Here is a 72,089-nt window from a genome sequence, read left to right as displayed (position 1 = left end):
TAAATTATAATGCTAAGATCATAGCCCAGTACTTTCAGAGAGAACTTTCCACTTTGAAGGAAATGTCCTTCATCTGTCTAAATTGGTAACCACCAGTCACAGTGGCTATAGAACACTTGAGATGTGCCTGGTGAGAGTGAAGACAATTAAATTTTATTTTAATTAATTTACATTTACATAGTCATGTGACTAGTTGCTCCATCTTGGAGTGCAAAGCATATTTCTTCTTTTTTTTAATCTGAAAGTACAACTTCAGAATTTCCTTCTATTGATAATAAAAAAATTGCTCTTTCCATATATTTTGTACTGATCAGATGAGATCAATGTTATTTTATACAGAATTTTTAAAAATGTATGTGGTACTCATTATATTATGAAGTATTTTTCTAAAAGGATGACAGTATTATTGGATGAGAAGAACTGAGGTTTGTAATTAGGTCTTCATCACTTATTAATTGAATAACATTACCAAAATATTATTTAATTTCTTGAAGTCACAGTTTTGAAGTTTCCTTGGTGGTAAAATTGAGATAAAAATGTCACCTACTATAACCAGTTGTCGTGAGTTTTGTGAAATTTAAATATTATATACCATTACATTTACCATAAATGGTACAAAGGTATCAGCTTTTATTACTCTCAGTAAGAGAAAGGATAAATATGAAGTCCATATGTACTCTGCCTGAAAATGTCTTTTTTTTTAATGCCTTAAATTTATCAAGTTCCCCTCTCCCATCAATGACCTAATTCTGCAATTAGCAATCTCAGCATTTGCTTCTGAAGAGATATTGTATCAAATGAATTCAAGGGAAAAGGCTTCTTTCATCTCAGAACTTAAAAAATCTCTTCCAGTAAAATCCTTTCTGCAAGGCATAGGTAGAAAGAGAGAGGAGGAATTTAAGAGATAAAGAGAAAATCAATTGAAGTCGAAGCAGTTGGGTTAGGGAATGGGTAAAAAATAATAATAATAAAATAAAATAAAATAAAATAAAATAAAATGAAATAAAATAATTCTACTTTGCATTTATAATCTCATCTTCCAGGAGAGAAGTTAATGCTGCTGAGTGGGAGGTTTCTATCCCAGCCATGAGCATTCGGCCTTTATGACCAGTCATCTCCCATCTCCCAGTAATATCACCATCCGGCATTAGTTTTTTAACATAGGAAATGGGGGCAGGGGACCACACACATTCAGCCATAGAATTGTTCAAATAAGCACTTTTATTCCTAATTTATTCTGAGGAATCTGCGCATCAGGTTATTTCACAACTATCTAAATACTGTGAATGTAATTTCTTACAAATTGGAGGTTATTATATCCCATTGCAATCAAGGAATGCAGCTGTTTTGTGAAAATCTTCAGAATGTATTACTCTTCTATACACACAAATAGTTATAACCAGTGAGTATACGATCTGCAATCTACATATAGATCCCTTGTCCTTCATTGCAGTGAAAATATTGGGTAGCAAGATGGTTTACTATCCATACTGAGTATCAAAGCTCTTTCGTTACAAAGAACTGAAACCTACCCAGAACAATAATAGAAAGGTATTAAAGAATACAACTTTGAAGTCAAACTGCAGAAAGTGCGGTCATGTGGTATGCACGATGTATGGGAAACAACACATTTCTTCATTCTCTCTTCTGGTTTATACAGCTTTTGATTTCTGATGCTTCAGCCTGTTAATACTATTTACTGATCAACAGTATAGTTTTCCTATCTAATTCAGTTTTGCATCCCTATAATTCAGGTAGGCCCTGGTTTTCTTCTGTCCTAACACCAAATGATGTTCATGACCATTTAACTTCAAAGTCCACTGCCAACTTATTTAAAATTCTTTTTTTTTCATAAGATCTTATTTATTTATTTATTCATGAGAGACACACACACAGAGAGAGAGGCAGAGATATAGACAGAGGGAGAAGCAGGCTCCCTGTAGGGAGCCTGATGTGGGACTTGAACCTGGAACTCCAAGATCACACTGTGAGCTGAAGGCAGATGCTCAACTGTGGAGCCACGGAGCCACGTAGGCATCCCTTTATTTAAAATTCTTAACAAAGAAACAGATTATTCCTTTCACCTTTAATTGAATGAGTTTCTTCAAGTCAGGTGCTCATCCTGACCCAATTAGCTTTGGCCAGGAAATAGTTGATGTGATACAAATATAACCACCTAGACTTTTATAAAGGGAGATCTGGATATGCATGAAAAACATGCACACACCTGTGGGCATGGAATCCTGTTCCTCAACAAATGAACACTTCTGGAAGATTAATGAACATGCATATATATCAAGCTTGTATGAATGAATCTGGCATGTGAGGGATTTACATCCATTTACAGTTCTAGAAATATAATTTCTATAATAGACTTTTAAATAAGAGAAAAACAGCAAAAATTCAATGTAAAAATCAGAATAACAGTCTTATGTTTTTGCTTCTTCAAAAGAAACACGTAAAATGAGTGAGCAAAATCACACTATTGCCATACAATTCTAAAATATATATAAATTTTTATTTGAGGCATCTTTTGTGATATAAAATATATTATTTGGAAAATAAATATCCTAATATAAATCTAACTAGAATAAATATAATTCTCAGTATGTCCAAGCATAACAAATAGCTATTTCTTAAAATGATAATTTTGTAAGCCTACAAATTATATATGGAAATAGCCATCACGATGATCAATTTTTTCATTAATCATTACATGCAAAGACACATATTTCTTCAGCTCCACAGATATATCACAGACTTATAATTAAAGACTTAGCTCATTTTCTTTCTATTTTTTTTTAAACCACAAAAACTAGAATGTAATTCAGCTGTTGGCTCTAAAGTGATTGCATGTGGATTATGGAAGCAAGAGTCTTGCAGAGAAGAGTTTATATTTGTAACTGTCTCATGATGTAGGAATTCTGACAGTTGATACATATATGCCCTTCCAGAATATTGTTTCATAAATAACAATGCATATAAACTGAAATATTACTGGCATTATATACACAAAGATTAATACATTGTGAAATAGTTATAGTAAATGCTACTCATGGCTTCACTTCACTCATGAAAATAAACTTGTTTCAGAAAACACCACATGGACTTGTTTAAACACAAATGAAATAACCATTGACCAACAAATAAAAAGTTCATATATTTTAAGAAGATAATAGAGGAAATAGTAATCCATGTTTCATTGTTTATTACACTAATGGAGTTCTAACGAGTTTATTGTCACATAAAGAATATAATACACTGAAGAATTATTTAATTTCTGTGGCCCATTTCATTCATTCTTCTATTTATTCCACAAATATTTGCAAACATACCAAGCTTGAAATATTATGCTAATGTTATGTCAAAGCTCACAGACTATTTATTGAAAAATGTTGGAGATTTATATTTGGCATATACACTAGGTCACCTCTGTCACATTATTTGGAGAATTTACATCACTTGCTATTTCAGATTCTAGTTCCACTAAAAGTCACTGGAGTATTAGCTTCCAATTATTTTTTAACTTATTTATGTATGAACTTGGAAGTTTTAAAAATTCAAAGATAATTGGTTTTAAAAAACAAGATAGGCAAGATAATTTTTCAAATAAACTATACACTCACAATCTTCCACTTAGTCTCTCAACAAAGGAGAAATTCCATCATCCTACTCCTGTTCATTTCAAATGCCACACTTTCTGAAAATATAATTCGTCTGACATCTACTTCATAATTCTGACTATTCAAGTCTATATTGATCTTTCTTTTTTTTAGAATTCTTGGACCTGAAATATATAATATATAATATATATTTCTACTTTCACTATTCTTTTTTTTTAAGATTTTATTTATTTATTCATGAGAATACACAGAGAGGAGACAGAGAGACAGAGGCAGAGGGAGAAGCAGGCCCCACACAGGGAGCCTGATGTGGGACTCGATCCCGGGTCTCCAGGATCACGCCCTGAGCTGAAGGCCACGCTAAACCACTGAGCCACCAGGGCTGCCCTCACTGTTCTTTAATTGTTGATGTAGTGTTATCTCCTCACTAAAGCTAGTTCTCAATAATGTCAGGTTGATATTTTGGCTTAAATTTATATCTTGCAATGATAATTGGTACCTGATTCACTGAGCTGGGGCTGATTTATCTAATATCTCCAAGTAAAGTTGTATAGTGTGAAATAAAAAAGCCAACTATATAGATTAAGTGATTTTTTAAAATTTCTTGTTTTGTTTTGTTTTAATGCTTACTCTCAGCAAACAGTAATTTTTCATGGCAATCCAGTATGCACAGACATTTATACCTAAATATATAATTGAAACAAAAGATTCATGTAATAATACCCAAACTATATGCAGTACAAACTGATATTGTCTATTTAAACAAGTCTCAATGTAAAAGATACATTGATTTCACGTGAAATCTTTTACATTGATTTCATGACCCAATAATGAATTTATCAGACCCGAAATTTAAAAATATTGCATAAAATAATTCTCAATGAGTAAGATCACAATGATAGTGCGTGACACTAGTGCAAATATTTAAGTTTTGGGCAGGGCTTTCTGGTTTTTTTTTTTGTTTGTTTTGTTTTTGTTTTTTTGTTTTTGTTTTTTGTTTTTTGGCTTTCTGGTTTTGAGCTGGTTTTTATTATTACTCCAAAGGATTATTGATGGCATTGTGGACAGGATAGTCCTTTGTTGTATGGAAATCTCTCTGTATTGTGAGATGTTTATTCCTCATGACCCTTACCTACTAAATGTTAGATATATCTCTCAATTATTGACAACCAAAACCGCCCCCACATGTCTAAAGTTGGGAGAAAAGCAGTTCTATGATATTACCCTAGTTGAGAACTCATGAGATCATGACCTGAACCAAAGCCAAGAGTCAGACGCTTAACCAACGAAGTCACCCATATTTCTCCAAATAGTTTTAAAATATTCTGCACTTTATTTGGATAAAGTAAAGATACATGTATTATACCAACAAAGAAGACTTTTCTGTCTCAAAATGTATCATTTTATTCTCAGGAGATTAATGAGACCTGTGTTTAAGGCAAATACCTATAATATTGGAAAACTGAGATTATTCATATCAAATAATTCCCAAGAAGACAATTACTACTACTCCTCTGAAGAATTTTTCCACTGATTTATCATTTTTAATCACATCACTATTCTACTGATTACAGATCATTCAATATAGCTTCAAGTTATTTGCTCTTAATGTGTTGTAAAAACAGGATATTCTCTCCCTCCTTTTGGAGAATGTCAGAGCCAGAAACTGAGAGATATCTCATAAATCTTAACTACAAGATCAGGTTTCAGGGCCTCTAATATAAAGAAGAGATTTAAGTGGATCTTAAGGTTTTAAAAATGTAAATAAATACCTGCCTCTCTTTCATTCTACTGTCACACAGACATTAAAAAAAAAAACAAAAAAAAAAAACAGACAACCCTAGGTACAGCTTGTTTTATACTAAGAAATACACTCTCTCTATATAAATTATTTTCTATTTAACATACAAAAAACTGTAGGGAATGAAAAACTCATAATTGCCTAATGTATAATAGAAACAGATGTAAGAAGAAAAGTAAGAATAATACCTTTGAAAATGTTTCTAAATGTATATTTTTCTGCAGACAAAAATTTACTGAAATATGTTTTTCATTGATTTTTTAAGCTCTTACCTAGAATGAGAGTGCAGGTGTCTTATAAAATTGGAGGTTGTCTTGAAGCACAGCCACGGTAGGTGGAATGGCAGAAAGGACAACAAAGCAGTGGAGCTGATAACAAGCCACACAATTCTGGCCAGGCCAAGGGATCCCACCTAGGGAATGAAAGCTGATCTGGTGCTCCTTGAAAACACACGGACACATTGATACTTCCCCAGAGAACCCTGCTAGAATTTCCAGAGTCATTTGGGAGCCTCCAGGGACACTTTGGTTCTATCTTCCTATGGCATGGGCACATTTATTTTTTCCTTGAACAGATTCCTAGTTTTATTTTATGTACACTAACATCAAGTGCTGAAAGTGATAATGTTTTCAAGGTCTCAGACAAGGTAGAAGACAGAATTATATGCCTTGAGTGTCCATAACATTTTGGGTTGCTGTTAATGGATAATTTAAGGCTTAAAACTAATTTGTCAAGCAGAAGTCCCTTTTTCTTGTATTACAGATATATCATAGAATATCTCACTTTCAGCGGTTGAGCATCTGCCCTCATTTCAGGGCCTGATCCTGGAGACCCGGAATTGAGTCCCATGTCGGGCTCCCTGCATGGAGCCTGCTTCTCCCTCTGCCTGTGTTTCTACCTCTCTCTGTGTGTGCATCTCTCATGAATAAATAAATAAAATCTTTTTTAAAAGATCGGGCAGCCTGGGTGGCCCAGCGGTTTGAGTGCCTGGACACCCGGGATCAAGTCCCACGTGGGGCTCCCTGCATGGAGCCTGCTGCTCCCTCTGCCTGTGTCTCTGCCTCTGTGTGTGTGTGTGTCTCTCCTGAATAAATAAATAAAATCTTCAAAAAAAAAAAAAAAAAAAAGAACATCTCACTTTCAAGGATATCTCGTAATTTAAAAGAAAAGGACCATTTGTCACTTTCCAATGCATAAAAGACTACAATGAGTTTGTGTTTCACATAGGACATCAGGAAAATGCAGCATGCTAATCAGACCTTAGTTGCATAGTACCAGAACAGAACAATTTATAGTCTTTCTTCCCAAAGACTATAAATTCCACTTTTTTCTTTTACATTCTCATTTTGATGACCATCAGTTAACACTCCTTCCCTGCCCATGTTCCACAGATACCTCCAAATCAACAAGAAACTTTCTTTTGTAACTTTACCTTGACGAGGACCTCTATCTGTATACTCTTACACGCAATACTTGAAAGTTCATCCTGATTTTTTTTTTGACATCTCCTACATAATGTGTCAATTTTTTGTGGATTCTGGGACTCCTGGGTGGCTCAGCGGTTTGGCATCTGCCCTTGGCTCAGGGTGTGATCCTGGGGTCCTGGGATTGAGTCCCACATCCTGTGAGAAGCCTGCTTTTCCCTCTCCCTATGTCTCTGCCTCTCTCTGTGTCTCTCATGAATAAATAAATAAAATCTTTTTAAAAAAAAATTGTGGATTCTACTTCTATAATGTTTCTGGAATCCATTTTTGTCAAACTGCTCTATCATCACCCTAGTTCAGACTCCTAACCCCTATCTTTTTACCTATGAACAACTCAAAAAGGCCCCATACCTCAAAGAACCACCTTCAGTATAGCTCCCAAAACTTACAAAGAACCAAAATTATTTAACAGGTTTGCTAAAATGCATATTCCCAGACCCTGACTCCTACCTTACCTCTTGGATTATGATTGAGTATAGGAGTCTTCAGTTTTAATTAGCAAATAGATGGTCCTGCCACAAAAATAGACCAGATGCAAAGAAACTGAAAAGGATATTAACTGCCAAAAAAGCCCTGAACCTGAGTTGGAAAAGTGTGTGACTCGGAGAATCAAAGTAACCTATGGATCCCCAAGCATCAATGTGCAGGATGTGAGCTAGAAAAAAGTATAGACCTGATCAAGAGGATAGTGGAAAATAAAGAAGATGAATAAAAGCTCTGCCAGGAGAATCATATCTTATTTAAGGAACCTCTTGACCTCAATGGTAAGAAGCCTTCAGCGTAATCTCAGAATAGCTATGAACTATTGACTGCTTTTTTGACTTCCATTCTTCCCTTTCAAGTGGGACTATTTTTGTGTGGGTGTTTTCCTGCCCCTGTTCTACTATAGCATATTGCGTGTGTATAGGACAGATAACCTATCCTCTCATTTCTTAGGTTTTGAGGCCAAAAGGAGCCACACAGATTCCTAGCAAAGTGAATGCTGCTTTTCAACTTGAGATTCTGGACTTTGAGCTGTATTTATTCACTGAATGTTATCTTTGGTTGTCTCCCAAGAAAATCAATTCTATTAAATACATATCTATCCACAGATTCTTTGAGTAATTTTGAACTCCAATTTAAGAATCACTGACATAAATAAAAGATTAGTTTAGAGAGCTCCCAAACCTCTTTTCAAATCTTATCTTCCCTACTGGCACATATATGCCCTGTGCTCTGGCCAAGCTAAGCTGTTTATTGGGCCCTTGGGTTTTATCAGTTGCATTTATCAGAATTCATAGTGGCAAAGAAATTTTGTAAAAAGAAAACTAACTTAAACAAAAAGCAAAATTATCCAGTAGATATTTGGGGTCATATATCTAATAGAAAGCTAGAGAATGAAACTTAGAATGCAGGCATCAACAAGGGAACCCTAGATGGTTCACCCATGATATCCCGCATGAATCTAGTCAGCAGAAGTAACTACATCAGTACTAGAGAATCCAGGAATATGAAAACGTTTCTTGAATTCCTGAAGAAAGATGCATAGGAAGTCAACATACATATTTAAAAGAAAGGAGAGAGTTAAAAAGAGAAACTGAGCAATTAGCCCTCAGTCAACTTACAGAAGACATTTAGTGGGTGTGGGGAAATGAGAGAGAAAACAAGACAGGAAGTTTTGATTATACAAGCCAAGTACAAAGTTTGAGTTGTTGGACGTGGATGTGCTGATGAAGTCCAGAGTTTGGTTATATTTCTGGGTGGTCAATCTAGAGCTAAGATAAGTAAAGTCAGGATTATTGAAAGTGGTAAAATGTCATCAAATTAGAAATTATGAAAGTGAGGTCAGCTAAAGTTGGTTGAAAAACATATACATGTACGGTCAACTTAAGTTATCCCAGAGACAAAAGTAAATTGTACGAGGTACAATGTAACACAGTGATGACTTCACTAAGACTGTAGACTCAAAATATATAGCATTCGAATGAAAACAAAAGAGAGGCTAGAGACTAGTTCAAAAGTGGTGCCAGAAAAGAAATAGCACAATATCTTCATTTAAGCTTCAAACGAGTGGAAGAAAACCAATTAATTTTGTTCAACCCTATTATCACACAACCGAAGAGCCTTTTCTAGAGATATGACACAATGGGTCAGGCAATAAGTATCAACCCTATCATCATTATTGCAGCAATTATTGATCAAATACATACTAAGCTTTTATTATAAAAGCATTATTTTTATTATAAAAGTGACTTAAAAAAATAAAAATCAAATTAAAACAAAATAAAATATGAATGCTACCCAATCTTTTCCTTACCACCACCACCACCACGACCAAACACACACATAAGCTGTCAGGAATCTTCGCATTTAATGATTTTGTGCATTGCTTGGATTCTATATTTTATATAGAATATATTCTACTATATTCTTTATAGCATCACCTTGTGCTTGTTTAGTTTTACCAACACAATTACTGTCCCTCTATATATTATGTATATATATATATATATATATATATATATATATATATAGTAAATGCTATATAAAATGTGAACACATTTGTAACTCAGTTATGGAGAGAAAACAATGGTATTTTGAAGATTTCAATTAATGCTTTAAAACAAATATTCCAAGAAAAAACATGTAAAATAACCTCCACCAAATACTGATACAGTTATCTCATAAAATAAGCATGAAAAGAAAATTGTCTTTACAATTTTAAAGTCATGCATTTACATAAAATTTGAACATTAAGACAGGAGAAAGGAAGACTTTATTAAAGGCCACTGCTATTGAGGTGTCAAGATTATCTCAACAGAAGAGAGAATTCTAGCTCAACTTTAAATATAAGGACAAATGGAGAATAATAGGTAATGAACAGACTCAGTACAAGGTATCAGTGGATGGAAATTATGACATGACATTAAGGGTGGGGGAGATTTTTGCTAAACCTACTTAACAGGATTCATGGTGTAAGCAGGCCAAGATGATCAGATATTAAAGGTATATCTTAGCATAATTCTTGGAGCAATTAGGCTAGTAAGGTTTGGCAGCAAGGCCCAAGATGAGGCCTACTCTTAAAAAGGACTCAGAAGAGTCTGACTGAAGTTTGGTCAAGGAGAGAGTGTTTTCAGAAGTACCACATTATACTGCAGCTATAATTTTAACCGGTATCTATCTAGTTTAAAACCAGAGTTTAAACTATAAACTTCTCCAGCCTGTAGGTCTAGTTATAACTTTAATGATGACTACTAAGCTTGCATGTTTCTTTGAGCCTAAATTTGATGTTTAACAGCAGCTATTTTATTACTTGCACCATTTTATTGCTTTTTTACCCCTCATTGTAGGACTAAGTATAAAAACCCTTGGTATTATATTTTGTTGTTAACAGGCTACTAAATTTGTGTTTCCTGTATAATCTTGCTGTGCTTGGTGTTTGCTGGGAAAAATCATAGTAATTTGTTCTTAGCTAGTCATAAAATTTATGTTCTCCATGGATAATTTGAAGCCAGAATGTTAAATAATATGTCTTATCCAGAAACCTAATTAAAAGTAACACTTCAAATTATTTTTTGTTTTTGTTAAACATACTAAATCATTTTCTGGAAATGCGTTCCTATTGACTCTTAGTGATTTATTCGGTACAAACCTTGAACTAAAGCTTAATATCTACATGCAGTAAATTGCCTAGGAAATGGCACAAAACTATTTTGAAGTGACTAATCTCATTTTCTAGGTACCACCAAAATACAAAACAAGAAAAATTACACAAATAATTCTCAGACTAAACTTCCTACGTTTACATCACTTTAACAGGGATATACATCATACTTGAACTGAAAGTGTTATTAACACAGATGAAGCAAACCAGAAGCAATTTGGTAACCCATTCTCATGATATGGTGTGGTATGTGTTTATACTGGTTTTTATGTTAAATGACAGTGCTCAGTCTTGAATCAGACAATGTTAAAATATTGTGTCTTTTGATTTTCTTAGAGGTATAGTCACCCTTTACCTTTAATTAAAATGTTTACAATTTTAAATTTTAAGCCCCTTACATCAAAATTGAAAATTAGTAAATACTGGCCAGCTCCACAAATATATTTATGGTATTGTACTTGTGAATCTATAAAATGCTTCGAATGATCATATTTAACTTACAAATGAATTAGTTCCAGGTTGTGAAAGTGCTTCTTAGAAGAAAAGTAACTGTATAGTTTTAACTTGATGTGTTACACAAGTGCTAATATTACTCATATTCTTATTTTGCCTTATTGAGTGTTAACTCAATACCCTATCAATATGCAAACTAATGTGTGTGTTTTTTTTTTTTTTTTTTATATGTTGAAACTGAGGACTTGGAATTGAGAATTTCACTTTAAACAAATTCACTCTGAATCCCTATAATTGATGTTCTCTATTTTTACTTTATCAGGATTGTGTTTTTGTCACTTCCATCTCCATTCTAATGGGACAAGAACAACAGAAGACAGATCACCTGCATGACATTTCGCTTAACCTTTGGGAAGATGAAGAGAGTGTTGATGTGGTAAGAATGTGCACATGAAGATTTACCAATATGAGTTTTCAGTATAATAATTAAAGCATTTGTTTAGATGGAAAGTTAGATAACTCACAGACTCTGAGGAGTTATTATACCACACAACTATTGTAAAATTTAAAAAGGTAGCTGAATCAGTATTGGCTTTGCTCTTATTTTCTCCTCTCTCTATCTATCTATATATATGGCAACTTTAAAACATAGTTTCTATATTCTAACGTTAAAACCAATATGAACCTGGTACATACAACCAGGAAAAATCATGAAAGACTTTGTGAAAGAGGCAAAAATGATTAGTGGATGTCCTAACTTACGTCTCCATCAATTCACAGCATTGCACATTATTATCTTCCACATGCGAATGAATTCTTTCTAGGGAAGGGGCTATTGATTTCCCTTCCTTCTTATGAAGAAAAAAAAGCCAATTTTACCTCTATTTAGAAGTTAATTTTGGCATTCCTGAATTACCTACAGAAATGCAGTACTTTGAAGTGTCCTTTGAACCAGTTATAGCATCTTAATATATCCCTCATTAATTAATAATTTAAATAAAATATTTAGCACATACATGTTCATTTTATATTTGTAAGAGAGTAATGATTTTGTTTTTTAAAAATATCTTTTATAAAACCAAAATATAGTATTTACAGATGTAGCCAACATAAAGTCACATTACCTTTATGAATTTTCTTGAAAATGCCAAATGGAGATAATAGCACAATCCCGTAAGTCTATTTTCTCTTTCTTACACACACACACACACACACACACACACTGAGAAAGAGGGAAACAACTGCTATCACTTCCCAATTAATTCTTCATCCACTCTCCAAACTCTCCTATGCCCACCCACTATTTCTTGTTTCACTCCTTTATCCCTCTCCTTTTAGGTTATATTCTCTTATCTGCACTTTACTATATTTTTTGAACATTGGTTCTCTGTTTTTCACACTACTATATGTCACTTTTTACCAGTTTTCCACAACAAAATTCCTCCACTTAATCTAGTACACAATTCTGTGTTGAAATCAGAGGTGTGATGCTGTGTCTATTCATGAGTATATACTTTTCTTTCATATAAATGACACACAAAAAAAGCCTATGCATAGAATATGAGAGTAGTTGTAGTTTATGTTATGGTCGAAAAGGATGGGGGCGGAGTGGAGAACAAAGGGGCTTTTCATGGGAATTTAAAATCCAATGAGGTACATACAAGTGTTGCGTTCTCAAAATCTTTTTAATCACATTAAGGTTTTTGGAACAATATTTATTTAAAAATGGAGTTCGTTTCAGTGAATCTCTGTATCCCTTGCAAATTCTATTTTATTCTACTTAGAGTGGATATATAATAGCAAAATAAAGTATCAATTTCTTTTTTTTAATTTTCTGTAAACCCACTATGTTACATGCCTACTGCTTATTTAATTATGCCAAAATTACTCGTTTCTCTAAAATTAGAAATGTGTTATTTTCATTAAAAAAGTTTTGAGTCCCATGTGCTCTATTTTGAATATACTTTGTCAATCCTCTTCCACAGAAAGTACGTGTGGAGTCCAATCAATATTTTTATTCTGAAAATATTTCATCATGAAAACACATTTAACTGATTGTCCAGATATTTCTTCTGCTGCAAACTTTCCTTGTCCTCCCTCCCCCTTCCCCATGGTCTATTAGGCAACGTCTAGACAAGAAGCTCATTTTGTTCAGTTAGCTCTGGATGTTTGGAATACAAAATAATAATCTTCACAGGAGGAAAGAAAGTTTAATATCTGAAGGAAAACTCTCCAGTGAAGCTAAGCTAATCCTATTTGATGGCTACTTTCTAACATTAACTTCCTGTACTTGATGCTGCTCCTCTTTATATAAATGTGTCTACCTGTGAATGTTTTAGTGATCCTCACATAGCCGAAGACTATACTTACTAGCTAGTCATCAAACAAACATAAATCCTTCTTTAGTGTGTGTGCCTGTGTGTGCCCATGTGCATCTGTATGTCAGCAGCCGGGGGTAGAGGAAAGAGAACAGAGCGGACTTGTGAGGCAGGAAACAGACTAGTATAAATATGCATCGCTGTGCGGTTAACATAGTTTACGTGAAGGAGAACAAAATAACAGCAACATTTGCTTCCAAGATCTCTGAAATCACAGGGGTCTAGGGAATACAGAATGGTGCAAAGCATGCTACGATGAGTCAGTCAAAGGTTAGACTTAGGTCTTCCTTACAAAACTTAAAAAGGCCCTTGCTCTAATAATTAAAATTGCATCTGAAAAGCATCAGGCACTTAAGAAAAGTATATTATGTTGCGGATGGTTTTTTCCTTTTACCTTTACTCCTCATTCTAATGTAGCTCTAGATCACTCTCTAAAAACAAAAAACAAAAATAAAAAAAATCAAACAAACAAACAAACAAAAAAGATGGGAAAAGCAACATCTTCTTTTATGTGTGTGTGTGTCTCCTCCTTCACAACATCTATGGAGTCCTTTACACGGAGTGGATGCTCAATCCATATTGTCACATGGTGATGTTCTAAATTCATCCTCATCTTCTTCCACATACCCTCCTTGCAGTTTGAATCTTTCATCATCCAAAAGAAACGAACCTCCCAGATCTAAACTGTATGGCCCCATGGCCACACTTGCCAAATTATTTGGCATATGTCACACCTAGTTGCTAGAGATCTATTTTGGCTTTGCAAAAAAATGTCTATTTCTATAAATGTATCTAAACATTTTTCAAATAATTTGAATCACAAAATATTCCTTATCAATGATAAATCATATTTAAACAACTAGGGTACTCATCCTTCTTTTTTTTTTCAGTAGGTAAATATATCACAGGGGAAACTTGTCTTTCTGATCCTAATCAGTCTTTATAAAAGAACACCTAGGAAAGGAACTAGTAGATCCTTCCTAGGGTATTCCAAGAGAAAAACATGTCCTGTTCAGCCACTTTCCCATTATGTGACAGCTAGAATGAAAAGTTAATATTGTAACCCTTAAATGAGATCATTATATTTTTAAAAAGTAAAATGGTCAGTGATCATAAAATGACCTGGCTATAGTTAGTATTTTAAAAATCTGTGCATATTTTGAAAATATAATTTGGTATAAAATATATATACTCTGTAGAAAAATTTACCTTCTCTTTTTACCTGTGAATAAAAGGCAATGGTCCAGTCCTTTCCTATGAAATTTATAAATGTGGTCAACATACCCATATAGCCTTGAGAGTCTAATTTTCTTATACAACAACGAAGAACTGTCCTTCCCACATCAATAATTCTGTGTAGGAAAGAAGGTTCACTGTATCACCAGTTAGTGGGAATGGTTATCTGGATGCAGAAAATCTCCCCACCCCTTATATAACTTGATTCTGCTTTGAATAAGTTGGAGTAGCAGGATAGAAGCTGCTTCTATATCAAACCACGGTTCAAAATATTCCCACGTGTTTCAAGTGTAATCTTGTTAAATAACAGGTAGGTAACAACTCAACCTAGATACTGGTTTGCCTAGACCCTTGAGTATTCATTCAATGTAAATCTTCTATAATATCCTAAAGCTTGCATAATGTGAATCAAATCCCCAAAAAGCCAAACATTACATGCTAAACAAAATGAGGTAACTGCTTCTTATTCATAAGTCTGGAGGATAGACGCAAAAGTAGCTATTAATGAACATTTTATGTAGAAATAAGAAAGTTAAGCATCTGGTGTTTACATCTCTTAGTAAACATATTACAGGCTTTTATTAATTCACATCATTTACCCAGGTCTATCAAGTCCTTTTTACCGCACTTGTATTTCCATTAAAACAAAACAGGAAACCAAGAAATAATCTTGAGAAAATGCAAAAGCGGTATGATTCCGTGAAATGCAAGTTGTATTAGTGTACTGTAAATATATATGTATATACAATTTGAAGATTGATAATATTTACACAGTGGCTTCAAATTTTCTCTAAGAAACCAGCTCAGGGAGAACTATTTGGTTGGGAAGGGGGGGTTCGGCTTGAGGATTCATTAGAACAGCAAGTACACCACTTTTATGATGTTTTGGGGGTGCTTAAGGTAGAAAGCTAATGGCAATGATGGGAGAGCTAAAACATCCTTCAAATGTAGATAAAGTGATCAAAATCTAAAATTAAAAAAATAAATAAAAATAAATAAAAAGGCCCTAAGCTAGGGCCCAGGCCCCCTGGGGTCGCAGGGCCCAGGCCCGGGCAGGAGGGGAAGCTGCGCCTCATCAGGAACCTCGGTAGGTCCCCCCGCCCCAGCTGCAGGCCGGCCCCACACCGTGTGGAGGGAGCGCAGGACCCCACTGCCTCCAGGTCGGGCGGGCGAGTGGTGTTGAGGGAGCCCCCGGGCCCCAGTCCCCCAAGGCCACAAGGAGAGCAGGCGCAAGGAAGGGAAGGGCCCTTGCCCCTGCCGCCGGCGCCCTGGGGACCCTGCGAAGGGCGAGCGCAGTCGTCGGGGAGGGGGGAGCTGTCGGGAGAGGCCCGCAGCCGTGGGGGGCGGGGAGCCGTCGGAGGGGTCCGCAGCCGTCCGGGGGGCGCAGCTGTGGAGGGGGGAGCAACCGTCCGGGGGTCCGCAGCTGCGGTGGGGGGGGCGCAGCCGTCGGGGGGGGGCACAGCTGTCGGGGGGGCACAGCCGCGGTGGGGGGGCGCAGCCCTGGGGGGGCACAGCTGTCGGGGGGAGCGCAGCCGTCGGGGGAGTCCGCAGCTGCAGTGAGGGGGGCACAGCTGTCGGGGGGGTGTGCAGCTGCCGTGAGGGGGGGCGCAGCCGTCGGGAGGGGGTGCAGCCGCGGGAGGCATTGGGGGTCCCGCAGCCGCGGTGGGGGCTCCCCTGGGCCCGCGGCCAGTATGCTCCGGTGCGCGTGCGGGCCCGGAGGAGAAGCTTCCGGACGGCGCCTGAAGACGCACGGAGCGCGGTGGGAGGGCAGCGCCCGGAGGCTCCGGGCTCCTCGGCAGTTCCCCCCGCCCCGCACCCCCCAGGACGACGCAGGGCGCCCGGAGGTGCCCCGAGTCGCCGTCCGGCTGCACCGACGGGCCGGGCCGGGGAGGCGCCCGCGCTGTCGCTCAGCTCGGACACTGTCGCTTCGGGCCTTGGGCGCCGTCGGCTGCACCCCCCGCAGGAGGGCCAAGCGGGGCCGCGGCCGGGGACCCCGTGGGACACGCAGCAGCCGCAGGCATTCAGAGGGGCGGGCTGCGGGACCCCCTCCGGCACCCCGTGGCCCCCGCCGCCATGCCCCCTCGGCTGCCCTCGGCCCCCGATCCCCCGGCCCCCTTCCCGAGCCTCTCCGCCCCCCCCCCCGCTTCCCCGCTCCCCCAGTCCCCAGCTCCCCCCGGCCCCTCGGCTGCCCCCGCCCCCCCTCCCCCCCGACCACCGCCCCTCGACCCCTCCCGCCCCGGCGGGCACACCCAGCAGCGCCCGCAGGCTCAGCGCAGTGTGGGGCGCCCCTTCGACGCCCGCTCGGGGACCCCTGCGCCCAGTTCCTCCGCGAGGTGGGCGCCCCAGCACACGCCCTCCCCCGCGGGAACGAGCCGACCAGAGCCAAGCGCCACGGTCCGTCCTGCGCCCTGAGCTGGCCTCGGTGTCGCGCCCCGGGAGGCCCCGTGGGTCCCCGCGAGCGTCCCCCCCCCACACCCGGCCTGCCCACAGCTCGGCCTGCCCCACGGCGCGCAGCGGGGGCCCGGGCACAGAGGGCAGTGGCTCCCGAGGTCAGGGCCTGGACGGCGGGGACGGGGGGGGGGGGGGACTCCCGGGGCTCGGGCCTGGACGAGGGGGGTAGCTCCTGGGGCTCAGGCCTGAACGCGGGTGGGGGGTTCCCGGGGCTCGCGCCTGGACGGGGTGGGGGGCTCCTGGTGCTCAGGGCCTGGACGGGGGGGGCAGCTCCCAGGGCTCGGGCCTGGACGGGGTGGGGCTCCCGGGGCTCGGGCCTGGACGGGGTGGGGGCTCCGGGGACTCGGGCCTGGACGGGGTGGGGGGCTCCTGGTGCTCAGGGCCTGGACGGGGGGGCAGCTCCCAGGGCTCGGGCCTGGACGGGGTGGGGGGCTCCTGGTGCTCAGGGCCTGGACGGGGGGGCAGCTCCCAGGGCTCGGGCCTGGACGGGGTGGGGCTCCCGGGGCTCGGGCCTGGACGGGGTGGGGGGGGGGCTCCCGGGGCTCGGGCCTGGACGAGGGGGGTAGCTCCCGGGGCTCGGGCCTGGACGGGGGGGGGGCTCCGGGGACTCGGGGCCTGGATGGGGGGGCAGGGGGCTCCCCGGGGCCGAATCCTGGACTGCGCTGGGAGAGGTGGATCCAGCAGGTGCGATTCGCACTGGGCTATTGCCTGACCTCCCTCCCCTGGTGTCCGCCCCCCGCCCAGTAGCCCTTGGGCGCCTGCCGGGCCCGGGAGAGCTCTCCGGGGACCGTCTCCCTGGTTAGTAAAGGTCTTTGCGGAGACGAACCCGAAGCCGGCTCGGAGCCGGCCTGCCAGGCCGTCCTGCGCGCGGGGCTTTCCCGCCCGTCTCGGGACATCCTCCGGAGGATGTGTCCCTCAGGAGCTGAGGCCTCGGTGCCGTGTTCTCCGTCACCTGGAATCTTCCAGAATTCCCTTGCTCTCGACACTAATTACACCCACGCCTGCATCTCTGCCGGGTTCTCCGTGGCTGACAGCGTCCCACCCAGGGGTCCAGTCTGGAGATCAGTATCTCTGACACGCTCCCACTAGTAAACGGGTGCATAAACGTGCTTCTTTTCACTCCTTGCGTTATATTGAAACAGCTTGTGGGGCGATCAGTCCCCGTGGGATTGTGAGCTGGAGAAGCCAACGGAATCAAGGGAGGTTACAGATAAAAAATGGCCCGCTCTCCTCTTATTCTTCCTCCCAACCAGGGTCTTAAAACTGTTCTGTTGCTCCTTCCCACACTGGGATGGAATCCTTGGCTATACATTTCAGACGTCAGAACTAGTCTCATTTTAGTAATTGACTCCTTTTGGTATTAAAAAGTCCAGTCCATTTTAATTTAAGACTTAAATCTCACAAGGCAAAGCTTCTCGCACTTGCCAATGCGACTATGACCTCATTTGGCTTCCAGACTGGTGGTGTTTTTTTCTTTCTCTCTTCTCTCCTTCTCACCACTTGTTCCAGCGTATTTTGCGAAAAGATGGGGAAATCTCTTTTGTGACCGGTTTTGTTATCATCCGAGCACTCTGTGTGTCGCGTCTCAAATGCTAGGGCTTTCGTTGATTGTATTTATGAGTTCTTCTAAGGCTCCTGTGAATACCTCCTACTTCATGCTTCTATTCCGTTTCCCATCTTCTGGAAGTACACTCCATAGAAGTCAGTTACTGTTAGTCTTTTTCCCCCACAGAACACCCTCTTGCATAGGATGCTGTCAAGCTGGTGTGAGGCCGCCCGCTTGTGCAGCATTTTTATTAGGTCAACTGATAACTGCTACATCCTTGCCATGTGCCATTTGTAGGACTCAGGGTGCTTACATTGTATGGCTTTCTCCGTACCCTGTCCTATGGACCCAGACAACAAAATCACATCAGATGCTTTCTTCATAAATATTCCCCCAAATTATGGAGATGCATGTCAAGCTTACTCAAGAATTCTCTAAATGTGTTCTAGCATAGAAGGCCCAGAGGTGGCCTAATGAGTTTCTGCTATTTAGAGAACATCCAAAGGTGGAGTGAGTAGCATGATACCCTTTCTGGAACTCCCTTCTAGGGATCATTGTGATTGAGGTGACAGGTGGAGGAAGAAAGAGAAATATCATAGCTCTTAGACTACCCTGATTACTCACTACCTCATTAAGTCACCCATTCAAGTTCCTAGCGCCCTCTTAAATGCTGTGGACATGGGTGAGCTGTGTTCACTACTTAATAAGTCTAACTTGGTTGTATCTAGAATGTGTGTAATGTGAAGGGTCATTTATAATTTCCAGTGTCTCTACATCGATCACATTCTAAGGCATCAGAAAATAGTCCATTTAAAGCCAGAAAGCCAGTATGGCAAAATGGTTAATAGTAAGACTCTTGTACCAAACCAACTGGTATCAAAGTCCAGCTCCATCATTACTAGGCATGTGACCTTGGTCAAGTTAATCAACCTGTGTCTTAGTGAGTTTACTCTTTAGAAACAGGGAAGACAATAATAGTAACTTTCCAGAATATGTGCTAACCTCATAGAATTAATAGGATTCAGTGAATTTACTATTTACTATATAGTAATGGAATTTTCCGTATATAAACTGGTAAATTTATGTTTATAGCATAGCTAATTGCTATGTGCTATGTTAATTATTTGCATTATCTGTCCTATTTACCATTACTTTTCCTAACCCACAGTCAACCCTTCATCAGTATTTATTGAATGCATGTCTTCACCAGTGTAAGACACCTGTCTTAATAAAATGATACCACTAATCAAAACCAAATATGATTTACAAGTTAGATGTAAAGAACCAACTGTATTGCTTCTAAAGTATACCAACTGTAGAGTAGAAAATGAGAAATAATATGGTTCTTATACATATCAGTACGTAACCAAATCACATCACTTCAAGAATTTCAATGTTGCACATGAAGAAATTTGAGCTAAATATAGTAAGTTCTTTGCAAGATGGGTAAATCCTAGAGGAAGTATGAAAATATGAACAGGCATGCACATATAGTTGGTTGATGGGTATTACAATACGTATAAATTAATGAAAAAATTCATTTTACTTTAGTCTCCTTCAGGAATAGGCCATCACATTCTAAAATCATATTTTACATTATAGACAGAGTTGTAATTCCGATCCCCACAAGTTATCTACTCCTGAACTTTGTTCTGAGAAGACTAATATTTATCCTGATTAGTAAGAGCTTATACCAAGGGATGTTGAATATTTGTCATATTACTACTCTCTTATTACAGGTACTCAATCAAATTTATGTTACTAAAAATGAGAAATACTAATACATCTATCTGAAAAATAAGAAATGTCTATTTTAAAATTCTATCCTGAAAAATTTCCAAAGATTTGAATTTATCCCATGGAAATCCAGCTACATTAAGTTTATTGGCTTTTTTTTTCATGTCCTAGAAAGCTGGGATTAACAATGATCTTTATAATCAAATACAAATATGTACATTTACCATTTAATTAGAGACTTATGAAGTAATGTTTTAGAAAATAATAAATCTATTTTAATTGCATTTTAAAATCACTTTAGTTATTAGAAAGTATTAAAATAGTTTTTATAGGTAATATTAACAAAACCTGTATGATGTACAGATTAATTTTTAAAGTAAAGCACAAAATAAGAATAATGATGTGTAGACTACATTTAATTGGTTTCCTCTTTAAAACATAATTAGCATTCCATAGATAACATGAGTAATACCATTCAAAGTTACCGTAACAAGCATAACAATACAGAACTGTGAGCAATCAGTTCATGGGAGAGATGCCATTCAAAAAAATTAACAAATGTTCACAGTTTACTTTTAATCACACTTTAATATATTTTCAGGTCTGCTAAGATGGATCACTATTTGTATACCAGATGACATTTATATTAAAGTAACCAAGATTTTATTATTTTTATAGCCAACATTTTAAAGTCCTATAAGCTTTCTTCTTTGATATTCTTTTATAATATCGTGTGATCTGAGAAAAAAAATTGGTCCACATATGGCAAAGTTCTAAATAAGAGAAATAAAATTCTCAACTATAGGCCTACAATAAATTTTAACTAAAAGGAAAGAAATGTTTATTAACTGAGACATATCAGAAATACATATTTCATTTAGTAGTAAGCAGCTAAAGTAGAACTGATTAGAACAAAGACACAAATACCTCTGTGAGGATCATGATAGATATATCACCTAAGGAAGCTGCTCATGGAGTCCAAGCTAGCTGTGTAATTAAACATCGTCACCCTTTCCTGCCATATCTAAATTTACACCGTTCTAAAAGGAAGTACTTTAGATGTGTATAACAAACTTCTATCTAGAGTTATGCTCTGACAGCATGTGAATCTAGGAAATCGATCTTTACTGGTCCATGCTACTGATTCTAATAATGTCATCAGGTCATTCCTGACTTTGGTAGTAGAGTGAAGTATTTATTTAGGTTACTGTGATCATTTTTTTTTTTTTACAAAGTTCTTTCTTATATATGTTCACTGCATTTTTAAGAGAGAGAGATATTTGAAAAAGAGCCAACAAACAATAGCTTTTTTACACTTAGTATAATGTCTTCTTTAATGGAATAAAGAGGCTAAGATAGTTTTTATATCACTGGACAAAATATACACCCCAAAAATATTCTGGTTTCAAATACTACATATTAGTTTGACTCCTCCTCGATATAAAAAGTACCAAAAATTTAGTGTACATTGTGGAAAGAATATGAAATCTATAACAATATATCCTGACAGGGAAGGATAGAGGAACTATAGACAGACAACTAGGGGAAAGGATGACCAAGACTCCGACATGAACATGTGTAATTATTTAAGTTTTATTCTACAAAATCTACCATTCTAAAAAAGAAAATGAAACATTTGTAAAGTTTGAAAACAGAACTGAAAGAACAGCAAAGTTATCCAAAAACTACCATTCTGTAGTTGTCTAGATGGGAAATAGCAAACTCAAGAAGTAAAATTTTGGCCCTTCATGAAGTGATAGAATTTGTGAACTTCCTCTAGAATTTATCTTTAGGAATTTTCAATTGCAGAAATGGGTTTGGGCAAAGAATTGGTGTCAAATATTTTATTGATTGATCAAGATGCCAATGTAAGAATAAGAGGATCAAAAATGAATTTATCATATCTGTTGAAAAAACTTTGATTTATCTACTCATAGCAGGTAACTACACTGAATATAGTGGGGTTTCTTAGAAATAGTGGAATTAAATAAACACTGCAAGTCACTATCGCACAAAGTAAAAATAGGACTGTAACTTCACTACCCCCTTCCAATAAAAGGTCATTGGCTTCTTAGAAGAGAGCTAAATTATTTTAAAACTGGTGAATGCAATGGAAAGGATTCACATCTAGGAGACATGGATTTCAGATTTATCTCTTCCAACTATTATCTGTTGCTTTGGATAGGTCACTTAAACTCTGTGAGTCACTTTTTTGCTATCTTAAAAATAATTGCTAAATAATACAATATTTATGAAATCTCTTGAATTCTGTGCTCGATCTAAGTATAATGGATTGGTTTTATTTTTACATTAATTTCATTAGGATGGGGTTTGTAGTGGATCCATAGGAGATCCATTAGATTTTTGGTGCTCAAATGTAATCCATGAACTAGCAGCCACTGCAGGACCTGAAAACTTGTTAGGAATGCAGAAACTCATGCCCCACCCTGGTATATACATTTTAACTCCAACTGGTTCATATGCACATTAATGTTTGAGATGCACTGTTTTAATATATTCATGATTTTTTTAAAAAAGATTTTTATTTATAAGAGACACAGAAAGACAGGCAGAGAGAGGGAGGCAGAGGGAGAAGCAGGCACCCTGCAGGAAGCCCGATACAGGACTCCATCCCAGGACCACAGGATCACGACCTGAGCCAAAGGCAGCAGCTCAACCACGGCGTCACTCAGGCGTCTCAACACATTCATGATATTATTGCTAAGACGGCTTCTTTTATATTAATCATTCATATTCAAAGCAGCATTTTAGGTGCTGTCATTTATCTTTTGAAGTGCCCTTTAGAGTAAATTGCTTTTGTAGACTTAATGCCTTTATATGTAATCAGGTCCTTTGATATATTAGTTGTGTTAATTAATTGGTACCATGCACATGACTTTTTCTGACCACTGCATTAGTTATACCAATTCCTAAGTAACAGACTAGAATGAGAGTTAAATCTATAATGAGAAAACCTCAGGAAAATAAGCACACTACTGAATGAGGCAACATACATGTTTTCAATGAAAAATTCACACTTTTCCAAATAAAATGTGTTAAAAGTCAAGATATAACTGTAAAGACCAAAAAAAAAAAAAAAAAAATCTAGAAGCCAAAAGCAGAAATATGAGAGAATTATTTAAAATGTTTATCTTTGGCCATTATTATAGTAATAACTAAACTTCCAAATTTGTATATTTTTTAAAGCCCACTAAAAAATGGAGGAGGACATTATTTTATATGTGGGTGAAAATTATACGCTTTAGTTACTGAAGAAAAAAAATTATCACATCTTTGAATAATTTGAGGAAAATATTTTTTCTCATTTATATGTTGTTTTGTTTGGAGAACAATAAATTATTACATATTTCATAAGGGCTTATTATGACTCTAAGCTTTGCTTTTCCAGTTTCCTATTGTGAAATGTTTATTGTTCGAACTATTTATTTATATATTTTATCTTTTATGCCACTAGGTTGACTTATCTTGTCTACCTGGTAAACTCTTTTGAAGTAAGAAGTAAATCATTGTAGTAGATAAATAATACAAGTCTAGATTTCTTTTCTCCTCATTTCATTCTTTTTCTTTACTTCCCTTTTTGCTTTTCTTTATTTTCTTTTCCTTATATTTAAAGACTACTTTAAACTACTTGTGACTTGTCCTCAAGAAATCAGAGCTAGTGATCAAATTATAAAGAGCTTTTTGTCAAGTGCTTTGAGAAATCAACACTATTCCTTGCTTGAAACAGGTGGCCTTCTTAAGTAGAACAAATATTTGAGACAAAAAAATAAATAAGTTGATAGCAAATAAATTATGATTTATTTTTTTTAGATTAAGGTTAAAAGGATACCACTAATTCCAAGAAGCAGTAAGGTATCAAATTATTTTTCATATAATTATACTTCTGATATTATCTTGTGAAATGATTAAAGGAAAAGTTAAAAAGTTAAAAGAATGTGCTTGACTATACTTCCACAACATTGATTTTATCGTTAACTACATTTGCTCCTCCATTAGTTAGTAAGATTTCATTGCACCTGAACTGTTTCTGCATGTGATAGGATGACTTTCTGCAGCTTCCAATATTCCTTTCCTTGCCATTTCATAGGCAGAAATTATCAAGAAATTAGACTCCAAAGTAAGAACAGCATTATTTTTTCTAATTTTGGATGACACTACAAATTAAAAGTACAAATATTATAAGTGATTTCTTAGACATTTAGATTGTTTCAAGATAATAAAGTTCACACATATTAATAATGAAATGTAATCTCCACATAGGCTTGATTTTCATTTTATGTGCTCTTAGACTTCTAAACAGAGCTTCAAATAAAAGTTCTATTTAGGGCGGGGATTGTAAAATGAAATTCTAATATATTTTTGTTATGATGATTACATCCTGCCTCATGAAAAAAAATCTAGTATGGAATTCAGTATAATGTCTAAGAAAGGAAAGAGATCAAATAAACAACCAAAGTTTAAATAAAGACTGGATTAACACTCTTCTCAGTTGTCAAAGTCACTAAAATAGCAAAAGGTTTTAGAAAAGAAAAAAGTCATATCCCTAAATATAAATGTGATAGTCACTTCTCTAAAAGCTACATGATTTGTCATGTTTAACTACATAAATTAACTTGAGAGTTTGCATAGTCAAAAATTAGTGATTTAACAGATTAAAGTAAAAAATCAATTTAAGAAAACAAAGCAAGTTCTAATTGAAATTCTTTTCAGAACTTGACTGCTACATAGTTTGTTCAATAAATATTTTCTGTAGGTTTGATGAATGAATTAAAGAATGAAAAAATGAAGCAGGTCAAACAAAAATATCTGAGAATTCTTTGCTTATCTTAGAGAAACTTACATAGACCAACCACATCTATATAAACTGTATTTTTGTTTTTTTCCCTACATTCTCTTTAATAATTAAAAACTAAGTCACAATTAAGCATGATGAGTTAGTCAGGAATTGAAAATATGCAGAGTAAATTCTTAAAACTTAGTCACCTCAAATCATAGATATGAACTGTATATAAAAGTAAGTGGAAAACATTGGTCTGCACTTTGAAAATGCCATATTTACACCCTCTCATGTAAAATTTTCTCTGGAGAAGTATGGGCTTTTGAGTAGCCAATATGTCAAAAAGCATTGATATTACTAATTTTTACAATGAATATCACTTGAAATTCAGTAGAGCTTTGAACTTTTAAACATTTCATTATGCTGTGCTCTGGTTTTTAAAAATACTTTAGGGGCACTTGGATAGCTCAGTTAAGCACTGAACTCTTGATTTGAGCCCAGGTCATGATCTCAGCATGTGAGATCCAGCCCCGCCTTGGACTGGGCTCACACAGCATATGCTGGAGATCGTCTCTCCCTCTCTCTCCCCTCCCACTTGTGCTCTTTCTCAAATGAATAAATATTAAAAAAATAAAAATAAAAATAGTTTAAAGAGTGTTTAGAAATGCAGAATTTTTATTTGGTTGATGATATGTACATTGCACTTTCTGTGTTTGTTCTTACCAGCCTTTCCGGGTATATACTTTCTTTTATCACATCAATAGATGGAGATCATTAGCAGGTTTGTCTACACACGTACAAATGAAATGACATTAAAAAATAAAAATAGAAAAACAAGTCCAAGTCTGTTACACATTTTTCGTGAGAATAAATTGTCTAATTTTTAATAAAATTGTTTTGATCAGTTAAAATGTCATTTCTATAAAAAATCATTATATAACACTTGCTACATTTACTCAGCAGATATGGAGTAGGTTCAACTTACTTTTATGAGACATGTTTAAAGGTTTTTTCAGCATTAAGTTTGCCAAAAAAGTTACTGTAATTTAAATTAAAACATGTTTTTCTTATAACTTTTATTATATAAGAATTAAAAGAGGCTACACTTATATTAAGAAAATGGCTGTAAAGAGAGTAGATTTAAATCAATAATATGGATATTTCTAAATATTAAAAGGTCCAAACAGTCTCACATGATTAACTTTATCACTTATAAATCTTAGAATTTATATGCTTTCTTGTTGGTTTCTTGCCACTTCACAAAATATAACACTTCTGAAAAGCTCTTCATTTTGTGAGTAGAATTTTCAGAAAGTATGGAAAATGGATATTAGGAAATGGAAAATGTATATATATATATATATGTATATATATATTATATATATATATATATATATATATATGTCAAATGATGGCTTAAATGGCTGTAAGAAAGAAATAATTTGATCAGGATCCTAAGACTGTACAACACAAAAAAGCCAACTGAAACCTTATATAGTTTAGTGTGTAGAGTTAGTAATTAGATACATTCTTTGATTCATTTTAGCAATTGGGAAAAGAAGGAAAATTGCCTGATACTAAAAGAGAAAGTGGCATTGAATGCATTCTAAAGAATCTTCATATATATTTGATACTCCAAACACCTTGATCCTTCAGAATTCTTTAATTTTCCATTAAATGACAATCTTTGTGGAAATAGGAAAAAAAAATCCACTACCTCCAGTAACTAGGTCTACCATTTAGCTTGACATTCATAATGATATTACTTTATAATAACAAATATCTCTGAATAAAAACGGGGGTTATTTTGAGTGGTTATATTTTTCATGGTGCAAAAATATGCATTAAGATTAACTGGTAAGGTAAAAAAAAAACATGGTATTATTCTTTATAAAAGTGTTAACTTTCTATACATGTATAGCACCATGTATTTACCTTAGTTTTTTTAAAATGTCCTTCATGGAATATAGTTTATTATTATATATACATTTTACTGCAAAATCTTTTAGCATATCCCATGACATCATAATGTCACTTTATGAATTTAGGAGTATGTAGAAATATTTTAATTAAAAATTTACCACTTTACTTTCTACAAAGAAAATTAAGATGCTTCTTGATTATTATTATTTTTTCACATCCTTCACTTTTACATTGGATAAAAACTATTATTTTTTTAGTTTATTTTATAGTCTTGTTTTTCCTCATATGATTTTTTGGCATGGTCTGTATTGACAACACCAAAATTTTGCAACTGTTTCATTCCCATTTCTGGAAGCATACTTTAATGTGGAAGAGCTAAAGGTAATTATATCATTGAGAGAAAAAAGGCAATGCCAAGTATGAAAAACACACTAATAGTTCAATTTTAAAATAAGTTTAGTAGGTCTTTATTGAACCACTGTTTTTGTCTCTAATACAATTATAAATTTTCGGTATACTGATTGGTTGGTTACTCTGCTCCTCCTTTTATATATTGCATATTTAAATACACAGACATATGCATGAGTTTCCTATCTCAAACTGATAAGAATTTATTTTTTTTCCTATACAAATTATTTCTTCCCTTTTCAAATCATTACATGGAAGGGAATATTGACCATTCTCAAGTTGTTGTTACAGTCGTGCCCCTTTTCTTTTTAGTGCCAGCTGAAGAGGAGAGGGTAGCAGTTGGGGGAGGGGGTGCACTGCACATGCAATTCTGCAAAAGGGAGAAAGCAGCTGAAAAATCATTTCAGTAAATTAAATTGCCAGTTATTCAGCCCCACCAAATTAGTTAATAAGAAAAAAGACACTTTTAATGCTGACGTGATAAAAGATGCCTTTTTATGACACAATAAAATAGAAAATAAACAGTACCTGACTAATTATTGACAGCTAAATGTTGCTAATGTCCAGAAGTTCTCTCAGGACACAAGGCCCATTGTGGTACAAATTTCAAACTAGGGGTTTTATGATGAGAGATGCTCTGGTTGCCAAAAAATTTAGTCTCTGCCTCCATCCACCTACCCTTACTACACGCACAGTCTGAAGTAAATAAGGAATAAAGAGTAAAAACAGAGGGGGAGGATCTAGGTAAAACACTTGTTTTCCTTTTTTTATTCAGTAGCTATAGGGAACAAATAGCCTATTATAGCTTATTTTATATTTATAAAGCTGATTTCTAGGTGTTCATTAGTCAAAACTAATGCCTTCAGACTAAAACTGAGCAAAACCTATCTATGCATATACTTTGGGTCACCTGAATTGGCTCAATCACTTAAGTGTTCAACCCTTGATTTCAGCTCAGGGTTTGGAGACTGAACCCCAAATCAGTCTCCATGCTGAGCAGAGAGCCTGCGTGGACTTCTCTTTCTCCCTCTCCCTCTACCCCTCCCACTGCTTGCACACACTTCACAAAGTTGTTGATTAGCAAAAACTGATGAAGTCTGATCCAAAGTTGAACATGAATGTTTGAGATCAAAGCCTTTAATATTTTTTTTTTGTGATGGAAATACCTAGAGGGTGTTTTATTTGACTGAATTCAACTTTGATGTATTGTGCTAACTAAAAATGTTTATTCTCTTTTACTTTTCCTAAAATAATCATTACCATGAACCACTGGTTCATATATTTCAGGAATTCAAGAATTTCCTGTGGTTTTAAAAATAATTTTAAATATTTTTTTCTTGATAATATCTAACTTGAAAGAGGAAAGACCATGTGCAGCCACAGGGAGAAGACAGCCATCTAAAAGCCAAAGATAGAGCCCCTAGAAGAAACCTTTCCTGCCCTTATCTTGATCTTGAACTTCTGACTTCCAAAATTGTGAGAAAATATATTTCTGCTGTTTAAGCCACCTGGGCTGTGATACTTTGTTGTGGCAGCCCCAACAAACCAATACAGTAGTGAAATATATCAATTGCAGGTTTGTTTTCTGATGAAATCCAAGGATAGGCCAGGAGATTTTAAGGTAAAACTTTACTATTGTTTCAGTGCTTTGTTTTGTTTTGTTTTTTACTACCAGGAAACTAAACTTTAGCTGAATTTCAACTAAAATTTTAGAAAATATGTTATAACTATGGATGTATTTTGTGATATCAAGAAAATATCCACCGTTACCTAAAAGGTTATTAAGGTGTCTTCCTTTTCCAACTATGCATATGTGTGAGGCCAGATTTTCTTCATTGCCTTCAAAAATAAAACATATCACAGAAGATTGCATTCTTAAAATTGTTTTGGAAATATAGTTTTTAGCACATTATTTCTGTTCGTATTTAAGCAGTTTATTGTTTCAAATGAATTAATACATATAAAGGTTCATCAACTTTAAATATGTCAGCAATTATCATCCATATAAATAAAATTCTTTAGTGTTTAGAAATTTTTAGCACTACAAACAGGTCTTGAGAGTAAAATATTCTAGAACTTCTGATTTGAGGGAAAAAACAGTATATAGTATTAGGTATATAGTATTAAGTACTAAATTTCATGTGGAATTTGTATTAATATGCCAGCCACTCATTAAGCATTTTACATTTGTGTTCTCAGTTTACCAATATGAATACTTGCAAGTTTAGCATAATTATACCCCTTGAGAGATGAAGATTTTGAAGCACTATATGAATATATATATATATTTATAGTTTACAACCAGTATGTATCCCATATTGAAAAATCCAGATTATAATATTCCAAAGCCAAAACTGTTTGACATCTTAAACTAGACACTCATTTAATAAACAAGGATATGTTAAAACCATTATTTTGGCATTAATGAATCAGGAGGGGATTTATCAGAACTACTGCAAGAAATTTAGAAACCAGTGTCCACTGAGTCTCTAGTCTATAAGGTGATTCTCCATCTAACCTGTAAAAACTTTTGGGTCATACAGTATTGGTAAAGCATACTATATTATGCTTTTTATTTTTTTTTAAGATTTATTTATTAATTTTAGAGAGAGTGAGCATGAGTGTGGGTGGGGGATAGGGCGGAGGGAGAGGGAGAGAGAGAGTCTCAAGCTGACTCTACACTTAACTCAGAGCTCAATGTGGAGCTCAGTCTCACAACTCTGAGATCATGAACTGAGCTGAAATGTATGATGCTTTTTAATATACTTCAGCAAATACTCAGTTTTCAATAGTAAAATATTATGCACATAAGGAAAGTATACCTTTCTTCTCTGATTCTCACATACTATAAGAAACTAGGGTGTCAAGTAGATTCAAGTAGATAGTATGAATAAACACCACTCCTTTTTAGTAATGGAACTTCCTGGACACTCTGAGTGCCTGATTCTACTTTTCAGCTAGATAGTACCAAAGGTACCCACCTTTGATAGAGTTTCTCAAAATTGTCCAAGCCAGCATAAAGCTGGCTTTATGAAGGTGTTGCTGAACAAAATGATAGTTTTTAGATATGAATGATTATCTACATGTCTTAAAAATTAATTTTAAGTATTATTAAGATATTTTGCTTCCTATTTACTCTTTTCATCTTAGAAGATGGAATATGTTGTAAACTGATCATTGTATCAATTTAGCCATGTAAAGATCTAAGTTAAATGCCTAAATAATAATTCATAAATCCTGGAAAGTTGACAATCATTAAAAAGTGTGTTCTAACATACTTACTCATTACATAAATGACATTCTTCTGCCATTTCTCGTATTCAATCAGTTTATATTACTCAAATCTCATGAATTTGTGCCAACAATATTTTTCACTAGAAATGTATGACTTTCTTTATTGTCCTAAATACCAAAAGCCTCCAAAATGAAATGGGATGTTAAGGAAAAATTTGATTTAAAGCTCAGTTATGTTGTTTTAAATCGTATTACCAAATAATTTCTTTGATCCAAGAAGGTTTTTAAAATAATTTTAATATAAATATTAGTAAAAACTTCTAAAACTTCAAGATTTCTAAAATTATTGTGAAACTCTTAAAATAATTCCATTCTATGCTACAAAGCTCTGCAAAATATCAAATTTTTCAATATTAAGACACAATTGTTATATTAAGAAACAGTATCATAAGATTTTAGACACAAGGCCATAATAACCAATAATCAAAATTAAAACCATTGTTCTTTTGCAGAGAGTAAAAAAAAGAATATGAGAATGAAAGACAATGAGAAGTGAGAATTATTAAACTCAAATTATATTTATAGTGAGAAATTTTGAATGGATATTGCATAACAAAGAATATTTCTGTACCTGCGAAACTGAAAATTCAATTAAAACTAAATATATAAATCCATTTGAACCATAAAATTCCATTCTAGAACTTCTAGAATGAGATTGTACTATCACACTAATATGTTTAATCTTTCTTTTTTGTTTAATCTTTCTTGATTTGACAAGATTTATATAAATAGTTTTAGCATGAATGTGATTAAAACTCAGTCCCTTTTTTTTTTTTAAGATCCTACTTATTTATTCATGAGAGACACAGAGAGAGGCAGAGACATGGACAGAGGGAGAAAAGCAGACTCTCTGTGGGGAGCCTTATGTGGAACTCAATTCTAGGACCCCGGGATTACCCCAAAGGCTCAACCACCGAGCCATCCAGGTGCCCTAAAATTCAATTTTAATGTTATATATTTTTATTGTCAGAAAATTAAAAATCTATAACACAACCTGTTTGGAATGAATTTTTAATTTAAAAATTATAACTATTTTTTCTTAAATCTTAACATTTTAAAAAAGATAACACATAATTCACGTGCCATAGTTCCATTAAATTCTTAAGCTACTAGAAGTTCTGCATTCCCATAATTCATCTGCCTGTCTGTTGGACGAATAATGGTTTTTAATTGTATAAAAAGTTTGTCTACAGCAGTCTTTTTTAACTTAAGCAAGAGTCATTGGGGTTAGATGCAAGGAAGGACTTTCAGGCAATGAGATTTTAGCACAATGACCTAATTGGGAGGTAAATGATAAAATGTCTTCTGGGAAGCTTTTTTTAAGAGCTCAGTTACTTATTTTCCTTGCTAGGTAACACTTTACCTGAAGAGAGGGGTTGAAGGTAGCTCAATCAGTTTCAAATGTGAATGCATCAATTGTCTGAGTAACACCTCCAGATCTATTTACTCAAGATATTCCTTTAAATTCATTCATTTCCTTTAACTCTAGCCTTTGGTCATCTCAAGCAATGATATCATATCAATGAAATTATAGTTTGATGAGCTAATTATATTTTACTGGTGTACACTAAAATAAGTCATTATAGAAAAATGACGTTCATCTTTCTGTGTCCACCAAAAATGATAAATGTTCATTATAATCTTCAGTACCTGTGAATGGGACCAGCTTTGGAAATAGAGTTTTTGCAGATGTAATCAAGTTAAAATAAGGTCATACTAGATTATGGGTTCTAATCCAATGACTACTATCCTTATAAGAAAAGAGAAATTTGGACACAGACATAGATATACAGGAAAAATACCATGTGACAAAAGAGGCAGATATTGGAGTACTGTGCCTACCGTGAAGGTACACCAAGGTTTGTGGGCTACCGCCAGAAGCTACACAGAGGCAAGGAAGCCTCCTCCCCTAGTGCCTGTAAAGAGAGAGTAGTACTCCGCTGACATTTTAATTTCAGACTTCTAGCCTCCAGAACTATGCAAAAATATTTTATGTTGTTTTAAGCCATCAACTTGGTGGTAATTTCTGCAGTCTTAGCAAACTAATATACCAAAGAACAACCTGAAGTCACTCCCATCCTGTCCATGGGATTCATTCAACACTTGGGGAAAAAAGTGCCAGGCTGGGTGCTCTGTGAAGGTCCTTTTCAGTCCTGTGGTTGAATGACGATGGCTTTCTTTATATCAGTCATTTTTATACTCAGTTATGATCTGAGTGTCAGCACCCCTATGTATAAAAATGAGGCAAATGCTATTTTAACAGCATAAAATAGAAAAGCAGGTATATTTATAAGGAATTATGTTTCAAAAATTTTAGGAAAGAAAGTATACTTGTGTTCCATTTTTTTCTGTCTGTAAATAAACTAAATATAGATGACTTTGCATTTCTTACAATATAAAATTGGAAATTATTTTTTAAACACCAATACATTCTAAAATGGATATTTCTACATATTAAAAATTTTAAATATTGTATTTCACATTATAGAATTTATCTCACATAAATAAGTTACTCAACAACTACAGCATCCCTTACCCTAGAGTTTGTGGCCACAGAGACATGGAAATTAATAAGGAGCTTCACTTTTTCAGACATTCTTTCATTTCTCAGACCTATCATTTAAAAGGAGACTTTCGTAATACACTATCATTTAGAAATATCTTATCCTAATTAAAAGAGGAAAATGTTTTCATGTCCTATGGCACCATTTAAGATTAATAGACTACACTTTTACTGAATTCTATTTCAATTTGTCGGCAATACCAAAACCTTTCTTTGTGGGGGTGAAGGGCATTAATCTATACTGTTTCACAAATGAGCTTGAAAAATTTTATTCTTTAATTAAAAATATATTATTTTACAATGAAAATTTTTATAAATTAATGAGTGAATAAATTTTCCTTACATATGTATTAGTCATAATAATATATAAAAATAATATAATAATAATACATAATACCATCTACCTAAATTGCTTAATATCCTTTAGAAAGACTGAAGCTTGACTTCTCATATTTTGCAAACTTAAAGTTTGAATTGGAATTTTAGCAACACAACGGTTCTGTGATTGATTTGAATTGTAGCTCTACCATGATAACTCAATACTATTAATTTAATAGACTGGAAAATTGCCTTCATGGGTATATACATTTTTTAAGGACAAAATTCTTCTATGTTCTCAACAGTATACATCATTTTTCTTGAAAACAGAAAATACATTACTTGGAATTTGTAGTACAAGTAACAAATCAGGTTATTAAAAATCTCAATGGCATGAGAATATAACTGTATAGTTATAAAAGCCTGATTTAATACGAAGATTTTCTTAATATTAGATGGGAGCCCAAATTTTAGCTACTCTTCTATAGTTTTTAATATTTATGGTACTCCCATGAGGTCCATTAAACAAGTAAGTTTTTAGGAAATGATGAGAAAATAAAATGTTTGCTCTCAAGGTGCTTACAATTTAGCAAAAGCCAGGTTATAGAAGAAAATAAAGATAGATAGTGTGCCAGTGAGCTTTACTGTTTATAAAAATTCTGATACATAATAAAGAATATTGGAAAAGCAATTAGAAAAAAAAAGCTTCAGGGCTCTCCTAAGTATTCTAGATTTTTAAATAAGTATCTGTAATATTTAGTGGCTGTCATTGCTTTTTCATCTATATATTGTGAATAAGAATCCATCTACCTATTTTTTTAAATGTCATGGCAAAGATAATTCTTGCAGTTCATGTTAATTTATCTAGATGAAAATTTCATATTGCTGTGCATACAGACTTTGTAAATAGGCCAATAAATAGTTGTCTAGGTAAGACCTGGTCATCTCAACAGATTGTTAGAGACCCCCTCCACTCTCAAGCTACCCCTCCCAATGTGATTTAAAACACAGGACTAGTAGTTACATGGACACATATATAAAATAAGTTAAAGATAAGAATTATTCTGCAAATGGAAGCAAAAGCTTTCAGATATCAGGATATTTTAAACCTGGGGTGGGAATAGGTGTGGGATAATATTACAGAAACCAAAGTAACTCAGGTAAAAGGTAACATTGAGCAGTGTATCTGTTTCATGACAAAAGAATGTAAAACTATACCAAGAACCTACAAATAAGAACTTTAGCAGTTGATATCTGAAACTTGAAGAAAGCAAAGACAATCTTAGTTTGATTAAAAAGAAATGCATGAGATTGAAAGAAGTACAGATAGGAGCAGCTGGGTGCACCAGTGGTTGAGTGTCTGCCTGGGGTCCTAGGATCAAGACCTGCATCAGGCTCCCTACAGGGAGCCTGCTTCTTCCTCTCCCTGTGCCTCTGACGCTCTCTCTGTGTCTCTCATAAATAAATAAATAAAATATTTAAAAATAAATGAAAGAACTACAAATAAATAACCTATATAAGAGTATATGATTATATGTATATTTTTTTTTCAGGAAGAGATATAATTTTCATTTGGGAAAATTTCATTCATATTGTTTGTTTCTTTGTTCTGTAATTTTTAATATTTGAAGTGTTTATTTTTTCACCATCTCTCATTGGACTATAAAATTATTGAATATAGGGATTCAATCATACTCTTCTTTCCAACTTTCTCCAAAGTCAAATAAAATATTCCCATCCCTGTTCTCCTTTCTCAAATTAAAGAAGAATGAAAAAGGCCAACTGCAAATATATCTTACTGTTGAGACTTCCTTAGCAATGTTTTAAAGTGGAAACAGACTTTTTAAAGGAGAAATGTCTTCATCCCATTTATTGTCTTTTATTGTCTACAGTCTGGCAAGAGTACATTGGATATGAACACTTGTGTTACTAAGCAAAGATTGTTTGGGTAAACAAGCTTTTACTTACTTAAACTTTACTTCACCTAAAGAATCTATTAAATGTCTCCAGAGGACCGAAAATACAGAACATAAGAATCTAGAATGTTATTGTTGGTATGCTGTTGAAAATCTCTTAATCGTGAAACTCAAAAGGAAAAATCATTTTATCAATCCGTCCCAATATTTTTTCCACCGATGAAATTGTGCCATAAATTTTTAATTATCTGATTCAAGAACCAACCACGTTTCAGCAAAAGTATTTTGTTCTTGAATCTAACTCTTCTAAGTAAAATGGTAATTGTGAAGTTGTAGCAGGTTAAATTAGAATGCTGTTTTGTTTCATTAACAATATTGTGCTAGTCTGGTGTATAGAAATACAAAATGGAGTTCTTGTTTTCAAAGGATTTTAGATCTCTAACAGAGATATATGAAAAAATATAAAATCACTAACTATAATAGGCTCTAAAATAAATGTGTCAATAAAATGCCTTTAGAGTTAAGAGGACTAGCAAAACAATATTGATTTAAAAGTGTTTCCATCAATATCAAAGTTTAAATAAACAAAGTGACAGAGATCATTTCTTATATTTTCTTTGCATTATAAATCATCTCTGGACATTCTTATAACAGAAAATGAATGCATGTGTTTATATTCTCTCAATTAGTCTTGGCTCCTAAAATTTTCCTGGAAAGGTTATTATTCTGTTTGTAGTATTACAGAAATATGATATCATAGATCTTTTAATTTGAAATTTTAAAAAATTGATTTCATTATTATTTATAGTCTATTGGATACTTAAGCTGCTCATCTGGTACTAGAATTTTTTAAATCTTGAAACTTGCCTTTAGCTTTTTTGTTATCAATTCTGCCCTGCATAATCAAATTTTAGTCTCTAGTGAAAAAAAATCCATCTACAGAGCAATATTTCTTGATTTCTTTTGTTTATCTCATACATTATTTGTACCATCTAAATCCTGGTGTTTATTTAAGTGAGCCTTAAATGGTCTGTGTACAAAATAACATCACTAGAGTCATGCTTTTCTATTTTTTTTTTTTTGCTTACTTGATTGTTACTAAGTATGCAGATGTGATCTTACTATCTGTGAATTCTGTTATGATTTTAAAATTAATTTTTGATACCTAAAAATGAAATCTTTTGCCAACAAAACAAAACAAAAAACATGGAATGTGTCCTTCGAAACATTAATGTGGCCAGTTTGGGGAGGAGACTGGATTGAGAAAGAGATAATGATAACTAACTAGGTAGGTCTCAGGGAAATTTCTACTTTTGCCTTAAATATACTTTAATCTCATTTCATGCCTTCTTTCCAGTTGTGTCCCTATTGCTCTTGAAACTCATGACCTGTCCATATCCTTATGATAAGTCTTGTAAGTGGAATATTTTAATCCAGCAGTAGTAGCCAAATTCCCGGGAATAATCCCAGACTCCTCTCTCTCTCACATTCCATACCCAATCATGTGAACCATCAAGTCATGTAAATTCTGCCCTCGGAACAGCTCTCCTGTCTACTTACTCTGCTCCATAACCAGGGCCTACCCTGTCTGTAGCAGTAACTCTCACTTGAATTACAGCTCTCACTTGAAGCCATCAGAAAGTGAGCTGTACCGCTTGCTCCAAGCTTGTCCCCACTCAAGATTACAAGATGCATATCTGACTTTATCATTCCTTTTGATTGCTTCATCAAATTTTCAGAGTGAATTAAGAACTATAACTTACAGGTTAGTTGGGAGAACTTCCAGTCAAAAATATCTCAAATATAAACTAACATGGTTAAGTGTAATACATCTTAATGTACATCCTGAAGTCAAGATTAGAAATGAAGACAAATGTATGAGTCAACATCAAACAACTGAAGGAAAATTCTGAGCCTGCATCTGGACCTTGCAAAAAAAGAGACGGTGCTATAATTAATTGGCAATGTCGACGATAAGGGCTGGTAGGACGCAATGATGGAAGCATGCTATATTTCCATCATTTTGAAGTACAGGATGTGTAAAACTCAATAGTAAATATTGAAAAAAAAAGTTAATCAAATATATAAGCAAAAGCAAGACCAATTAAGACAACAGAAATAATTTTAACCACAAGGACTATGAAAAATTTAACAGTCTGATGGGGCTCACAAAAATAAAATCTCATTTTGTATTAATAGAAATACAACTCTAGAGTATATTCAGGTGTTTCATTTGCATATCAACTGTTTCACTGTATGCTTTATATTTGAAGAAATAGAAATAGACTAATAAATATCCTTTGTGAAATAGATTTTGCCCTGGGAAAGGTTATTCGCTGGTATGTTAAAACTGAAAAGGTGAAGACTTGGAAGCTCAAAATAGCTACTCCAGCATTACGGAGGAGGGTAAGATGAATTTGTGTAATTACAGAGGCAAAAGTAGGGTTAATGGATAAAAGTTAAAGATGAAGTGAGTTTGAATCTTTCAATTTATTATGCATTTATTGAGAAACTGCTATAATGTGAGGACAGCATATTTTATGTGTATAACAGGTCAGTTATGCAACAATAACATTAAATTCCTTGGAAGAAGTAAGATTCCTGCCCAATTCAGTCATCAAATGACCTCTTTCAGGGAATTTCTCTACCAAATGGAAGTTAAGATTTATGTAAAAGATTTATCAATTTACAGAGAGAGAGAGGGCGAGGGGACATAATGGGGAGGGGCAGAGAGGGAGGGAGAGAATCTCTATCGAACTCCCTGCTAAGCCCATAGCCCAACTCAGGGTTTGTCCCACAATCCTGAGATCATGACTTGAGCTCAAATCATAAGTTGGATGCTTAACCAGATGAGCTACCCAGGTGCTCAAAAAAAAGTTAACTTTTTTTTTAAGATTTTATTTATTTATTCATGAGAGATAGACACAGGCTGAGGGGGAAGCAGGCTCCCCACATGGAGCCAGATGTGGGACTCGATCCCAGGACCCTAGGATCACACCCTGAGCTGAAAAAGCAGGTGCTCAACCATTGAGCCACCCAGGTGCCCCTGACGAGTTAACTTTTAAAATCACTTCCCAACCTAAGATTCAGTCATTTTAAAGATCTATCTGCTAAATATTAATGCATATTATATGAATATAATATATAAATACAATATACAAATATTATATAATTGATGTATAGATAGATAAAAACTCATAATACATATGTGTAAAGTACTGTGACTTTTTAGGTATTCCAAAATAAAAAAAAATTGTATATATAGGAAAGGACTTTTAATTTCATCAATAATCATTTTACAAAATCTCAATGGTGTTGCTGATCATCCCTAAATTCTTATGTTCATATAAAACATTTGACCTTACTTTAAATGGATTCTATATATAATATCCATAGCAGACATATTCTCTTGACTTTATTTCCAAAAACAGCAAAGAATGAAAAGGATCTAACATTACAAAAAACTACTTGAAAAATAACCAATTTATAGTTTCTGAAAAAAAAAAAAAAAAAACCCGATGCTTCTAGGGTTTTACTGTCCAGGAACAGATGTAGAAAACAACATTTAAGACAGCTCCGCATATAATAAATATCTGGGTAGTCCAGACATAAGTGATTGTGGGTATATTTGGAGTTTTTGATCTAAAGCTCTATCTCAATCTGCTTCCTCACTTAGACTGTCAAAATGGAGTTTGAAGTTTATCTCCATGATGCCAAGCCACTTTGCAGATAGCAACTATAAACTTCAGTGAAATATATGCCAAACTGGTTGTTTGGCTGAATTTAATCTACATTGAAATAAAATGATCAGTTCAATTCTGAGTTATAAGAAAGGATTAGTTTTCATTAATAGAAATATCATTAAAGATCAAGTCATTATTAAAATTGTATATTTAAAGTCATTTATATTATTTTACTAATCTTGAAAGTCATATTAGACATCTTAAACCAAGATAATTGGAAAGATTACTCCTCACAATTCAATTATAAATTGAACATATGCAATTTCCATATTTGGAATTGAAATTCATTTCTTGTAAAATTTAAACTGTAAAACATTTATATTTTATTTTATTCATTAATCCTACTATATTAAGTAATATTCATATAACAATAAGTCATATTCCTGCCTTTGAGGAATTCATGGTTTTATAGAGCTGTTAATTTGTTTTATATAAAGTGACCCACTGAACTTAAATTTTATGACCTTTCATCTTTAAATTTTAATCTCACTATCACCGCCACTACCAGTGCAAAAGCATCCAGAATTATTAGGTCATGGTTTATCTCTCCCTTGAGTTTGTAGTTTCTCTGCATTACTCTGTCCATGAGCTCTCCACAAGTGTTACATATAACACTTGTTATTTTCTATAGTTCGGGGGTTGGGAGGTGAAATGGAACAAGTTGTATATACATATTTTTCTACTGAGTTCACATGAAGACAGAAAAGGCGATATGCAGATTTACAAGTTGTGTGGAGCATGATTGCCAAGCAACAACATCCGCTCTCAACGTCATGGGAATTACATACTAAGGTAGAAACATGGGGTCCAGAAATACAGTAATCCATCTCTACTGCAAGAGCCAATACAGAAAATGTTGGTATGTGTTAACATTAATCCTTTGACAGTTTTTTTCAGTAAGAAAATTGCACAGCTGAAAGAAAACTAAAAAGCATTAGCTAACAGTTCAAACCAACCAAGATGGGATGCCTGTGAGGCTCCATGGTTGAGCATCTGCCTTTGGCTCAGGGCATGATCCCAGAGTCCTAGGATCGAGTCCCACATGGGGGTCCCGGCATGGAGCCTGCTTCTCCCTCTGCCTGTGTCTCTGCCTCTCTCTGTCTCTCATGAATAAATAAATAAAATGTAAAAAAAACAAAAAACAAAAAAAAAAACAAGATGATGTCTTTCAGATAGCTTTCTAACATTCTATATAATTTTCAGATTCACTGGGTGACTTTATTGCCTTAGAAATTTTATTTAACTTAATCCTTAAGAAAAATTTATTTTCTATTTTTTTATTTAAATTCAATGTCAGTAACCTATACTGTATTATTAGTTTCAGGGGTGAGATTTTTTTTTTTTTTAAGATTTTATTTATTCATGAGAGACACACACAGAAAGAGAGAGAGGCAGAGACACAGGCAGAGGGAGAAGTAGGGACATGGGACTCAATCCCGGGTCTCCAGGATCAGGCCCTGGGGGGGAGGCAGGCGCTAAGCCGCTGAGCCCCCTGGGCTGCCCCAGGGGTAAGAATTTAGTGATTCATCAGTTGCATTACCACCCAGTGTGTCCAATGCACTCCTTGCCTTTCCTCTGGTAACCTCTTTATTTCTAAAAAGTTCTGTCAATGTAAGTACCTGAGATCTTTCTTTCTTTCTTTGCTGACTTACATTGTTTTCTTTATTTTGAACAGTCAGAATCCTTAATAACTGCGTGGCTGTGGTCATAAAAGAAGACTGACTACACCACACATTCTCCACTATGTTAGGAAACTAATTTTATCTTGCTTTCTTTCAGTTTCCTCCTTTGTAAAAGGAAGATCGTAGGCGATAACTGACCTTCATAATCTTAGAAGCTGTTGAGTAAGATAAAAGGGAGATGAAACTCTACTTCGGGTAGATAAAAGATCTCCCATAAAAATTGTTTTAAAGTTTCTATTAATCTATATCCAAATATGAAGCCCTTTGGCTCTCAAGATCTTAAAATGACTCCTCCTTGAAGCCTAAAGCCAAGTCTGGCACGATCTAACACTCATCAGCACTGACTTTTCCTTTTTTTTTTTTTGCACTTTTAAGGAGTCAAATGATTTGATTTTTGAAAAGACATGAAACTGCAAATTCTTAAAAAGTATATGACCTCAAATGCTAGTAACTATAGTTATATTAAATTATATTAGAATTAGAAAATGAACCTAAAGATCCCCAAATTAGGGTACAGAAAATTATACCAGAGGACCAATGTCTACTATCTCTAAGCAAGCTTTTCCTAAACCAGGAAATTGGGTAGCTTTGGATTGTGTTTTAAGTTTTTCCAGGTTAAGGATATGCAGTATACAATGGCTGCCTCTACCAGTATTGACTAATTGCTAAAGCAGACAGTTTTTCCTAACGTATGGCATGCATGGCAGATTGTTTAATTTGCTTAGTGCTATTCGTTTCCTTCTTTGTTGTCATGCTTCTTTAGAGATAAATTGGAACAGGTTGTATGGTTCTCAAAGATATCAACCCCCATTCTCTGGGACCTTTAACATTATATTATTTGAGGGGAAACATGTTCTTTAAAGATGTAATTGCATTAAGGATCTTGAGATGGGGAGATTATCCTGGATTATCTGTTCTGGCCCTACCTGTCACATATCCTTATAAGAAGGTGGCAGAGAGAGATTTGACACATGCATACGGAAGACGAGTCAACGTGAAGACTGAGGCAAAGACTGGAGTCATATGGCCACAAGTCAAGAAACCCTGGAAGCCATCAAAAACTGGAGAAGGCAAGGAACAGATTTTCTCTCAGAGCCTCTCAAGGGACTGCCATCTAAATCAGCATTTTTATTTTATCCCAGTCACACTGGCTTCAGGTTTCTGGCATCCAGACTTTTGAGAAAATAGATTTTTGTTTTAAGCCACTTAGTTTGTGGTAATTTGCTACATCAGTGATAGAAAACTAATACATAAACTTTATTTCTCTGTCTCATTCATTTTGTACTTTTCCATGTAACTTGCTTTGGGCAATGGAATATGAGCAGACGTTGTAGGCATCACGTTCAAACAGAAGCTTTAAATGCATGCTCTTGTTGTCTCCTCACCACTGTCATCCTTCCTTATGCTGTATCCTAGATACCGGCTACTCCTTCAGCCTAGGTTCCAGAAGAAACACATAGACTCAAGGCCAGAAAAGCATAGTCAAATACAGCCAAGCCTGACCAAGTCAAGCCAAACTTAAGCTGAGCCCAGCAGAACTGCAGCCAGCCTGTGGTCCTCACATAATGTGAGCAAAAAATAAATGTCACAAACCATTGACATTTTAGAGTTGTTTGTGAATGAGAATGTACATGATCAGCCAAAAGTAAAAGATAATGCACATAATGAACTTTGGATATTTTACCCACTCTTGCCTTTTTTTCTTTTGATTTTCTCATGATTATTGTTTAACTAGAGAAAGGTGTTTCTTGTAATTAAATATTGCTTTTCTGTTTAAGTTCTCTAGGGAGATGAATACTCCGCATTCTCAGGACAACAGGCCCTTATGTGAGTGAAGTGGATTAATAATTTCCCAGTCTTCCCTTCTTTATCACAACTCATGTCAACCTCTTCAATATTTCCTAATTCCAACAACGTTCTCTTACTCTGATATTGCCAAAAGATAATATAACCTTTCAGAGATGTGAAAACTCTTCTATCACATTCATGACCATAATCAGACACCTTAGTTTATGTTCAAGGATATCTTAAAGACATTGGATGAGGCATTCCTTTACTGTAGCATTTACTCCTTACCCTTCATTTTTTGTCCAGTCTCCATTTTCTTCCTTCAGATCCCTACAATCAACATTCTACTTCTTTCTAATGTGTCACTTCCTTTTCCATCAAAATCTGCTTTTCTATGCCTAAGGTTGATTCCAAGTACTCAATTCTATTTTTACTTTTAAATTCCCATAGTAAAATCATGTATCTTTTGTTGATGAATATGCCTTGAGAAATATATGCAAGTGATTCTTACTTTGATTGAAATAGTTTTCCACTGCTTACCTATGTGTTTTGGCATCTTTAACAGAGAAATTATGGGTAAGGGAGGGCAATTATTTTAAAAATTATCACAAAGGTTTATTGATTGCTTATAGATTGCTATTGCAATTTTAGAAAGCTGGACAAGGGATCAGGGCTCCACACAGGACTGTACAGTCAGTCATCTCCTATACAAGAGCATCTAGCCCAAGGGGGAAATTAGTAGCTCGAATTCAGCCTCCCTGCCATTTACCAAGCCCTAGAACTTTACCAGGAGGTCACAGCCACATGGTGGGAGAAGTGGTATAGTTTTTTGCTATCAAAAATTTCTGTACTGACCCCAAGATGTGCCTTTGTGTTCTGTAGCCATCTGGAAGAGGTGCCAGAGAGAAGCAGTTAAGCAAGGCTCTGTAGCCAGGTCAGACCAAGTTGCCTCTGACTCCGTAATTTGGAATGTATAAAACCAACAGTGTTAAATTGGTTGGTTGAGTCAGAGTGGCTAATATCTGACTTATTCTTTATACTTCCTGCCAGGTACAAATATCCTATGTTCACAGGTACTCATTATGGTGACTTCAGTCAGAAGCCTTTTGTTGAGTCTTGCTTCAGACAAAAGCAGAAAAATGCAATTCTGAGATAATCCCTTCAGTCTCCTGGATGTACATCCAAATAAGCATGTAAATGGAACACATGGCTCTATGGAACACAGGAAATCATATGCCAAATTATAGCAGTAAATATTTCCTACAGATAAGGGAAACTTGTGACTTTGCTTCCTAAGGCCAATATCGGCTCACGATTGCAAACTTCTTATTCTCTCTTTGTTAGTATATTACAAAATTTACAGTTTTACTTGGGTAACACAATGAAGAAAATGTCTGATTTTCAGTCTTTGCTGTTCACCATCACCACCATTGTTCTTTGTGGCTTCCTATGAGTCAATCATCTGTATGTTCTTAGCGATTCTCTTATAGTATCCCTCTTCACTGGCCACAGGGTTGGTCTAAAGAGTCATTAGCTGAAATTCCACAGCTAGAGTCCTCAGAGACTACCTGTTCAGGTTCCTCTCAAGCACCTGCAGGGGCCCACACTCTTTCTGTAGAAATGGCTACATTAAAGTGCGACCATCTCAGTAACCACCAGGGATCTGATTAATCTTTTCCTTTTCTGAGATCAAATGGCCTCCAACCCCTGTAGACTTTATCCAACACTGTAGCCTCAAAAGCTTAGACCTTCTAAATTAGAGAGCTGGGAAGGATATCTTCAGGGGGCTCTCTCCCTATTTAGCCACAGACACAAATAGCTTCTACCTGAGGACTCAGGTGCATGGAGTTGGGTGTAAGAATATTTTCTTGGCTAATAAGAAAACGTCAGTTATATTCCCTACATTGATAATAACAATAACAGCATTACACTCCATTAAATAACAAAGCTGCTAAAGAGTAGAAAAAAAAAGACTTGAAATAGGTTTTTCTTGCAGTGTATGTGGGTGTGTGTTTTGGGGCTTGGAAAACGCTATGTCTGTAATTAGGATTTTGAATTTTTTGAGAGTCTGCCAAACAAGTAAGTCCAGTTCCATGACACAACTCAGTATAAGCTTCAAATTAAATGTGAAAGCAAGAATGTGAGAATATACTAGACATGTGAATCAAAATGGTTAACGTTTTTTGAGTTCTTTTGTAGTATTAATCTGTGGCAATTTCTTTAGCAATTTCCAACTTTGCAGTGTGGAAGCTTTAAAGTGTGTTAATAAGTTATCTAGAAATAGGGGAGTGGCTGAAGTGAAGAAGTTTTACATAGAGTACCTGAGTTGAATTTCACTCGAATGTGTGTTAGATTTATCGCTGGTTTTTGCTAAATTCAATAACGTGTTCACTGAGTAAAGCCAGTGACGGAACCTTGAGTCACTGAGGTAGCCAGACTTGTAATGGCCAGGTGCTGGCTATTAATAGATCCCTTGGGAGCTGATGGTGGCTACAGGTGGTCAGGACAGGTTTCAACAGCAGCAAGTGCAAGGAATTCCAACAAGAAAAGCATGTTCTGTCAGAGAGACCCACACCTTAGTGTTCAGCAGGGTCTGGGAGGATGAGACGGAAGTAACAGAAGTGTCAAGTGGTGGAAGGCAAAACAAGCAGTTTCAGAGGCCCAGACTAGATACCCCCATGAGTAACAGAAAATAACAATAGTAATAATTTCTCTTACTATGTGCAAGTCCTTCTGAAATTATCAAAAACCAATGAAGTTTGTATAATTATTACCATCTTATAGTTGAGGAAATTGAGGCTCAGAACGTAAGCAACTGGCTTAATAGACACAAATTGTCAATGATGGGGCTTACAGGTCTAGTTTAATCTGACCTTTTGGAAGACTGGGTTGCAGACTCAAAGGGACTAGAATATCAGGCATGAAAGTAAGTGAGATATTTAAGTATAAAGATATAGGATAGGGATGTGAAATATGAAATACAAAGTGGTAGGGGAAATATCATAAACTCTAAAGCCCTTTCTACTAAGCATCTTTTAGGTTAATTTGCCAGCCAGCTAGCCTCATTCTTTTCTCCTGACATCAGGTTTCAGACACAGTTATATAAAATTGACATCTTTCCTCATTCATGAATTCATTCAAGGTACAAATATGCATAAGAGTGGCTCATCTTCTGCCCTTAAGGAGGTCATTTTCTGGCAGGGTACCTCAGGCTAAGTAGAGAGAAATTCTCCTCAGCTTTCCTCTCTTCTCTCCCATCCCTCCAAAGTCTATGCTACTTTTTAAGTATGCATATAAGCTCCTTCCATTGTAGAGTCTTACTGTAAGAGAAACAGATGGAAGAGCAATCATGGCCAAGTTACATATCCTGTGGAGTTCTTAAAGTCTGTATATTTCCTGAATGTTTTCATAAGGTATGTGTGAGCATCCTACATTCTGTTTTTACTCTTGAATGGGATATTTCAAACATCTCCTCTCCTTGTAAACTGACTTTTAATAAGGGCTATCACAGCCTCTCCTCATTTCCTGGACTGAAAGAGCAAAGCAAGGTATGAGGTAAGAGTTAGGCTCACAACTAGCTCATTGACATCAATGAGAACCTCTAATCCAAGCCTAGTGGGGATTAACCTTTCACAAGGCCTCTGCACCCCATCGAACCCCCATAAAAATGACTCTGTGAACATTTCTTTACTCTATTGGAAGGGGCCAGCAGAAAGCCTGCCTCAATGCTGAGACATGAATCTTCCCTCATTTGCATTTCCAGCTTGGAATGGCCTGAAGTGGGACCAAATCTTCAGGGAAAATTCAAGTACTCCCAGATGTGAAGGCCAGAGGGCTAAAGGGGCAGGAAGCCAGGCTAGCCATTATATCTATGATCCTACACACAGTTTTCCAATGTAAAGCTTCAGTTGCTAAGGGTTTCTTTCCAAATTAACACATAGAGAATTTTTTTTCAATTGTGATTTGCTTATAACAATTTATGCATTTAAATAAAATATTTTATAGAACGGACGTTTTAGGAAAGTGTGAAGGTGTTACCTATCTTACTTTAGTTTAAGATAGGTGTTACCTATCTTACTTTTAGTAATAGCATGAGAATAGTGAAAGTATAATTTTATCCTCTTTGGCTCAAGGTTTTCAAATGCATAGTTTCCTTTGCTTTTGTCCGTTGGACCAATTTATTTCTTCAGGTGTCATCTCTTATTTGAAAACTTACTTTTATTTGTCATTATCTCATAGACCAGAAGATTGTTTTTCTTTATATTTTAAAAGTACCTAGTTATTTTGAAATTTTTCAGAATAAGCATTTTTTAAAACCCTGATTGATGAGTGTTTTAAATAGTTTAAGAAAATAAATCTTGAAAATCTTGCATTGTAATAGCATTGTGGACCTCAGACTCCCAAGACAGTCTTTTGTGGTATGGCATGTATTTTACCTCCAGGTAAGTAACAAGAGACTGACGTTTGTATATGCTTATTTATGCTACCTCATGTAGCATGTGTTGCATTTTTAGATTAAATTTTTTTTAGATTAAAATTAATTAGAATTTTCATAACATGCTGGCATCATATAATAAACCAGGAACAAAAATTGAAGACATATTTTCTTTAAATTATTTAAATTAGGGGATCTCTGGGTGGCTCAGTGGTTTGACACCTGTCTTTGGCCCGGGGCGTGATCCTGGAGCCCCAGGATCGAGTCCCACGTCAGGTTCCTGGCATGGAGCCTGCTTCTCCTTCTGCCTGTGTCTCTGCCCCTCTCTCTCTTTCTTTCTATGTCTATCATAAATGAATAAATAAAATCTTTTAAAAAATTCTTTAAATTATTTAATTCACTCATATTTTATAGCATTTAAACCTCAACCACTGAGCTTCATCTAGGTTACATGTTTTATACAAGGATCTATGGTTAGCAAATATAACTGAAGTTTAAAGGCAGAACTTCTCAGTCTGGCTCTATTATTTGTTGCAGCTTAAGCATTTTTAAAGTTACCTCCCTACAATACCTTGGATAGAAAATGACCTAACATTGTGTTCAGGTGAAGCAAAAAGGAGTGAAGAAGGAAATAGTAGAGAATAGGCATCCCATGGGATGAAAGCCCTAATCACAGAATTTCCCAGTGATGATTTGAAGGTGTCAGAAGAGTGTATTTTCTGCTTCCCAGACTGGAGTAAGTCCTCTTCCTTAAGTATTCCACTTTCTGCTAGGGGACAAAAAATGCCATAGGGTACAAGTTAGTAAAGGACATAAACAAGCAGTTTACCAAAAAAGAAATACAATGGCTTTTAAATGTATCGAATGCTTTTCAGCCAAGTTCTTACAAATTATAGCAGTAATGGAGTGTCATTGTTCACCTACCAGATTGAGAAAACTAAAGTTTTTAATGGAGTATTGGCAATAATATAAGGTAATTGTGAGTGGAACTTCATACATCTTTGAAAAAAATTGGCAACATTTATCAGAACATTAAGAGCACTTCCTATTTGAATTCTACTTCGGGAATTTATCCCATAAAATATGAACACATGCAAAATGACATAATGAAAATAGTTACAATAATATATATATATATTTCTATTAATACAAGTTGAATAATTTATAGTATATGTGTGCAATGGAAAAATACTACAAAAAAATATATATATATATTTGGTGTCCACCACCAAATATGTGGTGGACAGATGTATGCTGCGAATGTCTTGGAGACTGATAAAGCAAAGCAAGGTGAAAATGTGTTTTAGAACATAGATGCCTAGAATAAAATGGAAGTTTATATAAAAATCTTTTAAAATACTGTTGCCAACAAACAGGGAAGGAGACCAAAAGCCAGTGGTGACATATAGACATATTTTCATTACATATATTTTGTCTTCTTTCACCTTTTTTACATTTACATGTATTTTAATAAAAAATAATAGCCAATGCAAAAAATATTCAAAATGAACAAATATTTATTTTGGTGACAGCGAGGATTCCTAAATGGCCTCTAAGATTTCCTGCCTCCTGGTATACATGCCCCATATAATCCCCAATTCTTGAGTATAAGTGGAGCCTATCAACACGATAGGTTTTCCCTCCTGATTACATTAGATTGCATTAGATTATGGTGAAGGGGTTTGCAAATGTAATAAAAGGCCCTAATCAGTTAAATTTAATCAAAAGTGAGATTTCCTGGGTGAGCTCAACTTAATCAAGTGTGCCCTTTAAAAGGGGCTGTAGAGGTCATTAAAATATTCCTGATGGCCCTGAAAAAGTAAGCTGCCATGTTGTGAGGGGGCCTATGCAGCAGAAACTTGAGGACGGTCTTTATTAGCTGAGAGTGATCTCTGGCTGACAGCTTGATTGCACCCTTGTGAGGCTCTGAGCAGGGGACCCAGGTAGGCTATGCTAGACTCTTGGCCCATGAAAACTGTGATAAAATACGTTTGTGTGGTTTTCAGTTGCTAAGTCTCTTATCATTTTTTATGCAATTATAAAAAATGAATACAACTGAATACTCACTACACAGCAAGTGAATAGGTTAAAGCACAACACAGTAAAGAATGTTTCTCTTGTCAAGTAAGGAGAATTGAGTTCCAGAAAATAAAATCATCACAATAGAACACCTGTATGTGAGGAGATAGCAACTATCACAGCATCCGCCAAAACAAAAAGTAGGCAGTGAGAGCAACCTTGCTCCGCATGTTTCAGTATGGATTGCGGAAGGGAACCTCCCAGAGCATGCTTGCATGTATCTTGTCTGCTGAACCAGTACTGCACAGAATGCCTCCCATTGAAAAGGACGTGTCTTGATGGACAGGCAGCAAAAGGGATAAATGTAAGCCTTACTCTGACAACAGCCGTGGACTGAGAAAATAATAAAGATCAGAGTGACAGCAGCTGTGAAAAAGCTAAAGCATGTATGAACGAAGCCCCAGAGTCATGGTGCTAAGACTTATGTCCCCATCACTTAACACACTTTAAAAATCAGTTTCTTCAGCTCTAAGCAAACCCAATCAGTGTGACTAAGAGGGCGCAGGATGAGGCACAGGAACTAGCATCTTTAACAGGAACGTCAGGTGATTGTGATGCAGGTGTCTAGGGACCACAATTTGAGCAGCACTCTAGCTGAGCTATGAGTCTCTTCCATTGGTGGCATCTTATCAATGCAGCATTATACCCAGGTAGAGTGAGATAGAAAGAGAACTGACAAGAGAAAAGGGTGTAAACCTAAGATGCTTGGGGAAAGGAGGCTCTCTGGTGATTAATACTCTGGGTAAAGAAATTATCCTCTCTATAACTAAGGAACTCCTACTTGAACAATGCATATGAAAACACTGCTGTCTCTTACTTTTAAAAAAAAAAGATATATATTTTTTTCAGATTTGATTTATTTATTCATGAGAGACACACAGAGAGAGGTAGAGAGATAAGCAGAGGGAGGAGCAGGCTCCCTGAAGGGGGCCCAATGCAGGACTCGATCCCAGGACCCCAGAATCATGCCCTGAGCCCAAGGCAGACACTCGATCCCAGGACCCCAAGATCATGCCCTGAGCCTAAGGCAGACACTCAACCAGTAAGCCACCCAGGTGATCCAAAAGATCTTTAAAAATATTTTTACTTGAGAGCATGCACGTGCAAGCAGGAAGAGGGAGAAAGACAAGCAGACTCTGCTGAGTGCAAGCCTTGATGCGGGGCTCAATCTCAGGACCCTGCTATCATGACCTGAGCCAAAATCAAGGGTCAAATGCTCGACCAAGAAACTGAGCCACCCAGATGCCTCTGCTCTTCCCTACTTTTGAAGGTATTGTGGAAACAAAGTGTATTTAGTATTTGAAAAGCTTTGAAGGGCAACGTTTTTTTTTTTTTTTTAATTAGTGTAAGATATTATAATAAATTTCAAAATCATGTAGTATAATCAATACTATCTTATAATGTGATTTCCCCCCCCAATAGATTTGGTGTTTCATGGTTAAATACCACTAAAGCACATAAAACCATCATTTATCTTCATCTACGAGATTAATTTTCTTATCATTTATGAAGATCAGTTGTAGGACTATATTAGGCTAAATTATTAATTCAAGCAGTTACAAAAATGTCTGGTTCCAGAGATACTTGAGAGATAAAATTAATAGGATTTAGTTAACAATTACTTGGTGGGAGGGGTAGTAGTTAAGTCAAGACTGATATCAAATAATATTCAGTTCTCTTTATTCAGTACATTAAAAATGTATAGTAAGAGGTAAAAAAAACAATTCTTTTATGTAAAACTGAGAAAATACTGATTTAAATTGAGATAGTTTCAAAGATGATAATAGACAAATGCATTTATTTATTTATTTTTTAAATTTTTTTATTTATTCATGATAGGCACACAGTGAGAGAGAGAGAGGCAGAGACACAGGCAGAGGGAGAAGCAGGCTCCATGCACCGGGAGCCTGACGTGGGATTCGATCCCGGATCTCCAGGATTGCGCCCCGGGCCAAAGGCAGGCGCCAAACCGCTGTGCCACCCAGGGATCCCGACAAATGCATTTAAAGTTTGCAGCCTAAGTGGCAAATTTCTGAAATTTCCCACATATGGATATAATTTCAAAATATTCTTCTAAAACTTTGTTAAGCATCCTCACTTTTAATGTCTTAGACCAGAAATATTTATTATCACCCCTAAAATTCTAGTCTACTTTATTTAGAAAAACCAAAACTTTAAAAATGTGCATTCTAGGGGTGCTTGAGCAACTCAGTTTGTTGAGCTTCTGATTCTTGATTTCAGCTCAAGTCATGATCTCAAGGTCGTGGGTTCAAGCCCTGTGACGGGCTCTTCACCTGGAGTGGAGCCTGCTTAGGATTCTCTCTCCCTTTACCTTTGCCTCTCTGTCCCCACTGTGTGGTCTCTCTCTTTCTCTCTCTCTCCCTCTCTCTCTCTCTAAAACATAGTTCTAGTTAAAATTTTGGACACTACTTTTTTCAGAGTTAATTTTCATTAGTAGCAATTACTTTTTTTTGAGAAAACACTTAAAAAGAATCAAATCCATTCTCTTTGTGATGGGTTCTCTTTACATTTTAGCAGAAATTATTTGATGTAGAAGAGAATTTATGCGTTGTTCACTGGGGGACCCATCGGGTCTTTAGAGAACCTGGTCCCTCCAATGGGAAGAGCCTCACACTTGGAGCTCAGCTGGCCCTGTAATCGCTGCCTGTTACAGAGCTTTCTCTGTGTGAAGCAGTGATCTGTTCAAGTACTGAACTCATGACCTTTCACTCACTGGCAGCAAACTCCAACCAACTAGGCTAGCAGTTGAGAGCAGAATGGAAGAATTGCCCCATAAATGTCTGCTTTAGAGCTTGATCCAACGGAAAATACACTCTGGCCTCTTTAGCTGGAACACACTCCCTGTGAGAAATCAATTAAGTCACAAGAACTGTCTTTTGTGAAAATCGCCTTTCTAAATCTCAGAAACAAAAATCCTTTCCACAGTCAAACAAGGCAGCCAAACAAGACCGACAAGTGGAAATCCAGTCATTTATCAGGGCAATTATCTAAAGCCAATTTCTTACAACATTACTCTAGCCTTTATTCTCCTCTTGAAATATTAAAGGGGAGAACCCCCTTCTCATTCATTATTTGCTGAACTTATCTAGAAAATTTAGTTACTATGCAAATATCACAGACAACTACTTTGATTACTAAAAACATTTCTATATCAGATTCACCGATTCAGTGCTCTGGGATTATAGAAAGTGGGTATTTTGCAAGGAAGACAAACTTCATTAGCAGCTTTACTGTTGACAGACTTCTCTTCATTCCCACATTCAACAGCACATTTTTATTTTACTTTTTTAAGATTGTGTTTATTCTAGAGAGAAACAATGAGTGAGTCGGGGAGGAGCAGAGGGAGAGGGACAAGCAGACTCTATACTGAGCCGGAGGTGAGGCTTTATCTCAGGTCCCTGGGTTCACACCCTGAGCTGAGACCCAGAGTCAGATGCTTAACCAGCGGAGCCACCCAGGCACTGTCAACAGCACACTTTTAAATCACTCCATGAATCAATGAGGACCTAATTGTTTCTTGATACTTCATCTATTTAAAAGAAGCTAAGGAAGCAAAACCTTAGACAACAGCTAAAAGTTCAGAAATGGAGGGGAAAATTGTATTAAATACTGAAATATAACTGCTTCTATATTTTGTTCTCACAGTTTGCTGTAAGTGAATCCTAGAGATCAAGACAATGGCTCAGTTATTATTTCATATGTTTCTAGTCACCATGTACAACATTGTGCATCTAAAATTCTTAAATTTGCTGAGAAGCTGACATGACAAAAGAGAATCCATTATGCATTTATCTTTAAAAACATTTTTAAAGGTTTTTATTTTTTTCTTGAACTAGAGGTCTAAATTGTGTCAACTTATTAACAGCATCCAATTTTGCATGTTCTACATTAATTATTTTGACTTTTCCACCCCAAATTAACCCATTTCCCCACCTTTGGATCAGAATTTATCTGGCTAATATGATAATAGCAATAACACCTATGTTAATCTTAAATTTTACCTTCCAATATGCAACAAAACAACATTCATTGAATATGATGAAAAGTCTTTATGTCCATGACTTTACCATTTATTTGTGCTATAATAAGGGAAATTCTTTTTTCTATGATTATAAAAAGGAAATTTGGAAGTCTCCATTACTATGTAGCTTTATAGAATACAATTTCACATTTTATAACTATTTAAATAGTTTACAGATTATAAAAATGTGTAAACATCACTTGGGATCTACAACATTTTAAATTTTCTATTCTTGGTCTGTTTTGGTTACATTATTTCTTTTTTGTTGTTGTTACATTATTTCTAAGATTATTTCCATTTTGCCAGCATTAGTCTTTAGCTTTTTACAATTAAATAAATTCTCTCATTTTCAAATTTATTCTAGTTTCAGAGAAACTGGTTTTGTGTATGAACCTGGATATGAAGATGCACAGAATCTATAATGTTTTTAAATCCATATTATTTCCATATCCTTAGTAAAATACAAAATAAAAAAGACATTTACAGTCATGTCTTGGTGTCAGATGGAGTTTGAAGCAAGGCTCTGTTGTTGATCTCATTGAGGGAGATTACTTAAGTTCTCTGAGCTTTGTTTCTCCATCTATAAATGGAGAAAATAATTCTTACATCAAAATCTCATAGGTGTGCAAGAGGGATGGAAAGAGTATACAAAATAATGATTACACACATTATTCATATGATTTATGACATTTTACATAATTGATACATAAAAAGTATCATGGTAGTTGGCACATACTAAGAAATGGTAGCTCTATTTGTGTACAGTGCTCACATAGGAAATTTTTTAAAGCCCAAACCTATCCAGATCTAATGTTTAGATCGTTGGATATTCTCAAGGACAATAGTGTGATTGTTTAATCTTTAAATAGGACTGTAAATCCTATTAGAAAAACAATGTTATTCATAACTACTTTTATATAAAAGACAAGAAGACCTGAGACACCTAGATTTGTAGACCTCTCTCATCCTTTGCCGTAATTGCCATGCCCAAATGATACCGATATGAAGAGAATCCCTTCACTTTGGGGAACTGGAAATTCACAGAAGGCTTGAAGTTATAGGGAATCACCATATTCAGAAAAGATGGTGGCCACCTGGGAGAATAATCTTTCAGTACAGTTTTCAAAAGATATGAACAATGATATTTGGAAATCTTCTGCACTTAACAAGGGAAAGGAAAGTCAGGAAACAAATCTGTTCCCTTAAGGAAGTTCTTAACAATATTTGTGACTACTAGACAGAACTGTGGGAAGATATTTTGCTAAATATCAAAAGCAATTGGTCAACTACACTTGTCTCCCTGAGTGGTGACCTCTTGGAACAGGAGAGCTTAGTATCAAAATGTATTTTATTTTTTGTAAAGAATTAGTGTTACTTTGAAGAACATGGCTGCATGTCACAGACATAATATTGAGTGAAAGAGCAGAGGGAAGAGAGTATGGAGTATAGTGCTATTTACATGAATGAAGCCAAGAACCAAAGAAACTAATGTCTTAGTGATTGAAGTCAGGAGAGTGGTTATCTTTGTGGAGAGGGATTTATTGAGTGGGAGGCCCGCAAGGGAGCCTTCTGGGGACTAGAAGTGTGGTAGTTACTCAAGTGTGTACATAAGTTAAAAAATTCATCAAGCTATAAATTTAAGATCTACGCACTTTAGTATTGTGTATGTTATATATTACAAAATTTAAAAATACATATCATAGTATTTGGAACATCTTCTAAAATATGGTATGATTTCTACTTTTACATAATGACTACAGAATGATTTTTACTCCTGATTGCATTTTCTGAGCCTGTGATTATTTTCTTCTTGGAGCCCCAAGAAAAATAGAGATTCTTCAGAAAATTAACACATACCACTGTATAGATAGTGTATAATTTACTAATAAGATATCTTCTTATGGGGCTCTGGATGGCTCAGTCAGTTAAGCATCTGAATCTTGGTTGTGGCTCAGGTTACCATCTCAGTTCATACAATTGAGCCAGGAGTAGGGCTCCGAGCTCTGTGGAGAGTCTGCTTAAATATTCTCTGCCCCTCCCCCAACTCACAAGGGTGTGCTTCCATTTTCTCTCTCAAGTAAATAAATAAATCTTTTAAAAAAGAAGATATTTTCATTTAAAGATAGATTTTATACCCGTTTTCCTTATCTGTCCTATGGCAAGGTTTTTTCCACCTAAAAAGATTAATTTATTAACTAGAATAACTTATTCTGTGACCACGAAGACAAGAAGAAAAGCAATCAATGAATGGTATTCCATTCTAGAGCAGTGCAGCCCAATGAAACTTCCTGGGATGATAGATATTGTCTACGTCCTTGCTGTCCAGTATAGTAGCCACTAGCCATATGTGACTATTAGTACAAGTACTAATGTAGTTAGTGTCACTGGGAAACTTATTTTTAAATTTATTTAAATTTAATGAATTTAAATTTACATAGCACATATGGCTAGTGGCTACCGTGTTGAGCAGCACAATTCTAGAGCTTAAAAAAATAATTTCATATATTGTTTTCATGTTTTAAAACAAATCTGCACGTTACTTCCAGTTTACAAACGTTAAAGCAAAAGTTGAGAGTGGCAAAGGGATTTGAGCAAGATCCACTTGACGAAATTGTAATTTTTAATTCTTTACAATACACCTCACAGCTTCCCTGGCTAGCGCATGGTCTCCATTGTCTCCTTTTCCTATCAGTTATTCTCAGAAAAAGGAATGCTTTGAAAGTCAGCAAAATTCTCTTCTTCTCTAGGCTTTCATCATGTCTGTTATTTAACCTTCATGTATACAGTGCATTAGGTTATATATGGGCAACTCTAACTCCCTGTGGTGAATCTAAATATGAATTGTCTTCCTGAGATTAGCAGTTGGTGAATCAGAAATGAGTAATCCTAGAGGTGTGACCTACATATAAAAAAGGCCATTATTTAATTAAAAGTTACTCTGAAACTTTCTGGCCCACCCATAAGTACCTAGCTTATGTGTGAAGACTCTTCTGAAATGCCTGTCCGAGGCATCTTTCCTGATTCTTTAGCAAAAGTGATCTTTCTCAAATTCTTTTTAATACTTTTCAAAATTGTCTCATTCTGTTTTATATGATTTTCTACTTTAAATATATTTTTTTGCTCCTCTTTTAAATTAATATTCTATGGTAGGGAGAGAATATCTATTTTTTGTATTTCTCTTCAAAGTCCGACCTAACATAGTGCTTGTATACAGAGAAATCCAGTAAATATTTGTGGAAATTAGTCAATAGGCTTTCCTAGTGAATATCTTAGTGAAGATATGCATGATTAAAGAAAACTATTTATGACGTATAACTTCTTAAGAATAATAATATGAAAGTGTAGAAAAGCCATTTAAACTTGCTCAGCAAACTTAACCTCTAAACAAATTTTAGAATTTCACCTCTTTAAGCCAGGCCTCCATAATTATCTCAGTATCTGTATTCTTAGTACAATACTATCTTGAAAAGGGATTCTTTTAGATTACAGATATTCTTTGGCAGTTATATCCTGCAACTTTATTTTGACTTCTGCAATAATTAAAAATTTTCTTTCTTGTTAATTGATTTTACCAAGAGTCATTGTGTTCTATGAGAAATTCCTGTGATCAAATACTTTTAAAATAAGACAAGTTCACATTCCACAAGGATGATGCCAATTTCATTTTAATTTTGTCAATACTGTCAGATGAAATGTGGTTGCTATAAAATATATAACACATTATAATAGTCATTGAAAACATCAAATTACATAGAAGAAAAAAGACAATAATTTGTCATCCCCAAACTTCAAATGCCTAATGGCTCTTAAAATCAATCTTTAATCTGTTCACATGACTCACAAACTAAATAACATCAGAATCACTCATTTCTATATTCTCAGTTGAACCTTGTGACTATAAAATTGTTCCTCGTACTTCCTGGAAGGGTCTGCTCTCAGGGCATAGCATGGCTGACTTCTTATTACCTCTCAGTCCGTTCATCGCTTGCAAAAAAAAATGAAATTATTTTCAGAACAATTGTTTCATACCTACTACTAGGGGAGACATCAGCTTGCCCAGAAGTATATGAGCTATGTAGAGAAAGAGTAAATCCGTTACACCCGAGCAAATAGATGCTGGGGAGGCAAATATAATGAGCACTACCACCCAGCGCTAGTTCTCATAGCACTGTTGCCACCTAAAGTGGTTTATTTATAGGTTTTTTAGTTAATTTTCTTCATTTCCCCCAAGCCCACAAGAACAGGGATCTGGTACAGTTGGTCCCTTGCTGCATCCTCAGAGACTAAGTTTGACACATGGCATATTAATAAATTTCTGCTGTCAAAATAAAGGTCACTCTACTATTCCACTTGTGCTTTTTTCCTAGCGAAATTCCATTCATTCTTATGGTCTTGACCTTGACATCACTTTCTCTACTAAAATATTACTTACCTACCAAATTTGGTATCACACAGCAGTACAGAATAATAGTATGTTTAATAATCTCTGTCTATCACAAGGCCATATTTAAGATGTTGATCTCCCTTTCTAACTTGGTCACTGTTGTATTGACAATCTTGAGCATTATTTCTACAGAAGGTATTCTCTATATAAGTGCTGACTAAAGGAATAAAGGAGGGATACAAAACATGTAAGTTCTGTTTAAAAGTGTCCTTTCTTTCAGCTTATGTTACCTTTGAGGAGAAAAAGTATTGGAATCATCAGTTTAGTGTTTCAATATGACAACCTTTTTATAATAATGTAAGGTGGCAAAAGCCTATAGTTACCATAAATTATACATATAAATAAAGAAATGTGTAGCAAACAAGCAGATGGATGCCAGTACTGATATCCACAGGAAAGTCTGCTGAAGTATGGCTGGGCCTTACCAAGTAAAACATTGATTTTCGGATCTGGCCCCATGCCTTAAAAAAACAGCTTACGGTGCTCAGGAATAAAGAGGTCTTTAGGGAACCGAACAAGTGAGAGTTTATTAATTTATGATGAGAAACAACTGTGACATTACCCAGATTAATTGAAGTACATATTACCAGAGCATTCTTTCCCTGAGTCATGCTACATGGGAAATCAGACATCAGTAGTGTATTTTAATAGGTTTAAATTTTAAAAATGAACGAAAATACACACACACACATATATGTGTATATATATATATGGTATGTGTTTCTAGCTATCTGTATCATCTATCTGCCATCGTTACAAAATGTTAAAGTTCTTTCCCACTGTATAAATAACTTTGCCAATTATATGAATATAAAAGTCTGTTGATGGAAACATTTTAGCCAAAATAATGGGGAAACTGCTTACTATAGAGCTTTGCCAAATCAACCAGAATATTGGAATACTTAAGCAATATATTACAAAATTCAGCTTTCATATCCTTGTGCTTTCTGTTTTATTCCTGTCCTGATGATCCTAAGCTTCTACTTCACTTTATACTGTTATGTATAAATATCATTTTGTATGTTACAGTGTTTTTTTGTTTTTTGGGTTTTTTTTGGGGGGGGGCATAGCCTTAATTACTGATGAAACTTTGCCTGTTCCTACAACAGGTTCCTTGATTAAATAGATTATTTTCATCATATTCAACTTTTTGTTTAGCTTAGTACTTCAGGGCAAGCTAACTTTTCATTAAGTGTGAGTCTAATGGTTAAAATGTCTATTTAAACTTGAAAATGTACTTCATTTAAGCACAAAAGAAGGAATCGTGTTCTGTTTCATTTTCTACACTTTCCTTTGTCAAGATTATCTAGTCAAGTTTGGAATTCCATAAAACTTTTGATGTCAACTCATATTACCAGCCACTTTTTCTTTTGCTTTATTCAGCTGGACTCCTTGTTGACTAGAGCTTCTGACAACTGTGAAAACACACTTTTAGATTCTTTGAGTAAATTCAAAAGAGATGAGTTAATTTTGCTTTGTAGTCCTTGGTATTATAAGTCATCCTCAATATGTCATTGCTCTTATTATGTCCTTATTATTTCCACATAGGCACATGTTGTTTTCCTTTTTGTATTTTCTTTTCTATGGTCATCTTGATATAATGTGAGAGATGAACTTTAATTCTGAAAAAATCAATGTGGCTTGATCTAAACAACATTGACTACACAGAGGGATTATTGACATGCTTGCCTGAGGCCCTTCAAGAGTTATGGATGTGTTTGTCATTTGAATGCTTTTCATGGAAACTTAAGATGTTTAAAGATGTTTATATTTTATGTGAGGGTAGAAATATATTACTATCTTAAATAATATAAGGTCTTCTCAAACCTACCTAAAAAATTAGTAAACCAAAAAAAAAAATTAGTAAACCCTTTATTCATTTTTAAAAGATGTTTTCATTTATTTTATATTGAGAGAGCAGAGGAGGGGGAAGAGAGTCTTAAGCAGATGCTGCACTGATCACAGAGCTCCATGAGGGACTTGATCTCACGATTCGAGATCATGACCTGAGCTAAAACCTACAATCATACGCTTAACCAATTGTGCCACCAAGGCGTCCCAAAAAATTAGTACACCTTTTAAAGTGAGTTTTTTTTTTTTTTGAAAAAAATGACAATGAATGGCATAACTAGAGTATATGGTAGTTGGTAACAGAGTGTAGTAAAAAGGAGCCTTCTTTCCTTCCTTTCGTAGGCTTCCTAGGAGTAAATGAGAATGATCTTCTAAACTACAGCAAGAATAATCAGAATAATTTCATGATCCATGCTAGCTAAATGGCAATCTATAAAGAAGAGTTATAGATCGATATAAGAACTTAGTACATGCACATGTGTGCACCCCCAACACACATACGTACCCCAAGACTGGGTAGGTCTTATATGATTATTTTTATAAACACATCTTGCCCTATAGAAGAGAAACTAAGTCATTAGCACCCATTAAGAAATTGATTGTTAAAAGCACATGTTTTCATCTGTGTGTGCTGCATCTGTAAACCACTGAGGAATGAATGAATGACTGCTGCTCCTGAGGCTGTCACATGAACCCCAGCACTGCTAAGACTGCCACTTTTCCCCTCTTTGTGCTGCCTCTGTTAGCTTTCCTGGCACCATTATGGGCGTCTCTACTAAAAGTTGAATGAAGGGTAAAAATCATATAATTTCATAGCCATTAAAGGCAGAGAAAGAGTATCAGGAAGGGGGATTAAAAGGAAAACAATGAATAAAGAAAGTCAAGTGTAACCCAATAATGCAGCCAAACAACACTATGGGTACAAACTGAAGTCACAGTGACATTATTACCCAGACTTTACTAGTTTGTCTTCTATAGTTGGTGACTTCATCATCCCCTTTCCAAGTGTTCTTGATGTGTTGTTTCATCTATAATCCTGAGTTTTAAAACATGTAAGGAAGATGCTTCACCATTGTCATGATAGCAGTACCATCTAGAAGGGTGAATGCCATGGCTAGACTTTATTCTGCTGGTGCCCCTAAATCTGCAAATCACTGGAGGTGACTGTGACCAAACACTATATTTTTAGCTTCCTATACTGATAACAAAATCAAGATACCTCAGATTGGCTACTAGAGACAGATATGAACATGGCACTGAGGAAAGTATACTGAAGCCGCTCACTCACCTTTTGCCTTAGAATTGGACAGACACCTACCAGCTCTAGCTATGTTCAGGGTAGCCAGTTCAATTTACTCATCTCCTCCAACTCTGGGGTATTTATGAATGTGACTCTGTTGGCTCCTTCTCCTCAATGATGAATAATGCAGCCTTAGTACGTTTTTGAAAATCATACTCTTCTCTCCTTCTAGAGGCTTAGTTATGTGGAGGTCTAATAGACTGGTTATGATCTCATGACATCTAAACTGAAATACATGTTTTTACCTTAGGGCCTCCATTACAAAGTAGATCCCAGCTATTAAGAATCACCACCACCCTAAGATTATTTGTGTATTTGGCAAGAGACATGTTCTATCCTCAGAGTGTTGCCCATTGCATCTGCTTTTCTAGGATTCTCGTAGTTTAACTATGAAGCACCATTCACTTAGCAGCCAGGTCAGTATCTAAGACATGTTGATGATTGCCACTCTCTATGAACAGCGATAAAAGTTGGGTAAATCCAAGATTTTCTCTGTTCATATCTATTCCTGTACCCTGTTCCCTGGTTTGTTTGGGCTTTAGTTCAACAAAGAGGGAAAAAAGGGAAAATCCCACTCGGCTCCTCATTCAAGTCACATTCTCCAATTGAGCTTTCCCTCTGTTGAAGTTAATATGTTGGTTCTTATCTTACTCCTGTATCAATTTCTCAATTGGTTTAAAATCTAACTGGTAGGTAAGATGAGAAATAAGTTTATCCAGACTGTAACACATTGTTTTTGTGAGATTGTCCTCTCTATCCTCTCCTCTCTGATGCCTCCATCCCATTCTTACTCATTTTCAAGCAGAGTAGTTCAAAGTTCTTTTTTTCTCCTATTGCAAACCATGCTATTAGAGTCTCACTTTTCAGTCTAAACAGTCCATCAGTTTATTTTGCTAAACAAAGCTCATTTCTAAAAGAAATCTTGAATTTAGCTGTGATGATTTTCTCTTTTTACTCTTAGTGAACTTGTCTTATTAATTTGCTTAACGCATAACCTATAAGTATTGATGTTTCATTTCTTGGTAATTATGAAAGAATAAGTAATTATTCTCTATAATTAACAAAATGTTGTCTGAGCTACATACTGCTCCAGCTTTTCATTCTCTGCTTGAGAGTTTTATGTGTACATTCTGGAGGGAAAACAAATGAACCAGTAAACCAAAAATCAAAACAAAATGATACAATTCTTCACCTTTTCACATTTCTGCCTCAGCTCATTAATTGAGAAAGCTTTAGTAGTGGATAAGTATCTGCCCTTTCCCCTACCTTTCATTACCTCTTATTATCTCTTTTACAAGGAAGGAGCAATTACTTCTTTAACCTGGAAAACTGGGAGGAGTTTCTGGGTAGACATCTGAGCCAGCTTGAAATTCTTAGAACCAGGTTACCCACAAGCCCCACCAGTTCTGCTCCATGCTACTTCTGTGATGTAATCTCACCAAGACACCCTCTTCTTGTTGTGGAATGTTACCATCATCTATCTCCTCAACCTACGGATGGCGGTTTAGTCCCATTAAGGAGGGAAAAAAGCAGAAAATCCAATCTGGCTCTAAATTCAATCCTGCAATTGAACCCTACCTCTAACTGAAATTATATTTTCTTCCTTATCTAACTCTTATATTTATTTTTGAATTGGTACAGAATCTTTGTGGGAGAATTGATAAGAAATCAGACTATAACACATAACTATAACACATTCTTTGTAGTGTTGATATTTTTTCCATGTGGGATCATTGTGTTCACTGGATTATTTGATTAGAGAAAGAGCTAAAAATTAATAACGAAATATCTCTATGTATGATTTAACACAATGTTAATTCTTTCCTAGCAGTAGTCACTGGAAGAGACCAAGAGTACCTTAGAATAATTAAAGTTATGTCCTTTAGACTAAATTGTTTACCCTTCAATTCCTATGTTGAAGCTTTAACCTCCAATGTGATGGTATTTTGAAAATGGGCTTTTGGGAGGTAGTTAAGTTGAGATGAGGTCATGAGCCCACATGGGGCCCGATGATGGGATTAGTGCCCTTACAGGAAGAGACATGAAAGAGCTTGCTCTTGCTCTCTATCTGCCATGCCATACAGCAAGAAGGTAGTCTGCAAGCCAGGAAGAGAGAGTCGCCAGGACCCAATCATGCTCAAACCTTGGTCTTGGACTTAGAGCCTCCGGAACTCTGAGAAAATAAATGTCATTTGTTTAAGCTACCCAGTATATTGCATTTTGTTATAGTAGCCCAAGCTAAGCCATTTACTTATTCAAATTACATCGGTAAACTTTCTAACTGCATGGTAGGTAGCAAGGAACTTCAAGCTTTTGAGAGTTTATGGAGAAAGTGGTTTATTTCATGCCTGCTGAAGAAATCTGAGTTTTTACCTATGTACCACAAAAAGCCTATAAATGTTTTCAGGAGTGAAGGATGTCTTTTGGATATAGTTTAAATGAAAGTAACTAATGGTAATGTGAAGAACAGAAATGTGTATGGAGAAGGTAGACAGAGATTTGAAGGTATAGCCAAATAAGTGACAGTTTCACTGGTTAGGTGAGGGTAAAAATACAATGAGTGAAATGGGGATACAGAAAAAAAAAAAATCAGATCCTAAAGTCATTTCTGATGTGTTATCAATAGAATTTATTTACAATTGAATGCATATCATTAATCTGAATTAAAAATAGTTCGAGAAAAAACAGGCCACTGAGACCATGGATAGCCTCTATCTTTACCCAAATACCCTTAGACTAGAAGGCACTAGAAGCATCTGGAGTAGGATTCTGTTTTCTATAATTGATCATTCCTATGACACACATATTTTTTTATTTAATGTAGTATGTTTTCTATATTCTGTATTATGGTATTGAAAAACAATCTCCTTAGTTTTCTTCTATTATTTTTTTCTCCCTGCTTTCTAACATGGTGATATTCATACCTAATAGTAAGAATGTGCAAGTCATAATGTAGCTTTAAGAAGAGCTGTAACTGGAGATAAAAAAGAAAAAAAAAAAACACTAAACAGGAGTCAAGACACTTCATCTAAATTCCTGTTTAATTCACTTGCTGTGTAATTGTAGGACAGCCATAATATTAGTGTGCCTTACTTGACCCAGAGTGAAATCCTTAAGGAATTCTCATCTGCCACTCAATTTTCAGGCCTCTCTCCACCCCGATCTAGGAAAATTAGAAGCTACAGTATCAAATGTAAAATATTCAAATATTGTTTTATGAATGAGTATAGCATGCTAAGTGCTGTGTTCCATTCATTATATATAATATCACATATAATCCTTATATGATTATTTCTAATTTGCCTGTTTATCCCCAGGACGTAGCCTGGGGCTAAGCATATGACAGATGTTCAACAAATGTTGAATGAAAACTCCAACCTTTCTGATTACGGATTCCTCATTTGTGAAATGAGAATGCTGGAACACTTGACTTCCAAGATCATCCCAAGCTCTGGAAGTTCTATTAGTAAGCAGAGGGTGGGGTTGATTAGTTCTGATCTCATCTCAGAGGATAAAATTTAACACATAATCATTATAAAATAGAGATCATGGAAAAGAGAGATTTAATATGAGCACAAGTTGATCATATAAATGACTCATGAAATTGTTCTATACAGTTTCATCAAGAGAAAAGGAAAGATCTTAACTATCTTTTAGAAATAGAAATAGAAAATAGAACAGACATTTATTAATGCATATTGCTTAGATCATAAATGCCAAAAATAATGTATTTATATTGATTATAAATAAAAATCTCAGTAAGCATTAATTCTATGTAATCACATAGGTTCTTATAGAAGACTTAGTCCTTACTGCTAAGACATTCAATCTAGCTAGGGAGATGAAGCATAAATATATGAGCAGTGTCTGTACATCTAGAGAATTATAATATTTTATTGGATGCTGGGGTAAAGAGACAAGAACTGCTCCAGGTGCAGGCCAGCCCAAGGACTACAGTGAAACCGAAGGTTGAAGAGCCCACTTCTAGCCATATCTGCAATCCATTTGCAACAAACTAGGGTGGTGGGTATGGATTGGGAGGTTCTCTGGAACAAAAATGTTCTCTGAGTGTACAAATATTATAAAGGAATTTCATAACAGTTTGAAAGTTGGTACCATAGGCCAGGAAAGTTCCTAGAGCTAAACCTCTATTTGCTTCTTCAAATGGTATCCAATGTAACTTAAATTTTCTATTTAGAGGGACACCTGAGTGGCTTAGCAGTTGAGCGTCTACCTTTGGCTCAGGGCGTGATCCTGGAGTTCCAAGGATCGAGTCCCACATCAGGCTCCCTGTGTGGAGCCTGCTTCTCTCTCTGCCTGTGTTTCTGCCTCCTTCTCTGTGTGTCTCTCATGAATAAATAAATAAATACTTTAAAATTTTTTTTTATTTAGAGAATTTCAAGAATTTCATGTATATCCTCATTGCTATCCAACAGCATACTGTACACAATGTAAAACTTAAAAATGTTGTATTTAAAATCAAGAACACTGCTAGATTTTCTTATTTATATTAAGCACATGAGAGAAACCCATGATTAAATTAAAACATGTATGAAATTATAGAAAAGTTTTTACTGGCATCGTTACCAAGATTTCTGTGACCTGGTTGGAAAAAATATATATATAATGTAAACATATAAGTATGTTCTATAAAAATGCTTAACCAAGGCAGTCCGGGTGGCTCAGCAGTTTAGCGCCGCTTTTGGCCCAGGGCCTGATTCTGGAGACGCAGGATCAAGTCCCACGTTATGCTCCCTGCATGGAGCCTGCTTCTCCCTCTGCCTGTGTCTCTGCCTCTCTCTTTCTCTCTCTGTGTGTCTCGCACGAATAAATAAATAAATAAAATCTAAAAAAGAAAAAAAAAAATGCTTAACCAAGTGATTTTGAAGTAAATAGATTTATACATATTTGGTTTAATCAAGGAAAACAGGAAGATTTTTTTACATAATATTCTATGCATGTGTACTCTTTACAAGGCATGATGGTCAGCTTGGTTGTGTGTGTGTACATAGGCGTAATCACATTTTGTACTTATAACAATAATTTGTGAGGTAGATATTATTATTCCCATATAAAAGCCTGAATTTCTATAAATATATATTCTCTTCTTCCTCACTAAAAAAAAAAAAAAGTGTGCTATTTTGTTTTGAGTGGCTATGAACTCAGATTAAAGAGCTGGATTTCTCAGATTGTTTTGCAACTAGGATTGGGCATGTATTGTTTTGGCCAAACAGATGTATGTCAAAGTAATTGGGTAGAAAAGTATATAAAAAGAAAAAAAAATAGCTAGTATATAACTCCTAAGCCTATTGCTTTTTTTTTTCTTTATATTTGAGAAGACTGAACTTTAAAAGTACTCAGTAATACTTTTAGTTTCCCCAGTTATAAAGTCATATTTTTACACCTTAGTCTATTGAGCTTTAGAGCTCATGTTTTAAACTCCCATGATCCAATGGAAGAAAGAAATAAAGGGTGCTTACTGTAATTGTGACACAATCAAGATCTGTAAGCATGTATCTTCTGAGGGCCTGTTCACTGTCCAGAATTTGTGCTGATTTTACTACTTCTATCAGAAGACCTATTCTTCTTCTAAAATCTAGAAATACTGTTGCTTATGTGATAAATATAAAGAAACCAATTGGTAAGACTTTGTTAAATCAACATTTGTTAAGGAGAGCCCTGGGGTATTGGATAGTGAGATGTGGTTCAACAAAAGACCACGAGGGAAATTGAAATAGAAAGGTTTATTACTCACTAAGCCCTGGAGGAAATATACAGAATGCCTCAAGGGGCCACATGGAGTTCAGGCAGAGTGTTGGCAGACAGAGAAACAGGACCTAGGAACATGCCTTCCTAAAGGCTCCATGGATGGAGTGCTTTGGGGTTCCCAGACTAAGGCCAGAGTGGTCAATTCAAACCAAAAAAAGTAGGGCTTGGCAAGTTCCACAGGGGTCTTATCTCAGGGACGCACAAAGGAAATGACCTGGGAGGCAAGATTGTTGACCACAAGGGCCCTTAAGGAAGTCATATTAGGATCTTCAATTTCTTTGTGGTTCTGCAGGTTGCTTGCTATCTATGGCATGCTTGTATGAGGGCCTAGTGTCAGTTCAATGCCCCTGCTGTCCACTTGGCCAAACAAAATGGATGCCAAGGCAACAATACCATAGTGTAGCTTAGTTAAACACTCAACACCAACTTGACACCACCTATGTATTTGTGTGTGTATGTGAATGTATAAAATAGCATGCAAAGAAATTTAGAAATCTCTTTAGAAGAATGAAACTACATCTAATTTTACCTCGCTTTTAGAAAAGAAAAAATAAATATTTCAATACTTTTAAATTCTGTTTTATTTAAACTGCCCAGTTACCTAACTTGCATGAAAGTGAGTTAACATGGTCAGTAAGTTACACCAAAAGAAATAGTGTCCTACAAAAATAAACTTTGAGATCCAGTTATTCACCGGAACTTCTCCAGAACACACTGCTGGTAGAGTACAGTTGTATTTCACAGAAAACCTTTTTAAAATTTGTCCTGATCATCTCAGTGTCTCAACCTATGTGATAGTAGCACCTCTCCCTCCCTTCTCCCCTACCAATTTCTTAAATCTCCAATACTCACCTTGTAAATCTTTTTACAAGCTCTTTCTTCCCATACCTTCCTCATTTTGTTCTTGGATCTATCCTCTGCTTTCTCCTGTGTCTTGCTCTCTACTCTTCTTAGTGTAGAAATTCTCCTAGACTCCTTTTTAAATGACTGAGCCACTTCCACTTCCTAAAGTACCTGGAAAAGGCCAGGATTCAGGGGATGGGAAAAGCCTTTTCATGGGACAGATTTCCTTTGGTTGGATGGGTATAAGACCAAGTCTGTAAATACTTGACCATTTTTGTTCTAGTTAGAGTGATACATACATATAATATTATACCTGTTGTGTATACATATACACACACATACACATGATCATCTGTGTTTTTCTGTAGTTTTTAAATTTAATAAATATTAAATATTTATGTGATAAATATTACATTTTATATTATTAGTTTTAATGAATGCAAATTAGTTAATTATATGGCTGTCCCAAAATTTATTTATCCCTTCCTATAAGGCTGTTTGTCTTTTCTCCCCAATTTTTAACAGACCAACCTCCATTAATGTCCATTTATTTGTGGTCTCGGGTTTCTATTAGGTATAATCATGTTATGTTTTTACACATACAGTTTTCCCTATAAAATGTAACCAGTTTCAATCCCTGCAACAACATTGGAGAGGATTATTTTCCCTGTAATAATAGGATGAATTTATTTTTTCATTGCATTTACTTGCTTCACCAGACTGATAGGATTACACATGATCTCATTTTAATTCACATTTTTTGACAATTAGCTGTTATATATCTTCACTATTAAATTTAAAATATATGATTCTCACAAAAGCCTCAGTTTGTTGCTCCATAATCCTGGTTCCCATCTTTCTGAAATATATCCTAAAAATTCTATTAATATTGTATGACTCTGCCCTCAGTACTGGTTGCGTTTATGTTAACAGATTGTTTGGATTTCATGTTGTTAGTCATTAAAAAAAAAAACAAAAAAAAACAAAACCAGAAATGATTACATCTAGTCAAGTGTGATGCTGCTCTGAGAGATCACAAACTCAACTGAGTTCAAGCTTAAAACCTCATGGAAGGCTCTACTGCCAAAACAGGATTTGGAGGAGTGTTCTGCATTCTTCAACTTGTTATGGTGAAAGCTAGCACGGGAAGTTCAAGTACAAGCAGAAACCTTGTACAGATAAAGCTGGTTATGGAAAATACTAAACAATTAGCAGATGAAAGCATTTCTATATTGGCTTATTCTTAAGAACAGCCCTCGCGCTGCAGCATGACATGCACACAATAATTATTGCCCTGACTTGTGTAGAAGGGCACTTGTGCAAAAGAGATGAAGTCCAGAACTCCTGTGGCAGGAGATAGACTCCCTCAGCACAGCACCCACTTTAAAACATAAAAGTCCTCCCTGAATTGTTTTGGGTTCTTTGTTTTGTTTTGTTTTACTTTGTTGTGGATGATTCTCAAATCTCTATCTCTTGTTCCCATCTCCCTCCTGAATTTCCACATGTGCCCTGAGCATTCTCATCTGGTTGTTATCCTTTTGCCCTAATTTATCACGCCTGAAAACAAACCCACAATTCCTGCCCTCCACCTCTGATCTGCACCACCCCCAGATTTGCCGTTTCTGTTCAGCATTGTTGTCCCTTTTATTCTGCTTCAAAAACCTCTTCGTTTCCTCCATTTTCAATCCAACTGCTATGTTCTTGTGATTTTTTTTTGTTGAGGGGAGTTGCCAGGGTTTTTCCCTCTAGTCTTTCTTACGCATCTCAATGATAATTACTCTAATATGGACTATCATTACCCTACTACTTTAATAAGAAAATAGAGGAAGGGGAGAGGGGAATGGAGGGAAGAAAGGAAAGAAGACAGACAAATTGGTCTCCTTGTCCCTAGTACATAACCTGTCAATATTTTTCAAGTAGCTGCTTGGTTGATCTTCTTAAACAAAGCTATTTTCACATCACCCTCTTAGAAAGGTGGGGGGAGGGGAAATTATTAGTCTCTCTGCTGCCAATGATTGAGCCTGCCAAATAAAGTACAAATCTCAGTGACATGACATTCAAACCCCACATAATCTACCACCACCTTAGCTTTCCATATGGCTGTTCTCCACAAACCTGCATCTACATTCAGCTCATCTGAAGTACTATCGTATCTTGAATGTTCTATGTGTTATCCAGTCTTCTACCTTTTAAAGATTTTATTTATTTATTCATGAGAGACACAGAGAGAGAGAGAGAGAGAGAGAGAGAGAGAGAGAGGCAGAGACACAGGCAGAGGCAGAAGCAGGCTCCATGCAGGGAGCCCGACGTGGGACTCGATCCCGGGTCTCCAGGATCACGCCCTGGGCTGAAGGTGGCACTAAACCTCTGAGCCACCTGGGCTGCCCCTCTACCTTTTAAACATACCATTTTTCCTGCCCGTAATAGTCTCCCCATAACTCTCCATACCATTGTTTTTCACATTTGAAAGCTAAATTCAACATAAGTGTCATCTAAAATGATAGGTATTGTCATTGGCCAACATGAGGTCATTATTACAGTGACCTCTCCAGTAACCATATTTCTCTATTTAGCCATCTGCTGACTTTCTGCTTTGTCTCAAGACTTTAATGTATCATACATCCTTTAAGCAAGGAGTATTTGGATCCCATGACAGTAAGCATTATTCATATAATTTTAGGACCACAGGCCCATGCTCTAGTATGCCAGTCTTTCTAAGGTTCCTGTCTTGTATATTCTTTATGCAAGGGCAGGCAACACAAAGGGTATTACAGCAGTTTGTCTTTAAAGACATCTTCCACCTAAGAAATTCTAAAGAGCAGGGCAGCCCGGGTGGCTCAGCGGTTTAGCTCCGCCTTCAGCCCAGGGCATGACCCTGGAGACCCGGGATCGAGTCCCACATCGGGCTCTCTGCATGAAGCCTGCTTCTCCCTCTGCCTCTCTGTCTCTCATGAATAAATAAATAAAATCTTAAAAAAAAAAAAAAAAGAAATTCTAAAGAGCAAATGTTTAGTTTAAATGTCTCCTACTTTTTGTATGGTCATAAGGTTTAAAAAAAAAGAGAATCCGTTTTTTGATTTACTGATTTATCTGATAAATGATAGCTATTAATCAGATAGCCAAAAGGGTTGGAGTTCCAGATATTCTATGAGCAGGAGAAAATCAACAAGATGACCTAATATTTCAGGGTCACTCAAGTACATATAACATATAAATTACTATTAGGATAGGTTTCTCAGAAGAAAAAGACATTTTGCAACCAAGCTGTTTATTTTTCGAGAACACTATCATATTTTACTGTTGTCCCGGTTTAACAAGCAATTCCAAAAAAAGAAAAAAAAATGGTGAGTACATATTTAAGTAAAGACTACCTAGCCACAGCTAACAAACTAAAATTTCCAATATTCCTCACAAAATTTTAGATAAAGTTATAAATACATGAAAGGCAGAAACATTTGCATTTAACATTTCTGGATAAATTAAACAATTTACTAAAGCATTTCTAGGCACAAGATTATTAGTAGTTGATACTTAAATAAATAGAACCCACAACTACAATAATGTAATAGAAAATTTAACTACTGTGTTGATGTGATAACTTGATTTGTTTATATTCCTTGGTAGTATGCCTATAGGGCCTGTATTCACATTAACAATCATCTCATGAAGTTCAAGTGGCAGGATTCCACATAAAAAATAATATAGGATTAAGGGATCCCTGGGTGGCACAGCGGTTTGGCGCCTGTCTTTGGCCCAGGGCGCGATCCTGGAGACCCGGGATCGAATCCCACATCGGGCTCCTGGTGCATGGAGCCTGCTTCTCCCTCTGCCTGTGTCTCTGCCTCTCTCTCTCTCTCTCTCTGACTATCATAAATAAATAAAAATAAATTAAAAAATAATAATATAGGATTATAATTTCTAGTTGTCTTTATATTTGACAATGGAACAAAGAAACTAAGTTTATGACAGGTTTTCTGAGATAACCTGAAGCAGTCAAATACTTTTTCCCTATTATCCTAAGAAAGAACCAGATAAATCTTGAATTATTATAGCAAGAGGATTTAAAAATACATTAACAGCAACACATGTAAATTGACACACCATTTGACGTATAATTTCTCAGTCTTAGAATGATACCCTAAAACTTTGTGGGTTTAGCCACAAAATTATGGCTAACCAAAATGTGAATATCCTATCTCAAAATGAGATATCAAATTATTCTCATGCTTTTGATATAGAAGAAAAAGTCTGATGGAAAAGTCTAAACTTGACCTAACCATACTGGAACATAGAATAAATCCGCACTGTATCTTCCCCAAACTCTTAGGCTGTTCTCTAGCAATAAACACAACTTGTTGGAGGTTTGCAAAACAATGACTCAGGCAATTCAATGCTTTGCTGCAGACATGACCTATCTCTTGAGTAAATTTTATCTGAGTATTGACGGGAAGGTTCTTTTTCTACAAAATAAAACTGCAGTATTTGTCATTATAGGGACATAACATATCGTTCAATGGTTTCTTCTTTATCAATGCTAACAT

At 36.0% G+C, this 72,089-nt stretch overlaps 1 long non-coding RNA gene across 8 annotated transcripts; it reads right to left on the bottom strand.

The window, feature by feature from the left end:
- Window positions 1-18,182: 18,182 nt before the first annotated feature.
- LOC119864186 lies at window positions 18,183-62,346 on the bottom strand. 8 transcript variants are annotated; one of them, XR_005373229.1, is made up of 6 exons: window positions 62,213-62,346; window positions 53,826-53,921; window positions 47,792-47,989; window positions 30,764-30,898; window positions 29,252-29,320; window positions 18,183-18,955 (listed from the first exon to the last, which is right to left on the bottom strand). It is a non-coding gene; the product is annotated as an uncharacterized LOC119864186 (long non-coding RNA). The 8 variants fall into 8 exon arrangements; XR_005373227.1 differs by lacking the exon at window positions 18,183-18,955 and adding an exon at window positions 27,395-27,851; XR_005373226.1 differs by lacking the exons at window positions 18,183-18,955; window positions 30,764-30,898 and adding exons at window positions 27,400-27,851; window positions 32,618-32,691.
- Between the last annotated feature and the right edge of the window lie 9,743 nt (window positions 62,347-72,089).

Source organism: Canis lupus, chromosome 18, assembly GCF_011100685.1.
Source record: "Canis lupus familiaris isolate Mischka breed German Shepherd chromosome 18, alternate assembly UU_Cfam_GSD_1.0, whole genome shotgun sequence".
Classification (NCBI taxonomy): Eukaryota; Metazoa; Chordata; class Mammalia; order Carnivora; family Canidae; genus Canis; species Canis lupus.
The sequence above is the reverse complement of the archived record's forward strand: the minus strand, read 5'-3'. Positions and strand labels throughout refer to the sequence as shown.